This window comes from Marmota marmota, unplaced genomic scaffold, assembly GCF_001458135.2.
Source record: "Marmota marmota marmota unplaced genomic scaffold, marMar, whole genome shotgun sequence".
NCBI classification, from domain to species: domain Eukaryota; kingdom Metazoa; phylum Chordata; class Mammalia; order Rodentia; family Sciuridae; genus Marmota; species Marmota marmota.
In genome coordinates, this window is record NW_026000037.1 from 21309758 (window position 1) to 21381846 (window position 72089).

The 72089-nt window shown below is 42.0% G+C and overlaps 1 protein-coding gene across 1 annotated transcript; it reads left to right on the forward strand.

Moving 5' to 3' along the window:
* The first annotated feature begins 19865 nt into the window (after nucleotides 1–19865).
* Nucleotides 19866–53546, forward strand: Gypc (glycophorin C (Gerbich blood group)). Its single transcript, XM_015479066.2, has 3 exons — nucleotides 19866–20116; nucleotides 51158–51208; nucleotides 52839–53546. The coding sequence occupies exons 1-3, from the start codon at nucleotides 20077–20079 to the stop codon at nucleotides 53033–53035; spliced, it is 288 nt and encodes a 95-aa protein (XP_015334552.1). The 5' UTR covers nucleotides 19866–20076; the 3' UTR covers nucleotides 53036–53546.
* Nucleotides 53547–72089: the final 18543 nt, after the last annotated feature.

Here is a 72089-nt window from a genome sequence, read left to right on the forward strand (position 1 = left end):
ATTTTCTGTAAAATGATTCTCTCCACTGCCTAAAACCGCTCCTCTTGAAGGCAATTCTATATCTGATTCATTTCTGTGTCCTTCACACTTAGCAACTGAGGTAAGTGACTGGCTGTTAAATAAATGAATGGTTGGATCTGTAGATGGGCAGATGGATGAATAAGTGAGTGGGTGGTGAATCCGAAATGAAGAAATGCTTAATGTGATTAAGTAGTGACCTTTTCTTAGTATATGTACATGAGAGATTTGCACTAGATGGTGTTTAAAAGATTACTGTTCTGCAAATATTTCAATATTTAAGTCCAACTTATTTCGATCCTGTAAGGTTCCAGTTTTGTGGAGTTGTTTTTTTCTTTTTTTTTTTTCCCCTACCCTTTAAGCTGCACCAGTGCAGAGAAAACTAAGATTTTAAATGGCTCCATTTCCTTTAAGTGCATTTTTCCTTTTCAAAGCAGAAAGAAATTTTGTACTTATTGCTTCATGTTTCTGAGAAGACAAACACTAACAGCTTCAGGGATGAATATGAGAGTATCTGTCCATTGTCATATTTATTCTTATCTGAAAAGAAAATCTGTCTCATGTTTATTATTTTTTATTATTGCCATACACAATAAAATTCTGATATGTCTCAGATTGTCATCATTTCCAGCAATTTTAGACATAGCTGTAGAGAGCTGAGTACCTTCAAAGCACCAAGATAGCATAGTAAGAGCCATCCAAGTTTTCAGGGGTGGAGCTTAGGCTGCAGAAGCAGGGACTGTGTGGGTATGTTCTTCCCATGGTGGAAGACTGGAGGACAGGAGGCCAAGCCAGGCCATGCAAGGACATTCCCTGTCTCTGTTGGGAGGTAACTGAGGTCATGTATACCCACATTCCATGAACCCAAAAGAATCTCAAGGATTTAGGGAAGGCAGTATACTGAGCTCATGCTGGGGATAAGAAAGAGTAGAGAGTGTGGATAATAATACAAACTGCCACAGGGATTCACTCAGAGGTTAACCTCCACTGTTTCCTCCCAGTTCCCCAGGGCTCTGTCTACTGTCTCTACTTTGGTGATATCACCATCAATGAGTGAAAGATGCTACATAAAAAAAGTCACCATCTATTGAGAACTATTATATGTCTGCCACTTATATAAATTCTATATAGTTCCCATCACAAAGCTGTAAATAAGTGTTGTTATGCTCTTATTACATAAGAGAAGACTACATATCAAAAACAGAAAGTAATTGGTCCAATGTTCCTGAGTCCACACCCAAGACAGATGTCAAGCCCAGTTTTCCCAGCCCGTTGAATCACTCATGAGCTCATTCCAGTTTCTTTGTGTACCTCAGCCTCCTTGGCCATCTTAGATAAATTTATCTATCCACTTGTGCCAATTAAGAACACAGTGAAATACTCCCACACACCACACAGAATAAATTTCAAAGACTCAAAATAGCAAGTATTTGGAAGATGTAGACTATTGAGAACACCATATCTGCTGGTGACAATGAATTTTGGCACTTTGGAAAACATATTTTCTAATAAAGTCCTCAGTAATCCAACAAGTCCATTTCTTCCACGTATAGCATGATGTATGTGTGTTCTAAGAAATGTGTCCTTAGCTGATTTCATTGTGGCGACACCATTAGTGTCCCTACAGAAACCTAAAGGGTCTAATAGCCCATTGCTCTTAAAACATGGCAGATCAAACAACACAGGATCAAATCAAGCATAAGGGAAAGTGACACCATCAAGAGAGGTTATAAACATGAGACGTATGAGGTGACTGCTGGATCCACATGGTATAATATCTTGCAGTAAAAGGAGTACACTCTAAAGTATAATACAGCAAATACATGAACTGGCATCATAGTTGTTTACTAGTATCATCAAGTTTTATACACTGTATCTAATTGTATGTGCTTCACTTTTATACAACTGACAGCACAATAGGTTTGTTTACACAAGTATCATCACAAACATGTGAGTAATACATCATGCCACATTATTATGATAACTGTAACTTCATGAAGCAATGGAATTGTCCAGCTTTATTGTAATCTTATGGGACCACCTTTTTATAGGTGGTCTATCATTAGACAAAATGTCATTAGGTACATGACTGTACCTTTAACAGAAATGCACACCTCTGCACATGGGGTACATGTGCATGCACAAGATTTTTATATAGCCACATTACTTATAATTCCACAAACTGGAAAATAATCCAAATATCTGTTGGTGATAGAATGGATGAAATTAATTCAAATGTCTTCATATTCTGGGAACTATGCAAAAATGAATGAATTACAGCTATAGACAAGAAGAAGACAGATTAATCTCAGAGTCAAGTAAAAAATTCATGTTCCAGTAAGTATATACTATATTATTCCATTTATGTAGTGTCCAAAAAGAAAGCAAAACTATATTCTTGCTGAGGTGAAAAACTAAGAAAAAATGGGTACAAAGTTAGCCTGCCAGTCAACTGGGAAGGTAGAATTGGGAGGAACACAGGGAAGCTTCTGTTTTATGAGCTGGGACTTACACTGGTGTTCACACTGATAATTCGTTGAGCTGTACATTTTTATACTGTGCATGTTTTTTGTAAGCACGTGATACTTCTCATTTCAAAAATCAGTCAAAGATAAAGAATGGGAGGTAAAGAGATGGACACAGCAATTCTGAACAACTTTTTAAAAGAAGTTTCACTGTACCAGAGAACTAATGATGGGTGGCTAGAAAGGAATCTCTTAAGTGCAAGATAGTGAATATTTGTGTACTGATTCAGGTGATCCATTTGGATGAGGGTCAAAATCCTAAAAAAGTAAGATCAGATGATACCCAATGTACCTGTGAAAAGGTAGATGCTGGAATGTCCTTCCAGTTTGCAGAATCACAGTGTTGGTGGTGGGAAGAGGAAGTGAGTCTATTCTAGATGATTCTCTTTTTGAGCATAGTAAGATGTATTATCATCTGAAAATGAGAAAGAGGAAGGGCACGGGGGGTATAAAAACAAACAAAAAAAAGATATGAAATATTCTGAGACAGAAAAAAAGGAGGTATCAAACTGACTAGCAAATCAAGTAGAGCATCTGGAAGACCTGAGCTTTTGTGTAAGTTTCATTCTTATACATTTAATGTGAGATCAGTCATCTCTCATTGAGCTGCTAGAGTGAAAGCAGAGGGTAAGTGGTAAGTTGTGTTTCATTGGGGTTCCGCTTTATCAGTACCATGCATCACAAGGAGAGAAAAGCAAGTTGCTAAGAGAAGGAGGTAGGTACAACGACGGATCCAGAGTCTCATCTGGTAAGGAAAGAACTGTGCACCTGAGTGGTGGGATAGACCACCAAATAGTGGGAAGGTCAATGGTTGACGATTCCATCCAGCTTTATGATGACTAAAATTGGTTCAAGAGAGAGAGAAAAGGTAGGGATGTAGATGGTCAGAAATGGGATTCCTGTGGTACTGAGTATAGTAACATCTGTGGTATGACTACTGCAGTGGAGGCCTGAGGAGATGGAAGAAACAGGTGTTGGTAGTGAACAAGCCAAGAGATCAAAAATCAGACTATTGTTGATGTGACCATTGAAATCATCAAGGTTATTGCAAAAGTAGTGCTACAGAGAAAAACACTAAGCTATATACTACCTTCAGAACACAAAGAGGAATAACTTGAAGGGAGAGAACCAGGAATTGTAATCTACTGGAAAGAATTTCCAATATCTGGGGCTTTTATAAGAGGAGGGATGGGAAATGATCACAACAAAAGAAATAAGAAGAAAAGGACCTGCTCCTTTCTTGGTTCTAGTGGTACTTCAGGTAGAAAAAACAAACAAGGGCTAAATAAAGAAATAAACAAATAGTTCCTACTTGAGTGGACTAAAGAGGAAGAAATGTCTTTGGGGAAAGGAAAAGCCAGGTTCCTAAAGGAGCATGAGCATGAAAGTGACACTTAATAAAAAGTTACAGAATACAAGGAAATTTGCAGCAAAACAGTGCAAATCAGAACACCCAGCGGAAAGGCTTGAAGAGTCAGAGGCAATGGAGGATAGACTTCCATGAAGGGTCTCTTCCATTGGAAGGCTTGGAACAGTGGGTAGTAACTCAAGTCAACAGGGATACCCAATGTTGCCATGAAAGGAAATGAAGCAATTAATCCAAGACCTTCTAAAGTGGAGTCAGGAGATTGCAAATGGATCACACTCACACCTGCAAAGGTCAAGCCACAGAAGGAGCAACTGAAGTCTAGGTATACACCTGCCTTCAATATCTCCAAGCTGGAAATATCCTAATTAACTCATCAATCAGAACAGGTCCACAATTTAGGATTTCTTCCCAGCCAAAGTATTGTCTTTAAAAACAACAGCAGAAATCCCCTTAAAAAAAAAATCTCTCTAACATTTGTCTTATGCTCTCTTGATTGAATGTACCCAAATTGCAATTCTTTTTTTTCCCCAAATAAATGCTATTTCCTTTGTCCCCCGTGTCAATCTTTTTCTTCTAATTAAAGGTATTAATCTGGATGGCATATTGAGAGAAGATGGATTATCATTTCTACTTAAAGCCTCAGCTAGAATTGGTTGCAGAGTCAGAATCAGTCCTTCAAGAGATCACAAAGCTCAGGACACACACACCCTTTAATCCCACTGTGAGCAGACTTGAGACATGAGGATTGAGCTGAGTTTTGTCTCCTTGGTACTTTTTTAAACAAGGTCAGGGACTTAAATTAATTGCTGTTGAATTTAATCTTGCTAAATCAAACCCATTTTCTCAGCCAGATGAGATTTTTTGATATTGTATGCTTTCCCTGTAGTTTGTATGGGTTTTTTTTTTTTTCAAAACTTAAAAAAAAATAGTACAGAGGGCTTTTGTTTCAAAAAGCAACCCTCTCCCACCACATCCACCCACAACCTGCTCTACAAAGCCTCTTCCACCACCACTCATTGTAGGTCTGTCTCCACTTGGCTACTACATTTTTCTAGATAAAATCCTCATTATCCTAGTTTTTGACTCACCAACTTCAGACAATGTCTGTTGATTCTTCTGGCTGGTTGTGTTCCATGTATCCCCTCCCCAGATCCATTATCCACATACTCTGTGCCAAAGAAGGGGAGACTGATTGTCAGGGCTTTATCAGCTGAGCATCCAGGTAGGAGAGGCCAAAGATGACCCCAGCACCCGCCAGGAGGAGGGACACCCACCCTGCTCCCACCTGCCCTTTGTGGGGTGCAACACTGTGTTCCTGTGCAGCAAGAACTTAGAAAGGTCCCTCAGCCAGGTGCCCCCAAGCCAGATCCAAAAACATGGGTCCTCCCCTGCCCCCAGAGATGACCCCAATCCCCAGCAGGTGTTGTTCATTATGGAATTTGCGATCCTTAACTTCATGTCTTTTTTTTTAAAAGAGAGAGAATTTTTTGATATTTATTTTTTAGTTTTCCGTGGACACAACATCTTTATTTTATTTTTATGTGGTGCTGAGGATCAAACCCAGCACCCCACGCATGCCAGCACTACCGCTTGAGCCACATCCCCAGCCCAACTTCACGTCTTTTATGTGAACCCCCCACCTGGCCCCACAAACGCTCTGCACTCATCCTTTAGAATGATCACCATTCTCACGTCTGGGTCCCTGGGATTCATTTTCATGTGAAGAATGTTGGCAATTTATACACCACCCCCTCATTTCCTGTCCCACTCTTTCTCCCCTCTATTTGACACATGTCTTGGTTGACTGTCTTCTGTCTCTGTGTCACCCACCATCAGTGTTTCAGTCCCCACTGTGGAAAATGAGACTATCATCATCCTCACCTCTCCCTTTTCATTCTGCCTCCATCTCGTTCCACCTCTGTCACTTGGGCTTTTATGTCACTGTTGCCAAAAATCACTTTCTATTTAAAAGACCCCAATTGAATTTCTGTGTATGTGTTTTATTTTGTTTGTTTGTTTGGGCTTTTTTTTTTTTCTTACTCTTTGTTTCTCCATGTCTCATTCAAAACCTGAGTACCAATCAACAGTGGCTCCTTGTAAGCTGTGGAACTCCCTCCACTACAGACCCAAGTGCCATGAGAGCTTCCATCTCCTATGCTTGGGATCTGACTTCTTGGCCACTGAGTTTCACAACAGAAAATGCTCCCAGCCTTTGGGTTCAATGGATGATTCTCCATGCTCACAGTGGTCCCAAATTATGGAATTCTAAGTTAGCTTCAGACTTGGGCTTGACTTATTCATACATCTTTCTGTTGGCTGATTGTTGGGGTTTTAGCTATGTAATTTCTCCTTCGGGAAAAGAAGTGAATATGTTCTGACCACATTTTCAGGTGTGTCCAGTTTCTCCATCATCCTGCTCATCTGAATAATTCCCTCCTTACTTTTATCTACAACTTTACCTGTCCTCGAATCCCTCGGAGACTTGAAAGAAAACTGGAACCTCCTGACCTTGACCTCTGGGCAGGGCCACTGTGCCTGCATCCTGGGACTTTTCTCCGTTGACATTCTTTCTTGCTTTGATGGATTTGATTCCCCACACGTTCTCTCTTGTGTGAGAAGTAAACTTTTTCAGTCTTTACTTCTCCAAAGATGTCTTTATTCTTTCTCATAGGCAATTGATCTCTCAGCTGGATTTAAGATGGAAGGTTTAAAACCATCTCCAACCCCTTGCAAACAGTGGAAGCACTGTTCTTTGTGTTCCAGCATCCCATTTATTGATGAATTCTAATGCCCGGTTGATTTTATTCTTCTGTGAAAGGACCGCCTCCCAACCTGTTTGTTTTTGAAAGCTTTTTAAAAATCTTCTCATATCATTGTTGTTCTGGAATTACATAATATATAGAGAGATATATGTATTTTTAAAATTCAGCCATTTAAGTCTGAAGACCCCTGCCCTTTATTAGCTCTGTTTCCTTTCTTCTCTCTTCTTTGTCTTCTTCTTCAACCCTCTCTATCTGTGGGTTCTACATCATGGATTCAACCAACCTCAGATTAAAAATAATGGAAAATACTACACCTCAACTGAACATGTACAGACCTTTTGTTGTTGTTGTTGTTGTTACTATCCACTAAACAATACAGTGTAACATCTATTTACACAACATTCACACTGCAATAAATATCATAATTAAACTAGAGACCATTTAGAGCATACAAGACACTGTGCCTAGATTCTATGCAAATACTATGCCATTTTATATAAGTGACTTGAGCATTATAGATTTGATATCCACAGAGAGTTTTAGGGGAGTCCTGAAATCCACAGTCCACAGACATCAAGGGATGACTTTGTTTATATGTAGTCTTCTCCTTTTCATCTCTCTTGTTTTCTTTTTGAGAAATTCCTATTAGGGGATTTCCTATATTATCTCTCATCGTTTTGCTCTTATTTTCTCATTCTTGCACACAGTCTGGAAATTTTTCTGCAGCTTTTTCAACTCTTTTCACTTCAATTGTTACATTATTAACGTCCAAACATCCTTTTCTTATCACTTGCTTTGTCTTTTTAAAAATCCACTACTCTTATTTTATGGTTTTACCATTTTCTCACATCCCTGAGTTTATTGTGGTTTTACTTTGTTTTCTTAACATTCTCTTCTTGTCTCTGTTTCTCTTAGTTTTTCTTTTTGGTCAACCTGGCTTTTTTTCTTCCATCTATTTGACTCAGTTCTCATGTATAGTTGTCCATCAAACTTTAAACTGAAAGCCCAGAGTGATTATTGTGAAGGGGGTTTAATCACTGTCTCTGGTGAGTAAAACCTCTGCCTGAGGTTTCTGTTTCTGGACTACATGGTCTCTGCTTTAGGGAAAGATAGGGTATCTGCCTGACAGGTTAGGGGTCCCTGACATCCCAAGAAGAGGATGCTTTCCTATCCACACTAGGAACCTTGGCTCTCCTACATGGTTTCTTGAATTTTTTGGAGACATCCATATTTTTTTTTGTCCTTGGAGGAATTTTCTGTAAAATGCCTGGCATGTTGTACACAAAAGTGGGGGAGTAGGGAGAATCTGCCCCACCCCAAACAAACCTTCCACCAATCTCCTTGTCTTCTTACCCACTTTCAACTCCCCCCTCCCATCCCATGAGCTCTAAGCCCAGACCCCAGTGTCTCCAGAAGCATAGTCCCCTACCACACATACACACCCTCTTCCAGGGTGTCCCCTGGCTGCAGTCTCCAGCTCTCCAGTGCTTCTCCAGCATGCATCCAGGTCCCATCCACCATCCAGGAATTCTTGGAATCTCTCAAGTGGTTGAAAGAACCCCTTACATGATGATATATCCCTTTGTAGGATTATTTTCTTTTTTCATCCCTTCATGTAATTGTAATGGCTTCTCAATTGTCTTGAGCCAGACACTTGAATGAAAGTATAAATGAGATAAATAGGTAGGGAAGTAAAGTCACTCAGGTCCCTGTGGCCCTGGCATGACCACACCTATATCTAAGTGGACTTCCTTGTAACTGGTTGTGATCACAACACATCAATGCCCAAGCATACATCTTCATTTCATATGGTAGCTTTTAGTCTTTTCTGCAATGCCATGAAGGCTTTGTCTTACCATTATCAGTGAATGTGCAAAGATCCCAGAGATCCCAAATTGACTCTTAAGGCCACATCAGATTTAGGGGACTTAGGGGACCTACTTGTAGACAAACTTTTTCAGCCTAGTGGCAAGTGGTGAACCAGGAATGAGAGGCCACAAGGGCCACATCTCAAATCCTGCACCATCCTTGCTTGCAAGATCTTTCTGGGAATTAAATGAGATAAAACACATAAAGCTTTTATAAACTTTTGGCAAATATAGTTACCATTCCTGTTCCTTCTTCATCATGGCCACATGCCCCAAATACCTCTTCCTCTTTGCCAAAGAATAATAACTACAACAAAAGTTCCAAAAGTTCCCTCAGCAGGCTCAAGAGCTCAGTGGGGAGCACATGGAGATAAAGCTTTCTAGCTCAGTTTCACAACAACCTAGACCCAAATGCAAAGGGTGATTTTTTTTTGTTTTAGTCGGGATTTTTGTTGCAATGGCCAAAAGACCTGACAAGAACAACATAGAGGAAGAAAAGTTTATTTGGGGCTCACAGTTTCAGAGATCTCAGTCCATGGATGGCCAACTGTATTGCTTTGGGTCCGCAATAAGGCAGGAAATCTTGGCTGAAGGGTTCAGAGGAGGAAAACAGCTCAGTACATGCAACCAGGAGAAAGAGGGAAGAGAGAGAGAGAGAGAGAGAGAGAGAGAAGCAGAGAGATACAGAGAAGCAGAGAGAGAGACTTCTCCCCTCACCAAGGACAAAATATATACCCCAAAGAGATGCCCCAATGACTCACCTCCTCCAGCCACACCCCACCTGCCTATGGTTACCACACAGTTAATTCTTATTAATGGATTAAGAAACTGATTAGGCTAAGGCTCTCAGAACCCAATCATTTCACCTCCTTGTATTGTCCCACACATGAGCTTTGGGGGGACACCTCATATCCAAACCGCAACAGTGATGATCCACACAAGGTTCCTGCAAATCAGTAATTTACTTCCTGACCACTGGAAGATTTTTATTTGAGTGTTCTGATGGGAACCACATAAAGCTAGTTCATCAGCTCCCTGTCCAGTCTGTGTGCCTCAGGGCAATCATCCAGGGTGAATGGCCTCACCAAGCCAGTCTCTGGCATGCAAAGGCCCCTGGGGACTCTTAGGTATGCAGAATGGATGGGATGCCAGAGAGAGTGAGCTGAGGGCCCTCCCCATGGAGAGCTTTAGAAATGGCACACCTGGTGTGAGACTCCAGCTCAGTTTGGAGTAACCTTGTGAGCATGAGAAGTTATTTTACCTTCTGGTCCTCAGTTTCCTTTTGTATAAATTGTGAAAGAGGAAAAAGGATAAAGAAACCCAAACAAAACTACTACTTACTTGGTATCAATCAACAATGTGACAACTGACAATGGCCATTTGTAGGAAAGTCTAGCACAGCACATTCTAGAAGCTCAGGAAATTCTTCCTATTTGTATGACACTCTGCCTGCTAGAAACATTCTTTATGGATAATTTAGCCCTTTCTGGACTGTGTGAACCTTTAGGCTGACCTAGACACTTTCTTCTCTTTTACATTTACCTTCTGCTAGAGACTCAGAGAAGCAGAGAGAGAGAGACTCCTTTTAACTGATTTATTTGGTCTCTATGTGCACAAAAGACAACATCCGTCTTCATGTGTGTTGCAGTGTTTTCTCTTTTGGTCATTAGCACAGAAGCATTGTTTGACTTTTCTATTGGCAAGCTGGTGGCTTTTAAGAAATCCAAGTGTGGCTATGCATATTTTAAGAAAGGTGGAGAGAGAAGAAACAGGAGTCCAAGTTTGTTCATGTTGCAAGCTCCTTGCAATGAAGAACTCAAAGAAGGGAGTGGGGAAGGTTGTACCTAAGAGGGACTTTTTTCTGGACTTTTCTTTCTCTAGAGTGAAGCTTACCTGATTTTCTCAGCACTGACCCACACAGGTTAGACACACAAATGAATTCTGCCTGTGTGCCTTTTCTGCCCAGCTTAGCTCACCTGGTGCTCCCACTGGGTGTCTGTGATGTTCCATATCTCTTAATGATGCTGTGTGGAAGCTTCCAGAAGTGGGCCATTCTGGGTACCTAAAGACGCACCTTGGATGGGGTGCAGCTGTAGGTAGGATCATAGACTGTAGCTACTCCAAAAAATTACCTGATGCTTCTGTGCCCTCTTCTTTGCCTTCCATGGTGAGAACTAGACTTGGGCAATATTTGAAATAAAGAGGACTAACAGTTCAGTCCCAGCAGACAAACTAAGGGCTCCCCCTTGCCTCAAGTATTGGGTTGAGCCTTCAAATCTCCCCAAGCAAGGGATTCCAAGAGTGAATGTTCTGTTGGGAAAGCAGAGAGTTTAAGGTGCTCTGACCAGGTAAAGGCTCCCTCTTAGGTACAACCTTCCCCAGTCCCTTCTTTGAGTTCTTCATTGCAAGGAGCTTGCAACATGAACAAACTTGGACTCCTGTTTCTTCTCTCTCCACCTTTCTTAAAATATGCATAGCCACACTTGGATTTCTTAAAAGCCACCAGCTTGCCAATCAGAAAAGTCAAACAATGCTTCTGTGCTAATGACCAAAAGAGAAAACATTGCAACACACATGAAGACGGATGTTGTCTTTTGTGCACATAGAGACCAAATAAATCAGTTAAAAAAAAAAAAAAACATTAACCATTCCTCCTAAAGAAAAAGAATCACAAACAAAACATTCACCAAAAAAAGCATAGGATTTGTAAAGAAGATTTCATGCTTTGAAGTAACCCTTGGTTAAGTTATTGAGGTAAGGGAAGGTTTATGTAAAATTTCAGATTGAGTTAGAGTTATGTTTAAAGCTTTTAAAATGTATATGGGTAAACATGAATCTTCATAAGAATGCTTGAGTAAAAATTTGTATACACATACATGTTCTTAAAAAGGGAACAGGGAAGTTTGAGTCATGGGATTACATATTTTGTAAATATGGGGATGCAAGGACATATCCTATAAATGAAATATTGTAATGTATATGCAAATTTAACATAGATAATTGAAAATAGAAACTAAAATAAACTTTAAAATTTATATTGTTGTACATGGATTTAAGAGAAATTTGGTTTAGATATAAAGGTAAGCTAAGGATTAATATTATATTTTACTTAGGGGTCCAGTATGGGTTAAAGAATGAATATGTACATTGGGAAATATAAATATTCAAAAGAATGTATGTGTGAAAATATATACAAACACAAATATAAATATATGTGCTCTGACACGATGAAGAACAAATTGAGTCATGTGATTATATATTTTGTATATATGAGGTTTTGTGGATATACACTATAAATGATATATAAATATATATGCAATTTTATATTAATAATTGAAATAAAATTCAAAAAAAGAGAAGCTGTTACGGTTTGGATGTGAGTTGTCCCTGGAAAGCTCACATGTGAGACAATGCAAAAAAGTTTGGAGGATAAATGATTGGATTATAACCTTAGCCTAATCAGTGAGTTAATCCCTAATGGAGTTAACTGGAGTGGTAAGGTGTAGCTGGAGAGGGTGGGAATTGGGGTGTGACTTGAGTGGAGTTTCTCACTCTGCTTTCTGATGTGAGCTGCTTCCTTCTGCCACACACTCCTGCCATGGTGTTCAGCCTCACCTGGAGCCCCAAGGAATGGAGCCAGCCTCCTATGGACTAAGACCTCTGAAATCATGAGCCCTCAAATAAACTTTTCCTTCTTGCAATAATTCTGGTCAGATCCTTTAGTCACAGCAGTGGGAAAACAAAAAAACTGACTAAAACAGAAGCATGTGACAGTATATCCAACTTCACCAGTAATCAAGAAAATGCCAACTCAAATAACCACGTTTCTCTTCTACCAAATTGACATTGATTTAAAATGTAATGTTTAATTCTGGCAAGAGGCTCTGAAGTGAGCAGTGGTCATCTTGACTCAGAAACTTCAATTTCTACAGTTACAATTTATGAAATATCCAAAAGCTTTCAACCCACTTTAACCCTCCATCCAGCAATTCCAATTGTGGGAACGCAAACTAAGGAAAAAGTATGAGATGCTGATATTCATGTTCACACGGTTTATCACAGCACGATTTAGAAAATCAAACAACCTTGTAATTAAAATGAATTAAAGAGCTCTTCTACTGTTAGACGGGAAAACGGCTGTGACATAATGTTAGGTCGTGAAAGCATGGCGCTTGAAATCACATATTCAGAAAAACCTCAGTGACATCAAGGCAATATCCTTAGCAGCATAAATAAGACTAAGAGTAAATAACATGAATGTATTAGAGATTACGAGCAATTGTTAAAATTTGGGGCTTTTTTATTCCAGTGAAATATGGTTTTTACAAAGAAAACTATCTGTTACTTTGATGAAGAGCAAATCTTCTCATTAAAAATTTTAAAGGGTCCCAGTAAACACCTACCCACCCCTGGGTTAACTCACACCCGGGAGACAGCAATTGCAACAAGCAGACCTCCAAGCCTCCTCCTAAGACCAGCACTGGGTAAATGGTAGTTTGGGATGGGGATATGACAGGCAGATTACCCTTCTCATGGGCAGCTCCTGCCCATGTCCTGCTGGGAAGGAAGGGAAAATGTTCCTCCAGCACTCACTTATACCCTCTCAGCCTTTGAAGGGCTCGGTAGCTATTACCAGCCATTTACTCTGTTCATTGGAGACATCTCACCTGTGCTGAGACTCATCCTGGCTGCACTACTTTGGACAAGTTCTTGTCACTATTCTGAATCTCTATATTCTTACCTTTAAAATGGTCCCTTGATTATGCCCAGACATTAATGATACATTTTTGGGACTTAATGTCATATTCTTACTATATCATCTTATTATTCAATATAAATATGTTACCTTCTTAAAATAACACTCATTTCTTTAAAATTAGACACTTCCCTAATTAGATTTTCTAAACGTCATCTCATGTTTCCCTGCTAGCTAAACTGTACTCACTATTAAACACCATTTACCTACTTTTCTGAATGGTCTGGGGCCATTCTATTCTATACCTTGCTATAAACAATGTGGTCTGGAAGGAAAGGAGACCAATATCTTTAAGAAACTCCTACATGTTATTATGGTTTAGATATGAGGCATCCCCTCAAAACTCATGTGTAGGACAATGCAAGAAAGTTCAGAGGTGACATGATTGGGTTATGAGAGCTGTAACTTAATCAGTAAATTAATCCACTAATCTGGATTAACTGGGAGATAACTGCAGGCAGGTAGGGTGTGGCTGGAAGAAGTAAGTCAGTGGGGGGGGTTACATGGCTTTGGGGTTTATATTTTGTCCCTGGTGACGAACCTCTCTCTCTCTCTTACTTCCTGGTTGCTATGTCCTGAGTTGCTTTCCTCCACTGCACCCTTTTACCATGATGTTCTCCCTCACCCAGGGCCTAGAGCAATGCAGTCAACCATCTGTGTACTGAGACCTCTGAAACTATGAGCCAAAATAAACTTTTCCTCCTTTGTGTTGTTCTTGTCAGATCTTCTTGTTACAGGATAGAAAATATGACTTGACAAATGTAATTCTGCAACCTGTACATTCAGAAAAATGAGAAATTATATCCCATCTGATTCAAATGTATGATATGTCAAGATCATTGTACTGTCATGTGTAACTAATTAAAACAATAAATAAATAAATAAATAAAAGTATTGTGTCCATCTAAAACTAAAATAAATAAATAAATATTAAACAAACAAAAAAATGACTAAAACATGTTAAGACATGATTCTATTAGCTGATTAATTATTAACTATTTAGTATGTGTTCCAACAACCTAACTTTGCAAATTGCTTCAATTTCATGAGTGAGGATTGAGGCTCAGAGAAATGGAGTAAAATGTTGAAGGCCACCATGCTAGTAAAGAGTAACCCAGTCCCAATGCATGGGTTCCTTGACAGCATGCAGGACAGTCACAGCCTCTGGTTGTATAGCTGGAACTGAGATGCTCTATGAAGCATAGTAGTTATTACCTTTATAGTTTATGGTGCACTTTACCTGTATTGTTTAGTTCGTTCATTTTCTGGCTACCTTTCTTTAAGAAACTCTTTTTACTTTTTGGTGCTTTTTAACCCTATCCTACCCAGAAAAGATAAGCAAACGTTATGTCTAAAGTCATTAACTGTAGGCAAGTAGAGTATGGCTGGAAGTCTCTAAGACATCATCCTGTAAGTTGGTGCAATCACCTGTTACCTGTTCTTTGGTTACTAGGTATAAATTTCCTCTCCCTTCCAGCTCACCAAATACGTTTTAGGTAATTGAAGTCATTTTATTTATGAACTCTGTACACAAAGGGAAATATTGTCCAATATGGCCATGGAAGCATTACAAAGCAAAATGTTAAATTCTTACAGTACACATTGCTAATTTCTGTTAAACACCTTTCTTGCTCCCACTTCTTTTATTTGATAAACATTTTTTTCTATACAATTCTGGAACACAGATGTTCTTGTCTTCATTTTGTAGATGAGGAAACCAAGACTCGGATTCAAAAGTTTACACATCTGGTCAAAGGTATTCAGTGAAAACTTCACTTCAAGACAACATGTATGTATAGAATATGGCCAGCTTGACCAAAGACTGATAAGCAGTACAGATTTCCATTAACCAAGTCAAGTGCGTTGTGAACGCTTTCCCACTGCATAAAAAGATGATCCAAATAACAATGCCTAGAGTACTCACAGCACGGAGAGAGGTAGGCAAAACTGTATTACAATTACTGGTCTGAGTATGTTGAACCTTCCTTGCATTCCTGGGATAAATCCCAATTAATCATTGTTTATGATCTTTTTGATGTGCTTTAACATTAGAATTGGAAGTGTTTTATTGGTAATTTTCACAGCTATGCCCATCAGGGATATTGGTCTATACTTTTCTATTTTTATCATACCTATGTCATGTTTGGGTATCAGGGTAATGCTGACCTTGTAAAATGAGTTTTGAAGAGTTTCCTCTATTTCAATTTTGGTAGAACAATTTAAGAAGAATTTATTTTAGTTCTTCTTTAAAACTTTTAGTTCTTCTTTAAAACTACCTCAGTGATACCATGAACAAAGCCCTGGGTTCCATCCTTAGCACAAAAAAAATAAACATTATTGAACTGGTACAGCAAAGTAATTTGCTCTTGTGTTTTTCTTTGCTGGAGACTTTATTGTGGATTGAATTGTGTTACTTTCATTCAATTCAGGTTTCCTATATTTTCTCAGTTCAGTTTGGGTTGGCTATAGGTGTTCAAAAATTTATCTGCGTCTTCTAGTTTTCCCAATTTGTTGGTGTACGGTTGTTCAAAATAGTCCCTAATAATCCTTTGTATTTCTGTGGTATAAGTTGTAGTCTCCTTTTTCATCTTTAATTTTGTTTAGTTAGGTATTGTCTCCTTTTTAATTGGTAAGTCTAGGTAAAGGTTTATCAATTTTATCTTTTCAAACAAAATCTCTGTTTAGTTTCTCTTTTGTATTTTTAATTCTTCAAGTCATTTATTACTGTTCTAACATGTGCTATTTTTTTCCTTCCACCATTTTAAAAAATTGTATTGTTCTTGCTTTTCTAGTTCCGTGAGATGCACCAGTAGGTTGTTTATTTGAAATATTTGTATTTCCTTGATGTAGATATTTATTGCTATAAACATCCCTCTCAGTATTGCTTTTGCTATTTTCCATAAATTTTGGTATGTGGGTTTCCTGTTTTCACTTGTTTCAAGAAATTTTTAATTTCTATTTTGATTTATTTGATGACCTATTGTTCATTCAATAGCACATTATCTAATTTCAATGAATTTGTACAGTTTCTAAAGTTCCTCATGTTGTTGTTTTCTAGTTTTATCTCATCGTGATCAGAAATGACATGTAATATGGTTTTGTATTCTATTTGTTGAGATATATGTTGTGGGCTAATATATGGCCTATCCTGAGGAATGTTCCACATGCTGATGACAAGAAAGTAATTTATGCAGCTGTTAAATAATATGTTCTACAAATGTAAAGTCCATTTGATATATGCTATGATTTAATTCCAGTATTTCTTTGTTGATTTTTTTTTCTGGTTGGTATTTCCAATAGGAAAGTGAGGTGTTGAAAAACAACTGTTATTGCATTGGGGCCTATCTCTCCCTTTATATCTAATAATGTGTGCTTTATAAAACTTTGTGCTCCAGCATTAGATCCATATATATTTACAAGTGTTATATCTTCTTGTTGAATTGATCCCTTGATCATTACAGAGTCACCTTTTTTTTCTCTCTTCATAACTTTTGACTTAAAGTCTACTTTATCTTATATAAGTATAGCTATTCCTGATCATTTTTGGTTTCCATTTGTGTAGAATATATTTTTCCATCCCTTTATTTTCACATGTGTGTGTCTTCACAGTGAAGTTTGTTCCTCATATGCAGCTTATTGTTGGGTCTTGCTTTTTAGTGATTCAGCCAGTCTGTATCATTTAATTGAGGAATTTAATGCTTTTATGTGCAAGTTATTATTGATATGTAAAAATTTATTCCTGATATTTTGTTAATTTTCTTCTGGAATTTGAACATTCTTTGTTCTATTCTTCTGTTACTATTTATCTTCATGGTTTTCTTTTTTTATTATTTTGAGTATATGCTATTCTGGTGGGTTTTATATTTTTATATGTTTTCATAGTGGTAGTTATTTTTCTTTTGCTTCTAGGTATAGACTCCTTTAAACCTTATTGTAAGGCTGATCTGGTGGTGATAAAGTCCCACAGGTTTTGCTTATCTCAGAAATCCTTTATTTCTTCTTTGTTTCTGAAGGATAGCTTTGCAGGGTATTGTATTCTTGGTTGGCAGTTATTTTCCTTCAGAACTCATTCCCTTCTGCTCTGTAAGAAAGGTATTTACTCTAAGATCTAGACAAAGACAAGGCTATCCACTTTCACCACTCTTATTCAACATAGTTCTGGAAGTGCTAGCCAGAGTAAGAGGCAAGAAAAAAAATATTAAAGGTTGGGCTGGGGATGTGGCTCAAGTGGTAGCGCGCTCGCCTGGCATGCGTGCAGCCCGGGTTCAATCCTCAGCACCACATACAAACAAAGATGTTGTGTCCGCCGAGAACTAAAAAAAAAAATAAAATAAATAAATATTTAAAAAAAAATATTAAAGGCATACAAATAAAAAGAAAAGAAGTCAAATTGTCTTTGTCCACAAGGAAAAAAAAATGAAAGACTGTACCAAAAAACATTTAGAACTATTAGTAGAGTTGCAGGATACAAAATCAACATACAAAAATCAGTAGCATTTAATACAACAATGGACTTTCTGAGAAAGAAATCAAGAAAATATTCCCATTTATTCAAAACATAAAAACCAAAAATATTTAGTGATAACTTTGGCTAAGGAAGAGAATAACCTCTATAATGGAAATGATAAACACTGATAAAAGAAATTGAAGAAGACACACACACAAAAAGATTGGAAAGACCTCTCATGTTCATGGATAGAAAGAATTAATATTGTTAAAATAACTATATTACCAAAAGCAATTTACACATTCAATGCAATCCCCATCAAAATACCAAAGGCATTCTTCACAGAAATGGGGAAAGGAGGAATCCTAAAGTTCATATGAAAGCACAAAAGACCCTGAATACCCAAAGCAATCTTGAACAAAAGGAAGAAGTCTGAACACATAACAATATTCATCTCAAGACATAATATGGGGCTGGGGAAACCAATTCTGGGTGATATCAACATAAAAATTTACAAATGGACCACTGAAGCAGAATGGAGATCTCAGAAATAAATCCACACATTTAAAATCAACTGATTCTCAACAAAGGCACCAATAATGCCCATTGGAAAAAGTACACCCTCTTCAATAAATGTATTGGATATCCAATGCAGAAGGACGAAATTTGACCCTTCTCTCTCACAATCAACAAAAATCAATTTAGATCAAAGACCTAAATCTAAGACCTGAAACTACAAATCTACTAGAAGAAAATGCAGACATTGGTATAGACAATGATTTTTTTATATGACCCCAAAATCGTAGACAAGAAAAGAAAAAAAAATAGACAAATGGGATTACCAAACCAAGAAGCTTCTGCACAGCAAAGGAAATAATGGAGTGGAGAGATGCCATATCATCTCAGTCTGAATGATTATAATCAAAAGTGAAAGAAAGAAAGAAAGAAAGAAAGAAAGAAAGAAAGAAAGAAAGAAAGAAAGAAAGAAAGAAAAAGAGAGAGAGAGAGATCGAATGAACGGCCAAATGCAGGCAAGGATGCAGAGAAAAGGGAACTCTTATACATCCTTTGGGGGACATGTAAATGGAGACACTATAGAGGCTCCTTAAAACCTAGAAATACAATGACAGTACGATCTAGCTGTCCCACTTCTGGATATGTAGCCAAAGAGAATGAAATCAAATCAGCATATGAGAGAGATCCCCTGGCCCCAATTTTCATTGTAACAAAAAAAGTGTACATCAATGGATGAGTGGATAAGAAAAATGTGGTATATGTTCATCGTGGAATATGATTTGGCCATAAAATGAATGAAATCTTGTCATTTGCAGCAAAATGGCTAGAAGTGAACATTTTGTTAGGTGAACTGAGCCAGCCATGGAAAGCTAATACTGTATGTTCCCTCTCAAACCTCAACACTAAGAAAAAAAAAAAAAAAGTCTATCTCAAAGTAGGAAATAGTAGAAGAGTAATTAAGAAGGGGAGGGGAAAGACGACAGAGGGAGGTTGGACATGGGGGGGGGGGGGGTACCAAATACAGGACAATATGATTTCTAGAGTTCTACAGCCCAGTAGGGTGACTATAGTTGACAAAAAGCTTTTATACATTTTATGAAAAACTAGAAGAGAGGAGTTTGAAGCCATTGAACATAAAGAAATGATGAGGAGATGCAAATGTGAATTGCCCTGGTTTGATCAATACATATTGTATTCATGTTTCAAAATATGAGACAGTACTCCAGAAATATTATAAATATGTACAATTATTACGTGTTAATTAAACGGAAAACAAAACAAAACAAAACTGAAAACACCCTGAGCTGACTCAGGCTACACAACCGTTAAGAGGCAAAGTAGCCAGCTAAGTTTCAAAGTGGGTCTGCCCTATTTGGTCGCCATCCCAGATAGTGCCCAACCAGACCACCCCAGCTTCACCCCTGGGAAGTTTTCCGTGCACCCAGGGGACATTCTCAACCACAACCTCTGTATCTGGCAGATGCAGATGGAAACAGAATAACAGAAAAATGTGAGACTTGCGCTGGACAGCTGGAGCGCAGAAGAGTTCTGAAGTGGGCGGGTGTTGTGGTTTAAAAAAAAATAAAGGGTGGAAACCCCACCAGCCAAGTTGAAAAAAATAACTGAAGTGTGCATATCTCCTCCGGGCCGGAGCCCCTCCCCTCGGCTGGGCTGCGCGGGAGGAGGGTGACCCAGGTGCCGCTTCCTCCCTCCGATCAGGGTCAGGAGCCCGAGAGCGCGACCCTCACCGCTGCCGCATTTTGTTCCCTAGGCCTCTGGGCTTCAGCCGGGGCCACCGCCCAGGACCCATCGGAGATGAGCAACCTCAATGGCACGTCGCTGCCCCCTTACCACCGTGAGTACCCGCCCGGGGAAGGGCTCCTTGGCCCTCCGCACGCCGCGGCCGGACTGGAGCGCNTTTTTTTTTTTTTTTTTTTTTAATGTTTATCCTTTTATCTCCATCCTGGCCAAATATTAAGAGTTTGTCAGAGGAGATAGTTTGAATCTATAATGTGATCAAGTTAGATTTTTAATATGATAATGATGTGAGTATTGGAGACAAGCACTCTAGTTAAAGTCTTTGAAATGCAGTTGTTAGTGAGACCTTGCCCAGACCAAGCCAGGGCATGGATGAGAAAGCTTAGATCTGCAGGTATGTGTTTCCATGCCTGTAAGTGCCCAGGATCGTGCTTGTTATGCCCTGTAGCATGCTTCGGTCAGTTCACGTAGCAGACACTATTCCTACAAGGAAACCTGGGCTTCTGGGCTTTGCTGTCAGTATCAGAATAAGCTATGCCACTTATTAAAAAGTAAACCTCTCTTGGCTCCAGTTTTATCTTCTGTAAAATAGGAAATAATAATAGGATATTCTTAGTTGGGTTTTTAAGAATTAAGTGCATATAAACGGCACAGACCAACACATACCAAGTGTTCGATGAATGTCTTTATATTAACTTTACATAAAACTACAGTCCATGAATTCGTGTATAATAGTGTGTTTACATACGTACATGCTCCAGGGCCTAGATTAAGGGAAAAGAAGACAGAAACCACAGTAATGTTTCGGTTCAGGCACTGCCAAAGTTCAGGCTGCAGCCATTCCCACCCCTAAAGAGGATGGCCCACCCCTGCCCCGCCCTCCAGTTAGTTCTCCAGGATTCCAGTTTCAGATCTTGACCAATGACTGCAAACACCTCCCTTCTGGGATTGATAGAGATGCAGCCCTTACTTGCATACCATTCCAGATTTCCCTCTGAAGTTGATTTATGGCAGGATCCCTGCTGTGGGAGAACCCTGGGGCCCTATTTCTTGCTGCTAACTCAGACAGGATGTGTCTATATCCTGTGTCAGTTTACATAGCTGTAACTGCTCCTCAGAACCAGAGGTTAGAATGGAGAGGACCCACTTCTGTCAGCCGGGCTTGCCTTGCCCAGCTGGGCTTAGCCTGCTTTCCTAGGCCTGAATGTCACTGCGAGTGAGTCATGCACAGCAGTCCTTTTGCCTTGCCCTTGGCTGGAAGGGGTCAGCGCTCAGTGAGGAGACAGCCAGGTTTGGCAGCTTTATATAGAATCCGCTGCCTCTGGCAGAAGCGGTGAGGACTGTATTAAGTGCCAAATGAAATTCCATCACAGTCATTGCTCAATCCCTCCAGATATTGGTGGTGCTGGGAGTCACATGGGGCTGGCACCATCAGCCACTGGATCTTTCCCAGGGTGCCTTTGGCTAAGCAAGTATTTCTGGGGACTTGCAAAGCACTCTGGGAAGCAGAAGGATGTGGGGTAAAAGGCATTCTGTTATTTGTTGTGGAAGCGGATTAGTGAGAGGTTGGACAAGCCAAGTTGGTTTGACTCTTTGAATGATATATCTATATCTATCTATCTATGTAAGTGTGGGAATGGCACATATATATACATATATATACATATGTAATGTGTATATTATACATATATGTATACACATATATATCAGAAAAAAGTATATATATATATATATATATATATATATATATATATATATACTTTTTTTTCTGAAACCTTAACCCTAACACCTTCCAGTGACTGAGCCAACACAATGTCCCCACAAGCACAAGTTAAAATCCAAACCAAACAAATTGGAATGAGATCAATAAAGAGTTAATAACAGGGAAGACAAAAACAATTTCTTCCTACCCCAAGGGCAATGACTTCATTGATTGTTGAGAATTCTTCTGGAAGCATTATATGCTTGTGCAATTTCTTCTTATTTTACACAATGGAACCCATTTTATATATTCTACTTCATCTTGCATTTTTCTGTAAGAACATCTTAAAGATTGTACCTTACCACCATGTATAGACTAATTTGTGGGGGTGGGACTGCAGAGTTATGAATCTATGAAAAATTTGTTTTTACTTATTTATTTTACCAATTTGTCTGCTAATTGGCATTTAGGGTATGTACAGACTTTATTTAATTTTTGTTCAACCAGATGCAGTGCTGCCATGGCAACCCTCTTAAGTTGAGCTTTGTTTGCATGTGATTGTGGACTTTTAGGAAAAGTCCTCCCATCCCAAAATTTAATTTATAGAACAAAAAAAAAAAAAACTGTGTGTTTAAAATGTTAGTAGATACTCAGAAACCCCTCCTAAAGGTCATACCATTTTCTAATGTACACGGGTAACTTATGAGTAAAGCTTCTTCCCCACATCCTTATTTACACGTGCAGCTTTCATCTTCACTAGGTTGATGGGTAGAAAATGTTGTCATTTGGAGTGTGCCTCTTTAATTATAAGTGAGGACAAGAGTGTTTTCTTGCCTCCGTAAGACCTTGTTTCACTTTGGGGGAAGTACCTAGCAGAGCCCCACCTGCTTGTGTAGTCAGGCCTGGGCGTTTACTGACTGTAGGTGAAATACAAAATATCAGAGCCTCAGTTTTCTCATCTATTGGTGGAAATAATAGGAGCAACTTCACAGGACTCATGTGATAGACAAGAGTATAAATGCCTGGCATTGTTCCCAGCAATAGTATAGAGGTGGTAGTTGCTAACAAAATTTATCAAAGTAAACCTGGCCTGTGGATGCCGGTAATTTCAGGATTCTCCTTTGCAGGTGGCTGGCTGTTGCTCTTACTTTTGATAAGATAGCAACATTAATGCTTCTAGGCCGGGTCCTGCTAAGGTAATTGCCTGGGTTACCTTTCCATGCCTGGAGTGATGAATATTTTCTTACCGGTTTGACAAGGGGAACACTTGAGGCTCAGGGGACATTGACTGCCATGAGGCTCTCAGGTACTAGGAAGCTGCAGACAAAGGCTGCCAGATCCCACAACCAGCTAAGGCCCACCCCAGGGAAGGGGATTAGGGCATATGGAGGTCTGTAGCTGGCATGCATACTGCCCACTATGGAGGCTCTGGAAGATCACCTCTGAGCAGGTCACACACAGAGACTGCATGTGGCATTGGCACTGGGAACCTGCCAGCCACTCCCCGTTCCCAACCCCGCTCCCCACCCCTCAGCCAGGCCCATAGTCCAACTCCAACCCATAACTGCCCATTATCACTCCCTTTCCTGTGGTCAGGCCCGCCCTGCCTTGGGCGTTCCCTGATGGCTGGCCCCTGATGCACCCACCCCATGCCTGTCTGCCTCTCCTGCTTCACCTTTCACAAATGCCTGCATCGGGCCCTCAGGTTTTCTGGATAAATGCCCTCCACCCCACTTCACACATACTCATTTGTCTATCAAGGCCCATATTATGTATTCCCATCTCATAGAAATTTTTTCCCAACCCAAAAACCAACTACTACAGGCCTGGAGACATTTTGCAGCCCTGACAGTTTCCTGTGCATGTCCCTTTCCCAGAATTCTGACCTCTTAAAGGACTCCATAATCCTGCACCCACCCCCCCAGCCACACACACACACATACACTAGGGACCTGACACACAGAGGTATTGGACAAGCCACTTGGGTACAAACAAATGATTGCACAGATGACCCTAAGGCCAACACTCTCAGGGCCAGTGCCATTCCAAAGCCAAAAGCCCATTCCAAAGGCTAGAAGTACCTTTTAAAAATCATACATTCAGTTACTCCTAGGTCAGAACTTGGCATGTACCAGGAGGCCAGTAAATAGTCAATTGAAGCAGAAATTCAAACCTAAACACATCCTAAGACCACAGCAAGGCGGACCCAGAAATCCCCTTCCACTGAGTCATGTTTCTTGTCCAATCCCCTTCTCTTCACCCACCCTTAATCTCCCCTACCTCCCACTCATTCTGGCCCAGAAGTTTCTTTAGATCATTATACAATCTAACCTTTTGAGGAAATGCTGGCCTCTACTCTTAGTTATTATAAATTTTAATTTTTGTACATTCTTCCCAAACAATGTTGCTGTACAGAGTCTTAGCCCATGGCAAAAACTGACAAGGTCCCCTGTCTCTGGTGCTTTGCAGAGCCCAGCCCACTGGCTCTGGATTCCATCTTGGGCAAGGCGAGGGTTGGACAGGGCTCTTGGAGGACTCCTCTGCACACTCTCCGGGCTTCTGGCAAGCCTGTGCACACTGGAATTTCACAGGGAAACTCCTGTCTGTGCTCAGAGAAGGCTGTCTGCTGCCGAGCGAGCCCCAGGCTCTGAGAACCCTGTTCTTTTTCCTGCCCTATCATCTCCACACCCTCCTCTTCATCATCTCCCATTCATGACCCTTTGTTATAGTTCTCGTTTCTGCTTAGCTGGCAAACTCCTTCCTTCCATGTTAAATCCACACATCCCATCTCTTATAATGCCAAAGAGTTACACACAATTTGGGGTTCAACAGACACCTCACCCACCTATTTCCAAGGGCTGGGGTAAAAGCAAGCTCCCGTTTGGGGTCATTTGTGTGTGTTGAACCCTAGGCAAGGTGGCCTCAGTTATCTCATGGCACCAATACACCCTGGCACAGCTCTCTAACTCTGCTTTGCACGGGACGGTACTAACTGAGGCATGTCACAGAGAGCTACCACTAGGACCCCTTGCACTCCCTTCTCCTGCGTGCATTTTGCATTTTGCACGCTAAAAGGGGGCCAGGTAGAGGGCTTCCAGCTGACTGCAAACCCAAATGCTGCCATTTTTTCCCCATGAACTCTGTAATGGAAAATCTTCATATTTTATCAGCCGCTGATGAATACCCATACTCCCAGCAGAATCTAATAGGAAGGAAATGTGGTTTTGCCAGATCAAAACCTATAGAACAATCGTACCTGCCTGCCTTTTGTGTGGGCCCCAGTTGCTGGCTTCTCTGTTCACCAAGCAGCAGAGTCTACTGGCTTTACTATCCTTTCTCACCTGAGAGGCTTGCAAAAACCTACACGCATACCTTAGCAATACTAGAGGCATCAAGTTCAGGTTCCCCTTCACTACTTTTTAAAAACCATTTAGCCCGAACACATTGTCAATGTGCTTGTGTCAAAAGTGAGTAATACCAACTAGTGAATGGTATTTGGACTCCAAGGATTTAATTTGGAATCTAGACTACCATGAGCTATGTATGACCTTGGACCAGTTGCTGGGCTCCTTTATGTCTTTATTTATTTACCTTTATCTTTCAACAGTGTGCTCACATTTTCATCTTGCACTGGGCCCCCATATTCTACAAGTCTTGATCCCATAATAGTTCTACCATATGAGTTTGCTTTGTAGATTAAATGTCTGCTCATAGATAAAATTCCTAGTATGGTGCCTGGTCTATATTCATGGTCATGCTCAAGGACTACTGCTCATTGTGTGTTGAGTGTGTTCTGCTCCCTCCCTACTCCCCAGCCTTGCCTCTGTTTGACCATTTGCCATTGCAAATTATACCCCCAAACAAGGACAGGCTTCCTCTGTCCCAGAGAGCCCAGGGCAAGGCCCTATACTCAGCAGGGCCATCTCCTCCTTCTGAGCCTTGAGAGCTGCCTCCTCACACTGCTTCTTTAAGGGTTTTTCTTTTAATGGTTTTTATTGATGCATTATAATTATACATAATAGTGGGATTCATTGTGATGCATTTGTTCAAACATGCACATAACATAATTTGATCAATCTCACTGCCCAGTGTCTCTTCTTCCTCTCTTATTTTCTCTCCCTGTAATCCCCTTCCTCCACTTTACTGGTTTTCCTACTATTTTTTTTTAATTAGTACACTAAAATTTTGCAGGGGCCTTCATTGTGATCTATTCATACATGGACATGGAATAATTTGGTCAGTTTCATTCCCTGGTAGCTCCCTCCCTCCCTCACGATTCCCTTTCCTAGATCCTACTGGTCTCCCTCCTATTTAGTCAAAACAGTCAAGAGAGAAAAAAGAGTGAAATTTGCCAAAGGGCAATATAGGTGTTCCTAACCTGGGAAACACTGCAACCCAGCTGTGGACCTCACACACTAGCTGTGCCATTGGGGCAAACCTCTTAGCTTCTGCAGATTCATTTCCACACATGGTACTGGGCATGGGTGTTATCTCTGCCCCCTGCCTCACTGGGCAGCAGGAGTCTCAGCTGTGTTCTCCATAGCGAAGAATGGGCTCTTTAAAAGTACCCTGTGGGATGGATGGATGGATGTCCCTATGTGAAGGTCCAGCAAGCGTGCTCTAAAGCATGCCATCACTCCAATATTACTGAATCTCCTCCCAACCTGTGTAAGGCCCCTGACCTTGGTGGCCCAAAATGGACTCTGAGTTCCTCTTGGCTCTGCCCTCCCCCTCCTTTCAGTGTTGCCCAGGCACCCTAGCCTGTGTGCAGTGAAGGCCCCTCCCACTTCCTGGCCTGATGTGGTCCCTTTCAGTGTTTTGCTGTGTCAGTCATTTCTCTGATCCTTTATGCTCTCCTTTGAATGGGTTCACAACTGGGATTCTCTGGAGTATTCTTGAAAACCGTGGCTCCCCTCTCTCAGAAAGGGCCTGTTCTAGCCCACCCCAGGCTCCTGTGAGGCCCTGGTGAGGGGAACCAGTCCCTGCTTCCTTGGATCATGCCTGAGACTGATGTGTCATTTGAATCCTTCTTCCCTCAACTTCTGCAAAACTGCTTACTGGAGTGAAATTAGTCTTAGTTATGACTAATAATCATAATTTTTTTAAATTTCATAATCTCCTTTCCTTTTTCACCAACTCTATAAACTCTCTTGACCTCTCCTCTGCTTACAGTGACTGTATCCCAGACCCAAAGCTGAGACAGGCGGCACTTGACATAAGTTATCTCATTTCACCCTTGAGCGGCCCCAGGGGAGGTATTTTTATCTCCCTTTTGCATATGATGATACTGAAACCAAGAGTAGATGAGACAGGACTTTACAGAGAGCCCCTGCCAGACCCTCATGGTCCCCTTCTCTTTACTTATGGTCCCAGGGGGTACATAGAAGCAGCTCAGCCAGGCACACTCACCCTCAGACACAATACTTAGGGTCCACAGTGCTTTTAAAATCCCACAAACATATGTTTGTTTCTTTTAAATTAAAAGGAAAAAAAAAAACATCCTTTAAGGTCAAAGAGTACATCTGTCTTTATATCCATGGAACCATAAACTATGATTTCCCATATTGGCTCATGGAAATCACACAGTGGCCCTGGTAGAAGCCACCTGATGCCAAAGGACTAGGGGCTGCTGTCCCCACACACCTCTGTCCCTTTCTCTCATTTTCTATTCCTTTCTCTTACTCTTTTGGCCTTTTTAAGTTACCAAAATTAGATTTCAAAGGTTTAAAAATAAGCTTTCATTGCCTGTTTCATTATTTCAAAAGCAATCCTTGTTCATTGTAGAATCGTAGGTACCCGACCAGGAGCCAGGAGGTAAGGAAGGTTCTTTGAGAAGAAGATGACTTGGACTTACTTACAGGATGGACATGTAACAAGTGGAGAGCCATTCAGGGGAGATTTGAACAGAATGGGCCCAGTGGGGAGCTGTGGAGAGCCTGCAGGGCTGGCACTGATCCCTGAAACTAGGGCAGAGGCGAATGTGGAGCAAAGCCTAAAACCAGGGCCTCCACGCAGGCTCACGCAGACCTGCAGTTAACAGCCCACACTTGGCAAGGGCCCACTCTTTTCCTCTCAGCGAGGCTATGTATCCGTGGTTCTTCATTGAACCCTGAAGATGTTACCCATGTGGATATTGTTAATTCCAAGTGAGCAGTGTGGCAGCTGAGGTTCAAAGAGGTCACCTCCTTGGGGCTTCACTGAACACCACCAATACTATACAGCCTTGAAGCCCGTCGTGTCTCCTCCACCTCTGGGACTCTGTTGCCTGACATGCTTGGTCAAGACTGCCCTGACCCCTGGCCCTTTTGTTTGGCTCCACAGAGCCCTGAGGTCACTGTCCCAGCCTCTGGAGGAAAGACCTTTCTTTGTCTACCCTATTCAGGGCCATATGTGCTCTTCCACCCTTCTTGGCTGTCACCCATCTGGTAGGCCAGCAGCTGCTAATACAGCCTTCCAAAGGCTGACTGGTGACTGTGTGTGAGTCCTGCCAGCCCAGGCCAACCCACTGTCCCCAGAGATGCAGTAGGCAGCTACCTCTCAGGGTGACTGCAAGGGCACCAGAGGAAATAATGCCCTGCCCCCAACAATTCCTGGAATGCCTCCACCCCAGAACCACCCCTCTGAGCTGGCAGCTCTATCTTGTGTTAAAATGCAACAAGCCCTAGGACCCTCGCCGCCACATGACTGCATTTTGTGTTACAACTTGCCAGGTACTTCCAAATACATCACCTCTCTTCAATTCAAGAGGCACTGCTCTCTGCCCTCCCAGATGAACAGAGCAAAGCTCAGGGAAGTTAAGTGGCTTGGCAGAATTCACAAAACCAGTTTGTCATAGATGGACAGGGATAAGAATATGGGTCTCCGCCTCCTCTGTGAGTGACCTCTTTGTGCTCCAGAAATTCTTTCAAAGGATTTCTAAGTGGGAGGAGCTGAGGATAGATGGGTCACAAAAAGGAAGAAATTGTGATGCTGGCCTCACATTTTCCCATTTCTTCTTTCTCCCACTCTGACATGTATGCGAATGCACACACATGCACAGTTGTTTCTTCCCACGCACCAGCTCCATGCATTCCTCTGCAACAGACAGGTGTCAGCCTGAAGATTGAGAGGAGACGAGTTTATCTTGAGCATCTGGTTCATCCTGGGACAGGGCAAATAAGCATTTGGTTCATGGATCCTATTGACCTCCCAGAAATAACTGGAAAAATAAATTCTGACCAGAACATCTTTAGTCTTGAGCAGCAGGTACCCAATGCTTTTGAAACTTTTCTACTCCAGTGTTTTTTGGGGTGTTGTGCCCATTTCTTTACCTGCATGTGGAATATGTGCAGTATACCTGGCTACTTGCAAGGTGCTCCACCCCTCAGAGCTTCTTCTGTCTTATCTCACCCAAGTTCATTGTGGTGATGAGGCCCTGTTATACAGATAGGGTCATACAAATTTGGAGAACTTAGCAAGGTTGTTTTGGTTATTTGGGGTTTGGTTCAACCTGGTCTTTCCTATGCCATTCCCCATTGAACTCACCCCAAGTTAATCAATAAAGACAAGAGAGGCAGCCTTCCCTTTAGAAGGCTGTCACCCCCTGAAACCATTCCCCAGTAGTTAAATTCTTGGATCAGTTTCCAATGACTTCTGTGTACATGTTTCTTTATTCTAGGTCTCTGACATAATCTGGAGGTATTTTGTAAGTCTTGGGTAGCAGGTAACAATGAGCCATGACCCTTTTTGGCTTTCTACCCACCTATTGTGAATTCAGGCCATAGCACAGCAGTGGATCCCATACACACGGACTTTAACCCAGTAGGTCCCTTCTGTGTGCAAAGTCCTGCAGAGAAGACAGAGGGGACACAGATGTTGTCAAAAGGCCTTATTTTATTTAGGGAACAAGACCCAAGAATATCAGAACATGAAACAAGTTTAATGTCATTCAGAAGCAGTCTGACCCATAGGACACTCATCACATCTGGTTCAGGCATGTGTGACAGAGCTGGTCTCCTCTGGAATGAAAACCACACATCCCTGAAACTTCAAAAGGTGTAGCTTCCCACCTAAGGACTGACCCACCCCAAAAGGTACACACATAACAATGATGTCACAACTGCGAGTCATCATTGCTATTATTTTTTATCTTTTATGATTTTTTAGTAGTGGTGATAATATTAAAAATTAGTTCTTAGTTGAAGTCCAGAAATACAAGAAACAAAAGCCAATGTCATCCAGTTGAGTAGGGAATGAGACGTCTGGTGACCTTATTCCAAGGGCCCTTGTGATAGCTCTATCCTGAGACAAGTATGTAAACTCCTGCTGGGTGCCTCCCAGAGCAAGAAGAGTTAATTAATACACAGTTCCTAATTCATGTCAGGAATAATGCTTTGGGCTTGGGTCTTAAAATATCCTTCCAGATTAGCCATTTCTATCAAAGTTGCAGAATGCTTTCATTGTGGTTAAATGTTTGCCTATAGCCAGACAATAACACCTACACAGCCATTTATCATTTGTCTAATTCATTCTATGAGACAAGTTATCAGACTTCAGAAGCCCTATGCTCAGACTCCATTTTCTCCAGAAAAATCTTGAGAGTTAGAAAAGAAACTGGATGTAAAATTCTCTTATGAAAGCAATTCATTCATAAATGTCTACTAACTACTGTATACCTAGTTTCATCCCTGGGAACATTTTATATTATAGTGGGTCCATCCTGCCATGGTCCTTGGAATTGAGAGGAGATGAAGATAGTGCAAGATACCACCCTTGCCCTCAAAGCATTGCTGGGCTTCTTGGGATCCTGAGGTACACACCATGAGAGAAATAAAAAGAATCCACTTCTCGTGGTGAGAAATATCTTATCACATGAATTCAGCTTTCAGACTGAATTGTCTCTGACTTAGCTAAATAGACAGCTAGATTTTTTTATAAGATTTTGACCTTAAATTTTTTTTAATATTTTTTTTAGTTGTAGGTGAACACAGTACCTTTTCTTTGCATTACAATTCTTATTACATGTATACAGCCCAATTTTTCATATCTCTGGTTGTATATAAAGTATGTTGACATCAATTTGTAGACATCTAGATATTTAAAGAATAACTTCAAGCCATATAATTCCCCTCATATAGACATATATAGACAGTGAATTTCTACTTGGTAGTTTTAGCTTGTTTAATTAAAATCTTGTGCTTGCAGAAACAAGTCATTAGTGATCAATGTTGATTTTTGAGAATACTCCATATCTGGAGAATGACTTAAATGAAGACAAGTTGCAAGGATGTAAAATAGAAAAATTAGTGCCAATGTACAGAGCCCTCCCTGTGCACGAGTGGCCTGGCCTTTTTAAGTGGGAGATAAATGTTGTCTAGTCGCACCCATTGTTGGCCATCATGCTGTGCTGTGAGCTGAGTGCTGTAAGGGGTACTCCCATCCTCAGGGGGCTGGACACCACTGTGAGTGGCAGGGCTCTGATTTGAACCCAGAGGGTCCAACTCCTGGGCCATCTCTGAGTCCCCCTTCCAAAACACTGGCTCTCCTATGTGCAGGAAATGAGGAATTTCAAAGGAGAACAAAGTTTTCATTCACAGGGGAGTGAAAGAAAGTGTGTTCAAATAGGCTAAGTACATTTATTTATATCCGACTTTGGTAATTACCCCTGGGTCATTTCCTATTTCAGAATCCTGGAATCTCTGAAACCCCCTTTTGGAACGTGCTATTTTTAAAAGTTCCTTTGAGTGAAACCATGTTTGTCATTCGCTCAGAAAACAAACAATGTTGGAGGAAGTCAAACTTCATCTCTGAGGACATGGTAGTCAAAGGCGGATGAAATGCCTTGTGTTCCTTCAAGAGGAGATGCCCTGAGAAGACAGTGCTTCCCACTCATGAGCTCTTCTGAGCATTCTTATTATTTCCCTGAAGGCTTTTGGGCTCTGTTTTGTTTCCAGGGTGGTGGTTTTGATAAAAGCCATCTCTGAGGTTGTACTATATTGGAGGCATAATTATCTAAGTTCCCGGCCACATGTCATGCTCCTTGTCCCCAGAACTGTGGAAACAGTGGAGTAACTTTCTGGGGGACATGAAAGGCTGGCCTTCTATTCCCCTGCCTCCTGCCCCACAAGGCCCTGATGATGGTTCTCCTTTGAACTCCCCACTTTTAAAGCCCTCCCCAAGGACAAATAAGTTCACTGCCCCAGTTCCTGTGTCTTCTAAGGCAGCAACTTCCACCTGGAACCTTGTGCTGCAGCCTTTCTAGACCAAACCCGAAGTTTAGCCAGGCTATGGCTATTTGAATAGACTCTTTTGGGGAGTCTATTCAAATAACACCCCAGGGCTCAGGATTCCCTGCAGTGTCCGTCTGTGACAGGGCCTAGCCAACCAGTGCACTGTGCCTGTCAGAGCCACCTGCATGAGTCCCAGCAGCTGTGGATTCAGCCCCACCACTGAGTGAGCATGGCCTTCGGGGTGCTGTTCCTCCTCCTTTTGGCCTCTGCTTCCCAGCTGATGCCTGCATTCATACAATCTCACAGGTTCTCAAGGATGACATGAGGCCTGGTAGGGCCGAGTCAGTGGGACATGTGCCTGTGTTCTGGTAAGGCCACAGGCTTTGCTGAGACAGACGTGGGTTAAAGTTACAGCTCAGCCACTCGGTCTCTACGGGCACCTTCAATGAGAAGTCATAGGTGAAGGCCCAGCCCTAGCAGCAGACATACACAAAGTGCATGTTAACCTGACAGGCAAGAGACTCAGAGACTCAGACAAGCCAGAGGTCTGCAAACAAAGGCCCGTGGGCCAAATCCAGCAAGCATCTGCTTTTACAAATACAGTTTTAAAGCAGCTACGCCACTTCTCTTACAGAGTGTCTGTGGTTGCTTTCATGCCATGATGGCAGAGTTGAGCATTTGCCATAGGCCCACAAAGCCTGAACCACTGTCAGGCCCTTTGTGGAGAAACTTTGCCCACTCATGATTTCAGTTGGAGAATCTTTAATGGTGCAGTTTCTAGGCCAAGACCCAACCTGGTTCCATTGCTCCCCTCTAGATCCATGAAAAGCCATGGAAGGAAGACGCGTAGGTGGGGACAGGGAGCAGGCAGCAGGCAGACAGAGGCTTGCTCAGGCCAGGTCCAGTTGACCTGTGGACACAAGAAGCACTTTGTTTCCCTTACCTGACCTGATCTGCCACTGCCCAGTGCCTCTTGTAGTCTTCCCTTCCTCCTGCACCCCCGAAAATCCTCACATCATCCAGGAAGGTACAGGAAGAAAAGCCAGAGCAGGTGCACAGCATGCAGCTGGGGTCAGTCATCTCAGTCCTGTGTTCAGAAAATGGCGCTTCTCACCATCTCTGGGCAAGAGGGAGCAACCTTTCCATGTGGCAGGGTCAGGCCAGGTGCCTTGCATATGTTCTTATTGAAACCATGCTCGTCCTAAGAGACTGTTACCAGGGTTGGAGATGGAGACTCAGGGAAGATGTCCACATCTTCCCTGTTATAAAATGTTGATTACCATGTTATAAAATGTTGATTACCATGCTCAACCATGGCCTTACACCCATGCTTCTATTACTGATGCAAACGCCCTGGAGTACGAGCAAGCCTGGCCTGGTCAAGGAACATCCAGGGAACTAGTGTAGCTGAGGGAGGAGGTGGGAATAGGTAATTAGAGAGAAAGACAGGCAAGTGAGATGGCAGAGGGCCAATGAATGGGACCATCTCCCCACATCTGTTGTGTTTCCAACACTACTATCCCCGAGTCTGGGAGCCTTCAAGCCCTAGCTAAAAGTCTCATCAATCTGAGAGGGGCCTTCAGTGTCAAAGTTAATGGTCCAGCAAGAAGCTGAGATTAAGAACTTGGGCATCAAAGGTCTGGCATGTGATGGGAGTTGGGAAGGAAGAAGAGAATCCTAGAGTCTCTCTGGAGTCCTGAACTGAAGGAGAGCCAGGAGGGACTTCTCCAAGTGCCCATTTTGCACTTGTGTACGTTTGTGCACACACACATACACACACACACAGAGACCAGCTTTCAGAGCCTGCTTGAAATTGCTGCTTGGGTCTTCTGGGTAAAGCTTTTCTGCAGCTCAGGTGGTTATGTAGCTCTAGTATCTCAGGGAGCAGCCAGGTACATGACTGAGAGTTGGAATCAAGCCCTATGCAGGATGGGTGGATATGCACAGGCCTCTCCCCTGAAGATTCAGGTTTGATGTGAACCCTAGGGGCATGAGCCAAGCAGAGAGCATGGATCAGCGACCGTTTCCTCTCGGGGTGGAGGGTCTGGACCTGCAGTGGACAGAGAAGAAAACTGTGAAAGAGTATGGACAGGAGTGGTCTCTGCCCAATGCTTCTGGGTCCAAGCTGACACATTCCTGGAGAAAAAAGGCCTACACCACTCTCCCCTGACATGTTGAAAGCCTAGCTCAGAAACACAGCCTCCTTCTCCTCCCCAAAATCAAAGAGGTGAAGAGAGCAGCTCAAGTTCACACAATTCAGCTTCCAACGCAGGATCTCACCTTCTCAGGACTTTCACCAGCCATGTCAGAGGTACAAATTCATGTAGTCATCCAGGAAACGAGTCCCATTAGCGGTCAGGATCCTAAGACCAGAATGGGTGTTGGGAGATAATATTCATCCACCAGGGCCATCTTGCTTACTCTGATGATGGGAAGATAATGAGCAAAACCCCTTAAATGCAAACCCATGGGCTTATCCTACGTGCCTCCCTCTTCCAATTATGTGAACCCAGGATAAATAGACAGTTGATATTAAAATTACAGGCTTCTGACTCATGAGCTTCTCTTCTGCCTGATGGCCTTGGCAGTCTGGCCACTTAAGCATATGTCTCTCGTGGGTACCAAAGTGCACTCATATTTCTTATCTCCTCTACAGCCTGGGATAATGGAGGGCAGAGGTGATGGAAAAGTGACCTTGCTCCATGCAGTGGTGGCCTGTCCATATGCTGGGGAGGAGGGGAGTGATATTATATACTTTTTAGTATATGATTCTCAAATCCTGCTATAATTTGGATCTTGTGTGACCCCCCGCAAAGGCCCGTATGATCATGGACCAAAACCTCCCAAACTGCAGGCAAAAATAAATCTTTGCTCTTTATAAGCTTGATTATTTTTATATATTGGGTGTTTATATATTTATATATTGTACTGATAGAAAGCTAACACAGGTCCTGATACAACTTGGTCTCCTGGCTGTCCCTGAATACAGGGGGCTTGGCCAGGTGTAAAGTAACTGTCTAAAGGCCACAGCAGTAGCAGATGGCAGAGCCAGGAAGGGAAATTCAAGTGTTTTCTACAGCGTCTGTACCGCACAGGCACACTGGCAAGCACACAGTGTCACCCTTCTCTTTGTGATCACACTTTTGCTTTAGGCACCATGGTTTTAAGGGGACAGATGACTTTGCAGTAAGCACTTCCTGTCCCTCCCTACTGCACACACACTCCTGCTTGCATGCACGTGCACACACATACACAGTGTGGATATCTAAATGGTACCACCTGCAGTTTAAATCCAAGAGGTCTCTACAGTGCTTCAGACCCCATGCTGTGTGGACATGTGATGCCTTGTCCTAAACAGGGTCTTAGGGACCCTGTCTTTGAGTGGGAGTCAAGACACTGCCTCCCAGCTGCACCAACAGGACACAGAGCTTGACCTCACGGCAACTTCCTTGATATGTGTGAGTGTGTATGGACTTCATAATTCCTCCGAGAGCCTTTTGCCTTTCTCCCTCTTATTTGAGCTGATGGGAATGGCTTCCCCACCACCTCCAACCCAGGCCCGCCTCTGATAAGGTTCCCATGTAGCTGAGCTTCTTATCAGGCAGCTGCAAGGGGACCTAGGGCCCCTGCACTGGACAGCTGGAGCTGATAAAGTAAACCTGAACCAGCCGCTCACCAGCTGCTTTCTGGAACCCATCCCCAGGGCCCTACAACTTGGAAATAAGAGCAGTGAGACCCAGGAAACTTCTTTGCTTTATTATACACCAAAGCAGATCTGTGGTCTGAGCACCGCAGACCAAAGGGTCTGATTGGGAACACATGAGAATACAGGTGTGGCCATGAGGGCTGGTGAAGAATGGCATCAGAGGGTCCCTGGGGCCCCAACATTGAACCCAGAGTCAGTACTTCCCATAGGATCAGGGGATCATGTATGCAGTTTGAGCCTACTAAAAATAGGTACACCTGTTCCCATTTTACAGCTAAGACCTGAGACCCAGGTGTGGAATTCTTACCCAATTTGGTGTGTTCCTCTTGGAAGTCAGATTTTCTGATGCCAAAAGCTTTCTATTCATTCTGGAAGCACTGCCTGGAGGTTCTTCACTCCTACCACCAAATACATACCCTGTTTGACAGCTGCACCTTCAGAAGTTCAGTTTAGCTTCTAAGCATCTATGATCGTGAAACTCTGAGCATATCTGGTGATTTAAAAGGACTGGACTATCTGTGGAGCTGGCATGAAGTATTTGAGGTGTAATTATCCTAAACCATTTTTTATTATTTATCTGAACTGGTGTCCTACAGTTATTCAGCAACCCTAGTAGAATGACCTATATATGGGTGTTTTTTTTCTTTTAGTTTTGGTGGTGCTGGGGATAGAACCCAGGCTTTGCACATGCTAAGCATGTGCTTTAACATGGAGCTACATCCTCAGCCCAAAGAGGGTGTTTTTGAAAGGACTCTAGGGGATTCCATGTGTAGCCATAGTTGAGAATCAGGAACAAGAGACTCCTCCTGTGAGGGAGCCCACCCAATAGCAACCCCAGGCCAAGTTCCCAACTGCAAAGCTTTACAGGTGGAGGAAGCATTCCAAGTTTTTAAAACACATTTTTTGAGCAGCTTTTCAGATTCCCTTCTCACACATCCTTTCCATCAGTCTTGTCAATGCCACTCCTAATGGTTAGAAACCTAATTTTTTTTTTTTCCTGGAATGGAACCCAGGGCCTCACACAAGTTAGGCAGGAACTCCACCCCTGAGCTATACTCCCAACTCTAGAAACCTATTTTTAAGTAAATTTAAAACTCTGAGGTACATCTTTATTTTTAATATTTGAAATGATATGGTTGCAAAATGATTCATTCAGTAGCTGGATATGATTTATAACCTTACTGCCTTATTGACTTCTAATCCCAGTCCTGCCCAAACCTCAAATTCTCAGATCCCCGGCCTCTTGTCAGATTTACCTTCCTGCAGTCCCAACCTCAAACCCTAACCCATAACTGTCTTCTCCTCTCATCCCTCTTGGCCCTTCATGGTGTCATCCTGAACTCTCCTCAGTAACTTTCAAGTGCTCTTCTAAACTAAGGCCATTCCTTTTCCTCATCCTTCTCCTACTTTAACATTTCTGGAGAATCTCTTCTTCTATAATCTAACACCTGCAGTTTCTGTTCACCCACTATTCAAGAAGACCCAGCTTCCTGAATGTGGTCATCAAGACCCTTCATTGCCCATTACTCACCCCACTCAGCTAAACAATAAAATTCATTAATAATATCTAGCACGGTAGTGATAGTGGAAGAAGTAATAAGACAAGGAAAAGAAAGGAAGTGAAATAAGCTCATCATATGTGTTGGGTTTAGCCATTCATATTCTTTCCTTTTTCTTCTGCTTTTTTATTTCCAAAAAAATTTCAAAAGTTGTTATTTGAAATAAAAATTTCATTTATTTTAGTATGAAATCATGAATACTTAGAAAGGATACAAGCATTTGAAATCTGTACTGTTTTAGACCATCTGGCCTATCAGGGAGCCCCTAATCCTGATTGTTCAAATAGATCTAATCCTATGGCTGCCTGAGGGCTTTTTGGGTAACTGTTTTCATTCTGTTATTTGGCTTGCCTTTATTAAATAAATCAGCACACCTTAGTGACAGAAGAGTAGATCCTGCTATGATTATCCTTCTTCCCAAAAGATTAGATGATAAGTTTCAAGCCTTGCTTTTAAAATGCTAAGACCCCTGGTGAGAAGTGATGAAGAAAGCATCCTGCTGCACTGGCAATGTTGAAACAAGAGGACTGTGCAATTGTCCAATTTCTACTGGTCCTGAGACATTAACTGGTTGTTGGACTTCAGTCACGCCACCTACAAATTCCCAAAGTGAAACAAGGTCTAAGTTTGTTGGCTTTTCTTTGATGAGTCTCTAGGGCATTTATCACTCTCTATGAAAGAAACATTTAATTTAGATGGCAGTTGATTTGTGTCATGGAATTTCAGCTGACAAGAGGCAGAATTATGTATATGTTTATGGCTTCTTTGCTTTTAAAATATTAATGTTGGGCAAATATAAATTACAAGGCATGGACGGGGGGGGGGGTGCTGATAAGATGGAGCAGGAGCTTGCCAGGGTGATGGATTGAAATATATAATGAAGTAGCTAGAAAAACAGTGGGAGAATGGGGGAAAGGGGTGATACGGCAGGAATAGTAGAAAGAAATAGCTTTTCCTTCCCAGGCACAGAAAAAAGACAGCACAGGCTCTCCAAGTGGGGGCAGGCAACTTCCTGGCTCTGTCACAGATGCAAAATGGGGAAATGAATTAGTGACTTCCTGAAGTCCCCTCCCTGCCCTGATACCCAGAAGACAGGGTTTCGAGGACAAAGGAGGGCTAACAACACAGTGGAAGGACTCAGGAAATCCAAGTGTTGAAGAAGATAAAAAAGCATGTTCTGTCATCCCCACTTACAGAGACTGGCCCCCTGAGTCTCCTGCCACCCCCCACCCTCACATAGCCCAAGTCTTGGCTTCTGTGAGTGTGCACGTGATTGCATGTCCACATGATTACGTGTGCATATGAAGCAACCATTTTAAATATAAGAGAATAATAATAAGAGCTTTCATACATTGGGCACCGTCCCCCTGGGAGTCATTCAGATGCTTTGTGTATGTTGCTACCAAAGTACTCTCTACAGAGGAGAGAGCTGAGAGTCAAAGAGGGGTGTGCGCAGATGGGACAAGGAGGGAGCCAGGACTCCTGCTAAATCTATCTGTCACTAAAACCCACACTCCCATCAGGATAGTCCTGAGAAACACTTCTAAGCTTTTTGGAAGGAGCATCTTTTGATGTGTGTCTGTCCTTGTCTTCACCATTACCCTTGGGAGTATCCTCCTAATATTTAGACCCAAATGCATCCTGCCTTCCCAGCACCCTTTTCAAACACCAGTTCAGCATAAACGGCAAATCTCAATGATATTGTTATTAATCGGGGGCTTACAGCCTGACGTGAGACAATACTGTGGCACCAGGTTTTTGCAAAAAGAATACACTTTTTTTGCCCTACAGTAGCAGAAGGTCAGTAGCTAAATCCTCCCCAAGCAGTTAGTAAGGAGGGCATTTTTAAGAAGGGAGAAGGGAGAAGAAGCTCTCATTGATTGGATGGTGAGAAAGGGTGAGGAACACAGTTCTTTGTGCATGTGTAGGTGGCAAGTTTCTTTTCAAGGGAGTTACTATGTTCTGCAGGGTTGACCTTTTAGCATCTGACGGTCATTGACTGGATTATTTCTTCAGAGTATGTCTGTCCTTGAAGAGCTGGATCCAAACCATCCTTGAGTGGATTCGGAGGCTTTTCCTGAATGCAGCTTAAGCACTTTGTTATTTAAGGATTTTATGTCAGAGTTGTGTCCAGGCCTTAACCAATTTCAGTGACATGAATGATAATAGCTGACACATCCTGTGTGTACATTCCCAGATGGCTTTCATCAGCATCATCTCATGTGAGCCTGACCACCAGCCTCAGCCTTAGGTTTTTATCCCCACATAAACAGTGGCCTTTCCTGTAGCTCTGAGAAATTCTGTGGAGCAGGAGAAAAAGATGCATTTTAGGGAAGGAGCACAAACGACTTCCTGATTCTTGTTCCCAGCCTTCCTTTTATCCCAGGATTCTTCACATTGCATGTACACCCTTCTGATCCATACATGGTGGATTTGCTGTCTCTGGTATACTTTGGCATCCCCTTTCTAAGCATTCCTTCTAGTAAAGCCCCACTGCCCTTGGAATATAATATGGACACCAAACCTCTCATCCTAGAGGTGAGATTGTAGACAGCAGAAGTCCCTTCCACTCCCCGCCACCCCCACTCCGGACATGGGCTCTGCTACTCCTGCCTGTCAAACTCTGTGAAGGAAGGAGAAAATCACTTTTCTAGTCCTATGTGCAGACTGATGAGCTTCCTTGGAAACCCAGTAACAAAGCGTGGCTAACTAAATCATCATTATTTACACATGCAGCCTGATCAAGGATATTTAGTCATGTAATTAGGTACCTAATTATGCTGAAAATGCAATTATATGATTTTTTTTTAAGTGAATTAAGCCCTCCAGAGAAGTGGCAAAGATTAGTGTGCATGATCCAGCTGGAGAGAAGGGACCTCAGAGGGCAGGTCAGTGTGACTCTGGCTGGCACAGGGGCCTGGTGATCTGAACTTGAACCACATGTCTGAGCTCACACAGGCTCATGTGCACATGTGCAGAGGATTCCAGTCTCACCTCTGGTTCCCTAGGAATCTACAAAGGCCTGCTGCACACAAGGAACTTAATAGATAAATGACAGCCATTAATGTCACTGGAAGCTTAACTTACATCTGTGGAGTGACTGTTTAGTGACTTAGAGAATCTTAGGTTATTTATTCAGCATGTGAGAAGCAAGTATATAGGAATAAAATAATGATAGCAAAATCAGTTGGGACATGTCAGAGGATATTTTATACAACATCACTTATTCATTCCACCTGGCATATGTCAGATGTGAAGGCATGAAATCCAGTTCTTTTTCTCTGTAGCTCAGAGACCGACAACTGCAAAGCATTTTAATGGTGATATGAACAAGTCAGTTGGCAAACTTCAGCCTGTAGGCCTAACACAACCTGAGATCTGTTTTTGTACAGTCAACTACCTAACAATGTTTTTTACATATTTAAAGATTTCCAAACAAACAGGCCAAGAAGAATAGACAGCAGAGATTTTGTGGCCTGCAAAGGCCAAAATATTTACGACAAGGTCCTTTCCAATAAAGCTTGCTGCTGCACCATGTGGCAGTACTGGAAAGAGCACACAGTCCTGGTGCAGAAATCAGGGAAGACTTCTCAGAGGAAGTGACCTTGATCTGAATTCAGAGGATAAGCATGAATTTGCAGAAACTCAAAAGTCTCTGTGGCAGGAGTCAGAGCCTCTGCCTCTCAAGGGGTTTCCTTCCACCCAACAGTCCACACACATGAGAAACAAAGACAAAAGGCAAATTTTGAGAATTATACCTGAAATAAGGACTGGGAGAACCCAGAGATTTTGAAAGGTCCGGCAGTGGAACTTGAACTTGGCCTCAGCAGCATGTAGCCATCCAGCTGGGCATGGTTGATCCCCCAACAAGAAGGTGGAGGGACACGGATGGAAAACAGCTTCTCAGGCTACCTCTGCCCTCCCTTGATCCAGTGACTTTACCCCTTGAGCAACCAGAGGGCCCAGCCCAGGGCTGTGTGATGATGTGGAGGAAGAAGAGCTGAAGGGAACAGAGCAGAGCAGGAGGACCCCAGCCTTCACAAAACCAGCTGTGATTCCTGGACACACATGCCCCACTGGCCATTCCTAGTTACCACTCAGCTCTGCCCTTGTCTCACTGAGCGGTGGCTCACCTCTCCTGATCTCACAGACTTTACAGCACACTTTCCCCTCCTCCTGGCTGTGAGCACCTGGCTGCCCATGAGGATGCTATTGCCCACTCAAGATAACTGCTTCTCTTTCCTGGCAGAGAAGGCATCGTCCTTCCTCTCTCAATGCCTTCCTTCTAAACAGCACACACACCCTCTCCTTCTCCTTGACCCAGTCACTGCTCTCAGATATGACCTCCTTGTGCCATCAGGACACACATCCATGACGTATTCCCCATTTGAAACCAGCCACATTTTCCTGCCACCATACATGGGGTTGGCATTACCAGTGATGATATGAAGGGTTGAAGTGGGGGCATGGAGTGTGTCAGGCAGGACCAGCAGGGGAAAGTTACTTTCACAGACCTAGTCTGAGATCTGCAAGATTCTGTAAGACAATAGCAAGTTCAGAAGATCCATTCCCACTTCTTGACTATAAAAGTAGCACATGGTGTCATCGATGGCTTAGAAAGTGCCGCAGCCCGGCTGGCTGGGCAAAATAACCGGGGGTGACGAATAACTTGTGTACTTGATACAGCAGGAGTGGAAGCCGTTTATTGCAGGATAGGAGCAGTATTTATACATTCCACACAGCTTATCTAATTAGCATAAACTAGATACATCAGTCAACCAATAAGGAATCTCTACACTTAATGGCTCTCTTTTGTTACTTCTCAAACCACTCCCTCTGGCATTTTGCCAGGCACCATCCAGACTTGTTTATGAACTCTAACATTCCCCTGGCAAAATGCCAGGTGTTATTTTGACTTGTTTACAGACTCTAACATTTCCCCCTTTTGTTTAATTTAAATAACGAGCATAGTGGTTTTTACAAAAACACCATAAATAATCTGCTACAAGCAGAAAGGGAGAATACAAAATGCCACAATACCAAGCCAATTGATGGCTCCATGCAAGAAGCCCTTGGAAAAATTAGACCAGCAATGACACCGTTAGCAAAGATATAGATTACAGTTTGTTGTCTCAGTCCAGGTAAAGCAGTGTCTCAATAGATTAACTCACAGTCCAGGTAAATCACAGTCCAGGTAAGTTCTGCAGGCAGCTAGCTTAAATCACAGTCCAGGTAAGTTCTGCAGGCAGCTAGCCTAAGCTGTAGCAGCAGAAACAGCAACAGCTCCGAAGTCTCGTCCGTTTCTCAGCCGAAGTTTTGTCCGGTTCTCAGCAACACTGGAAATTCTTCCACCCTCGTTTTCACTGGCACTGGAACGAAGGCAGGAACTCCAGCAATGATGTTAAAGAAAATCCTGTAGCATTCCACTAAGAAAACAACCTTCTGAACAATTTAGTACATTATCTCAAGGTTTTTTTGCATTTGAAATAAGCATTAATAGTGCTCATTACTCATCAGCTTCCAGGTGTGGGAGAACCATTGTAGCTTAGTTATTGGCATTGAAAATGACCAAACATCAGGGACACCAGTAGCGTCTTCTGCTGGCTGTAGTGCCTGGGCAGCCCCAGATGGCCCTGGGGAGTGTCCCGGACTCAAACTGCTACTGGGCACAGGGAGCAAGAGCCTGCGAGACTGTGCCTCCAGGTCAGGTCTAGATTTGGGCTCGCGGCAGTGGAAGAGCCAGCTCCCCGGCCAGGAGGCGGGGAAGGGCCAGTCGCCGCCGCCTCTTGGAAAATCCTTGCTGCGCTGTGACCGGCTTGCACACTCGGCAGCCGCCTCTCCGCTTCACGCACCCTCCGGTAACGAAAAGTATTTAGTAATAGCCTTTTGCTGCAACTTTTTTCCTGATAATCCTTCCTCCTCTGATAATCTTTCTTCTTCTGAACTTTCTTTTTCTTTCTGACTAGAGTTCCTGGGCTCTTATCAACACATGCCCTGACTATTCTTGGTTCCATTGGGGTGCCTCTTTCCCTTAGTAATTTACTTCTTTCCCCTTCCATATTTTCATCATAAAGACAATACAACATTTCAAGACAAAACAAGACACAAACATACTGTATCAATCTTCTCCATTTTCTCGAAATGGCCATTTTTCCTCTTGCCCTATCTGTCTAGGGACGAGCAGATTTGCTCCCGTCCTATCTATGGACGGGCAGCTTTTTTTCGTCACTTACCCCCGAGTGTCCCGGGGCTCCCCGTAACGGGCCACCATCTGCCGCAGCCCGGCTGGCTGGGCAAAATAAGCGGAGGGTGACGAATAACTTGTGTACTTGATACAGCAGGAGTGGAAGCCGTTTATTGCAGGATAGGAGCAGTATTTATACATTCCACACAGCTTATCTAATTAGCATAAACTAGATACATCAGTCAACCAATAAGGAATCTCTACACTTAATGGCTCTCTTTTGTTACTTCTCAAACCACTCCCTCTGGCATTTTGCCAGGCACCATCCAGACTTGTTTATGAACTCTAACATTCCCCTGGCAAAATGCCAGGTGTTATTTTGACTTGTTTACAGACTCTAACAAGAAAGTACAGAAAATTACATGTCAGAAGAAAACAAAACTGCTCATGACCCCTGTCCACCAACCAAAAGCCACCACCTAACATTTTAAGTGTGTTTCCTTTTATTCCTTTGTCTGAGATTTTGGGGGGAATATTTAGCATCATTGTTGCTCACAGGGCCCGATTCCTTTCACTTAACATATCATATCACAAGTTTTTCTTCCTGTCATTAAGAATTCACATTTCATTTAAGTGACTGCATCATCATATTCTAACGGGGAAGTGTATCATATTTTACATAACCAATTCCCGAATGTAGGACATTTAGATTGTTCTGTTTCCCATTTTAAGCCACATTGCAAAACACTTTTCTGAGCGTGGGTTTTTGTTTCTGTTCCAGATTACTTCTCTAAGATTACTAGAAGTGGATATTTTGATTCTCAGGATGATACATTTGCCACACAGGGTACCAGAACATTGAAAATGCCCAATTTTGAGAACCTCCCTTTAACCAAGGTCATACCAACCTAATTGGCAGTGATAATAACAAATATCCAAATAGCCAAACCTATGTCAGGCCCCATACTAGGTACTTACCACATACCAACTCAACACACCTACACCACAGTGCCACCATATTTCATGGGTGAAGTGACAGATACTAGAAAGGCCCAAATCACTTTCCAAGATGGTCCAGGTGCCAGGTACAAGCTGAGCCACCATTTGCTGCTTGTCTGCTCTGTGCCTGGCAATTGTGCTAACCTCCCAAGTGTACAGGCTAGGCCACCAGCTCCTGCGTGACAGGTGGAGGCTGTGGGAGGAACCTGTGCCTTTCTGTATATCTTCCTTCTCCTCAAGAAGGTTTCTGAATGCAAACAGTATTCCCAGGGCTCCCTTCACTCCAGCCACCTGTGCTTCCGTGAAACATTTCCCCACTGTGTCATCAGAGCCCATCTATCCTTAAATTAATCAGCAGTAGTAATTTTTACTTCCATTGGTCTCAAGAATCTGCTTCATTGCCAAAGAACAAGCCTGTTCTTCAACTTCGGTCTCATGAGCCATTGTTTAGAAAACTGTGTGCATCTACCAGAGCCTGAGACAAGAGTCCCATCTCCCCACGTCCATCACCCATCCTGGCTGCAGGTAGGGAAACAGGCAGAGGTGACCGATTCTCAGAGTATTTACTTCTCAGGTTTCCAGCTATATTAGCTGGTCCTGGGAAAAAAGGGAGAAACTAGCTCAGTGCTGTGGCTGAGGTGGCTGTGACTGTGACTCTTTGTTTGCATGGGTAAGAAGGTATCAGCCCCCCAGTTGTGTTTCCTGAAGGCAGATATCACCATCTCACAAAGGGGTGGAATGTAATAAACTGTGCCTTTGAACTGTGTCAGGGGGTCAGTGTATTTTCATAGATATGAGCTCAGTAGCTCTCAACGTAAGGCATTCAGACAAGCAATATCCACAGCACTGGGGAATATGTTAGAAATGCAGGTTCTCAGGCCTACCCCAGACCTACAGATTACTCAGAATCTTGGTGGGGCGAGGGGCAGCCATCTGGAACCTAATAAGTCCTCCAGATGATTCTAATGTGCTCAAATTTGAGGCCCAGTGCCTTAGCTCCTCAGCCCCCACAATAACCTTTTTAGGCCAGGGTTTTGCTAACTGTTTCATGGATGAGAAGAGGGGACTCCAGAAAGTGAGATAACCTACCCGAGATGTTACTGACCCCATAGGCAAAAAATCCTACTTCTTGATGAGAGAAGTAGGATAAGGTGCCATTCAAGGAGACTGACTCATAAGAGCATTTTATTCCTTCTCAGGGCCTTTGCACCAATTTTCACTGAGTGCTACCATTTGCTCAATCTCCTGTTGATCTTTGCAAGAGAAATGTGGTGTGTTTTCTCTCCCTTGAGGACTCACATGTATTGAACATGAGATCTGTGCAAGGCATGACATGCATGTCTACCCAGAGGGTTGGGCATTTCTTTATCCTGAAGATCGGAGGTCAGACCTAGTCCACAGTTCTCCAGATGAGAGTCCATGTCCTGGAGGGGTGGATGACTCCCATCACCTCCATCTATGACCGTGAGGGGATCCAGGACATCTCTACAGAGGAAGAGGACACCTCTGCTCAGACCTTCCAGGCTCTTGACATGTTGCAGAGAAGAATTTAATGAGGTGTCAGGTTTTAGCAAAGAGGAAGAGCTTTATTAGAAAGTCAAAGTTGAAGATACCTAATATAGTTAGCCTATATTGCAGGTTTCTTAAAATACATCTCCCTTTGTTTCATCTTACATGAAATTGCATTGTGTAGGATAACAGTGCACTTAAGCTTTAATCAAAGTAAGGCCATTTTTATAGAGGAGTGAATTTTCACTAATTCTAAGATCTGCAGATTTCTCAGAAATTTGAGGATGTCAGACCTGGAGGATAAAAGAGGAGATCATGAGGGTTTTACATTTACAACTATAGTCTCTTTTTTCTTCCTTTCCTTTTGTTCCCTTTCTACCTATCTTTATTTCTTCTATCCTACTTCACATGCATGGAGACAAAAAGACACAAACCAGTAACAAAACAGCTCGTGTTAAGGTTCTGTCCTCTTGGAGAGGTGCTGAAGCAAGTTCAAGGAGAACGTAGAGGGAAGAGGAGTGAGTGTTTGAAGACATAAATCAACTGTCAACCATTTTAAGGGTAGACTTTTCTCTTCCTTCAAAGAGAAGAATCTGAGCTCCTTCAGTTGCAGGTTGATATCTACCACCCCATCCCCCATCCCAAGCAGCAGGATGTTGACTAAGCCCCAGGCAGCTTCCCATTCACTGGGGATCCTCCCCTGGAGGAAGCCTGGCTGGAATCTCCTCCCTCTCTTCCTGTTTTAAATTTGATTTTCCTAGAAATCCAAGTCAGGGTGTGTTTGTCACAGATGGGGTGGACAATGTTTCCCCTTTCCTTCACTCTTCTGCCAAAAGAGAGGATATTTACTACCTCCTTAATAAATCACAAAATCCACCCAATCCAAAGTTGACAGGTTACCCCCCTCCCTAGAGGAGGACCCCCATGTGAAGAGTGCTGACTTAATTTTGCTCAGTTAGCACTTTTATAAGGTTTCTTGCTGATTTCCCTTGGTATCACCATCCTGGACTAAGGAAAGGGTGATTCCATTTTTATTTTCTGGCCAAAGCATTCTTCCTTCTACTTATATCCTGTAACTCAACTAAGATAGATTGGGCATGGTGTTTAAAATAAGGCTGCTTGGAGCCCAGCCTCTGACATGGTGACCAGTCATCACAGTAGTTGGATCCTTATTGAAGAAGACCATCCTCCTCCACCCAGAAGCCCCACCTGTTTGGAAAAGGTATAATGGCAGCTACACCCCCCAAAAAAACCCAACATGGCACCTAAGGAGCTTCTCTTCCTGCCTCTCCCTTTCCTGCTGGCACCAAAAACCCCCACCGGTGCCAATTTCAAATCTCGCTGGCAGGAAACCTTAGCCCCAATAAGAACTAATTTTGTGGGCTCCGGAACTGACATCTGGAGGAGCTTACCAATAAACGAGTGACCCGTCATTTACCTAAGCCCTGCCATCTCTCCTTAGATCTATATATGCCCACAGCCTTTTGTAATAAAGTGGAACTCTCCCCGGCGAAGTGTCTTGCGTGGAGGAATTCTTCCACCACCCATCACTCCACCACCCATAGCCCTTCCATCCGGGTCCCTCTCTCACCACCGTACCTCTTCCCTCTGGTGGTAATATAGAAACAACCCTTTGCAAGAAGAGTTGTTTCCTAGACGCCATATTTAAATGTTTGTTCCCCAAATTCCATGTGTTGGAAAGTTAATCCCCAGAGCCAACAGGGTCAGACCAGTTAATGGTATTTGGAGGTGGAACATTTGGAAGGCGAATAGGTCATAAAGGCCTGTCCTCATTAGTAAAGTGATCCATTCATTGATTAACTGATTGGTGGATCACTGAGGGACTGGAATTGTTATAAAACTGAGCCTTCTCTAGAACCCTTGCTCTGTCTCACCCTGTGGTGTCCTCTGCCATGTTATGATCAGCAAGAAGGCCTTCACCATGTGCCAGCACCATGCTGTTGGACTTTCCAGCCTCTAGAACCCTGAGCTAAATAAGTCTCTTATTTTTCATAAATTACACAAACTATCATATTCAGTTATAGGCATGAAAACAGACTCAAACACCAATGTTGCATCATCTGAAAGCAGAAGAGAAGGGAGGTTCATGGTAGCATCAGATGAGCATGACTTTCCTTCCCAGGGCCAGTGTCAGACCCCACTCTCCATCAACATCTGAGAAACACCCCTGGCCCCCGTGGATCCAGCTGCGACTGAGTCCTGTACCTCGATAGCTGCCAACTAAAGCAGAGAGCACCTCCTGCATTGCATGTGTGTGCCCTGCTGCCTCCCAGGAAGGGTACCTTTAACCAGACCAGGTGCAGGTAACCCTGTTGAGGATGTGTGGCGTCAGCAGGGGTTTGGCTGCAGCCAATGGCAGATTCCATGGGGGAGAAAAATGACCATCCTCAGCTTCACAAAGATGTGGAGAGTAAAGGGTGCAGTTTAGTTGATTCTGGTTCCTTGGAAGGAATTCAGCTTTGTTTCTTAATTGGTACATTGTAGTTATACACATAAATGTGGTTCACAGTGACATAGTTGTACATGCATAGAACATAATTTGGTAGACTTCATTCCCCAGTACCAGCTTTCCCTCCCCCCACCTTCTTCTGATCCACTTCCTCTACTCTGCTGAGCCATTTCCTCTCCTCTTCATTTTCATGAGATCCCCTTTTTATTCATTTTTTTTTCTCTAGTTTCCACATATGAAAGAAAACATGCAACCCTTAACTTTCTGAGTCTGGCTTATTTCACGTAGCTTGATATTCTCCAGTTCCATCCATTTAGCAGCAAAGGACATAATTTCATTCTTAATTATGGCTGAGTAATTCCCATTGTGTGTGTGTGTGTGTGTGTGTGTATATTTCTTTATCCATTCATCTATTAAGGGCACCTAGGCTGGTGTGCTGCTGTAACTAGGGGTATGCACATATCACTATAGTATGCTGATTTTAATTATTTTGCATTAATAATGAGGAATGGTATATCCAGATCATATAGTATTTCCATTCCTACTCTTTTAAGGAATTACCATATTGATTTCCATAGCAGTTGTACTAATTTGCAGTTCCACCAACAATGTGTAAAGTGAGGAATCACACTTTCAAATATTTACCAATTGTCATTCAGTGCCAAGCACCCAGCCTGATGTTGGACATAGAACTCTGGGCAGGACAAATACGGTGTCTGGACTTGTGGAGCTTACTGTCTGGTAGAAATGTTGCAATCTTAAGGAGAGCCATGGATGAAAAATGCAGAACGTTTTGGGTCTTTACAAAAAAAAAAAAAAAAATTGGCCCTCTCACAACTGAGAATCATGGGATAGGAGTGCTGAAAGTGCACTGGTATCTAAACAGATAAATTTGGGTACAGGTCTTAAACACAAGCCACAAAATGAACCCCACTTGAATTAGGTCAAATGCCTCCTCTGGAAACCAGCTTGCCAAGGCTCTGCCCTGGGCAGTGCCCTGCAGGGATACACCCTGACTTCACACTGCCTGGGCACGGACTGACTGCCTCCTGATTCTCATGGTAATGACAAATGATCCAGAGAAAACATAACCCCTTTCTGGGACTCAGTTTCCTAATCCGTAAAATGGGAATGATAATAACTCCTACCAAATGGGACTGTTGTGGGACGGAGTTAAAATGTGTTAAATGCCGGCACATGGTAAGCAGTTGCTAATTTCTCTTTAAAAAGAATAAAAAGTCCCTTCTAACCCTGGCAGCGTTATACTGAGTGAAATAAGAAGGCTGGTCTTCACCTGGAAAATTCCTCAGGACGATTCTGGGTATTTGAGCTTCCATAAACATTCATACGGATGATCTATGCATGTACCATAAGCAAGGTGCTGTTCTTTCTTACTGCCAGTGAGGTGCTGGGTGATTAATAAAGGTCTAGGATGCCAGCCTCTGCACCCCCATTCACTCATGTGGACATCCCTTTATTTATACCCTCAGTGAATATTTATTGAGTACCTACTATGAGCTAGGTACTGAATCTCAGGCTTTACTTGTCCCAGTTGGATCCCAGAATCTAGCATCACGGTGAACTTGCTACTTCTTAAGTCTTGAAAACTGAGCTATCCTCCCTGCCTGGTCTAGTCTGCCCAGCCTCCAGTGGGTGTCCACTGTGTCTCTTTATCACCTTGATACATGGTTTTATTGTCCTCCCCACTTCTGAGCTCTGTGCTGGCACCAGACCCCTTAGCCTGGCTCTCCTTCCTCTTGCTCTGGGCCTTCAGCTAAGGAAACAGTTTCTTCCTCACTCACTGTCCCCCCTGACACCACCAGTCAGTTTCTTATCAGAAAGAAGCATCTGGCACTTGCCCTGGGGAGAATGACCTCATAGCTCTATAATTGAAGTGATTATCTGAGTGGAAATGGCTATTAGAAAGCATCCTTCCCTGTTTTAATATGCATAGCTGTTGTAATGGGAACATGGGATTTCCGTGTTAACACTGGTATTTCTGTGGTCTAATAAATCCTTCTTCTCACTCATCTCCCAGAGGAGAGGAAGCATTCTATGCAGTATCTTGAGGTACTGCGAAGTTCCCTCTCTCCCTGGGATCCTCACCCTCTGACTAGATCAGTGAACTACAGAAAAACAGTCAGTAACTTAGTGCCACAGGGCAGCCCTTCCCCCAGGAGAGTTGATGCAGAAACCTAGGGAGAGGTCTCAGTGAGAGGCTTGTTAAAGAAAGAAAGAGAAAGTAGACCTCAAAGACAAGAGGAACAGTGAACTCAGGGACAGTCACTGGGTGATCTGCATGACCACAGGCTCATCACATCTCTGAGCCTCAGTGTTCTACATGTAAAGTGTGCTGATTAACACCACGGAGTTAACAGGATTGCGTGAAGAACACAGGAGAGAGTAGATGATGGCAGCTAAGCCAACACCTGGTCTGTATGGACACACCACCAATGGCCAGTGTTCAACACAGTCTTGCACACCATATACACACCACGGATGGCAACTGAGCTTCTACCAGGTACAGGTGCTCGCCTTGGTGCTGAGATACAGCAGGGGGCTTGGACCATCCTTGTGTGACCTGATGATTTGCAAGTGTTTTCCAGCCTGATCAATGAACAAGCCGAGCCTGGGTCTAGGTCTCTACACCCTGGACAGAGGTCTGTGCACCCAGCATGCCATTCCAGGTCCATTCACAGAGCTGCTCACAGCGGTGCAGAGGGTACAGCCTGGGGCTGAGGTGCTGCTGTGTACAAAGAGCCTTCTTCCTCTCTCACCTCAGTTCTTATCTTTGTCCACAGAGCTTGATCCAGGGACGGCCTATGCCACAATGGACATTGCCATCATTGCAGGTTAGTAACTTGCCAGGGACCCTTTTGGAAACCAGGAAAGATCCAGGGGAGAACTGGACTGAGGATTTGAGAAGTGGGAGGGATGGTCAGTGCTTTTCCTCCTTCAGTGTGTATAAGAAATGCCTAGCATGGGGCCTGGTGCACTAGGCAAGGTGGGGGGGGTGGTGGCGTGCTGGGCACACATGTCAAGATGAACCTCCTGTCCAGGCTATTGACCCAGAGAGACTTGGGCTAAAGAGGAAGCAGCTTGGGCAGAACAGGGTTGGGGCTTGTGGACTGATAGGGGCTGACTCTACCTCACCCCATCTCCCTGATTCTGGGTCTGACCCTTACCTCACCTCGGGTTGAACCCTGGGCAGCTGGCTCCTCGCTGGTCACACCTGTCACCCCAAACTGCATTTCAGGAACAACCAGATTTGGAAGGTGACACGTGTTCTGTTCTCTTCCTTAAGACCCACGCTGCTCACACTTATTAATAGCTCAGGAAACCTCTACGATTAAAAGAAAAAGAAGCAGGAGGAAGCCATCAAAGACACCTGTTCAATTTTACTTAACATACAATTCTCCCATTTATTGTGCCCTGAGCCCTTCTTTTTCCTAGACAACATTATTAAGAATAGACACAAGTGTCCCCCTGAAGACAGTAGGAAGTTTTGGAAATTCTTCCATAAAGATGGGACTTGGGAAGTTTTAGCTGCCTCATAGCCCGCAACAGCCCTTCCCCCAAGACCTTCCAGATAAACCTGCATTCTAAGATAAAGGCTTTTCTGTAGCTTCCAATCAAATGCCCAATTTGAAATACCCTCCACGAGAGTGCTGCCATTCAGCCGTTTCTTAGATTCACCTCTTAACCCCTCACCCCATCACTCCCCAGGCCCAGAGTGATTTGACCCCTCTTGACCTACTTCATGCCTTATTTCCCTGCATCCCCAAGTCCCACGAATCCTAGGCATTGACTATGGCATGGCATCATCTACATGGCCAAATCCAGTTCCTCTTGCCAGATTCAGCATGTCCTTACTCCCAAGAGTTAATGGCATGGGCTGGGGTGAGAGGCAGCTTTCTAAAGCACACCTCCCACCACCTCTTTATCCCTAGGCACAGTTAATAGCCCTTGTATTGTTTTTCTCCCTGTCAAGTGTGCAGAGAGCAGCCAACTCTTTCCAGATTTCCAGGATTTTCCTGACTGTACCACAGAAAGTCCCATTCTCCAGGAAACACCTCAGTTGGGATTGTCTAAAGAGATAAAAATTCTGCATCACACGAACCCCTCTACTTAAGCGAACCCACATACTTGCACTATGCAAATGGCTTGTTTTGTAATAATTCTCTTATAGACCTGTCTCCTCAGTAGACAATGAGCATGTCCCAGCGGGAATCAATTCTGGGATACTTCTGTAGCTAAGGAACACAGTAAAGGGGACCCCAAGGGTGGGGAGAAGGGAGAGGGGATTCTGAAAGACTTATTCCAGGCAGGAAGAAGCACAGGATGGAAGTCACCAGCCCGGGGTTGTGGCTAGTTAAGCAACATATTTGTCCTGCTGGCACAACCCCTGTGGGTCCTAACCTTCTGTTCCAGGTCCTAGAGCACCTGCTCCACATTGACCCCTGCATTTCCTCCCTCCTGCAGCTGTGATCACTGCTGTGGCCTTAGTCCTGGTCTGCCTCCTCCTCGTCATGCTTCGCTACCTGTACCGGCACAAGGGCACATACCACACCAATGAGGCCAAGGGCACAGAGTTTGCTGAGAGCGCAGATGCAGCCCTGCAGAGCGACCCCGCCCTCCAAGATGCCAATGACAACAGCAGGAAAGAGTACTTTATCTGAAGGACATCAGACCTCATCTCCCTGAATGTCTCCTCCAACTTCAGGAGAACAAATGCATCTACCACTTACCACCATCACTGTTCCACAGGTCACCTGGCTCTTCCCAGGATTCATACCTACGAACATGTGGTGGCTCCCCAGGGAGGAAAGGGGGAGGACGCAGGCTGAGAGAGACCTCTCCCAGGGATGCAGGGACATAGCAGCCACCCTAGTAGGCCAGCTTTTGCTGTGGCAGGAAGAGAGCAAATCTGGACACACAGGTCTCCCTGGGAAATTCAGGATGTCATCTTATCAATGTGAAAGTCCTTCAGGGTGTGAGTGTGGTAGATGGGCCTGGGAGCTGGGGACCCAAGGAAGTGAGACATCAATACACTGACTGGAGATAATGGCATCAAATGTCAGTCCTTGACATTTGGGTTGGGGGGAACAGCAGGTGCCAGAGCTAAAAGGCACCTTTGTCTCCCATTGATCCAGCTCAAAACAATTGGAAATAAATTTGAAATGTAATCAAGCATTCAGAGTCAAACAGCACTACTGAAATTGTCTGGGGAATGACAAACACCCAGTGCTTGCTTTTTCCTGATGTGATTTTGTGTTCTCTGACAGAGACAGTGTGCATGGGGCTGGGACTATCCAGCCTGGCAAGAGAGGTGGGAGGAAGAGTGATCTGCATCTTTCTCCCACACCAGCACCAACTGCATGAAACAAACGTAAGGGCTAAATATCCCTCTGGAGATAGATTGTTACAAGTGGTCAGGGCACTGGCTGAAGTATAGATATTCTGATGCACAGTATGGAGGCAATATAGACCTGTTCCAACAGTTGTGAGTGAAGCCCATCCTCCCATAATCACACTGAAGATGGCACTCAGTGGTTGGAATATAGACTGCAGAGGTCCACTCCCTGAGTTGAAGTCCCAGCTCCCCTTTACTGCTTTTGAGACCTTGGTCCACTTCAAGTGGAAATATTGTTAATAATGCACCTCTGTGACCCGATTCACGGCATTGAGGGCAGCAACAGATGTGTCAAGTACTCGACATTCACTGTGTTCCATTATCACTATTATAGTGGATAGTGTGCATATGTTTATTAATGAAAATTCCTTATTGCATCACTTCTAAACTCCTCCTGAGGAGGAAATATTGTTTAAAAAGAGTAACTGAGAAAATGAACTCATTAATCATCCCTTTTGTAAGATTCCCAACAACTCAAATCACTAAGACAACAGCAGCTCCAAGATTAAAGACTGCACCCTGGGGTGCCAGGGTCTGCCAGGAGTCCCTTCCGTTTATTGAGGCTACATCATCTCCACCTGAGTCAGCAGAACAGTTCTCCTCATCTCCCTAGAAGGATGATGGGGATCCAAGCTCAGCTGGGAATGGCCATCAGCCATTCCCAGAGCTGGTAGCCCTGGCAATGACATAGGAGAGAGAAGCACAGAGAAACTGTTGGTGGCAGGAGCCTGGTCAGATGCAAAACCTTTCCCTGGGCGTCCCCAGTTCCCTGGCCCTCTGCTTTCTCAGGTAGTAGGTTTGACTCCCGTAGCCACCCTTTGTTTGAGAAGGATATGTTCCAAAATTCCGAGTGGGTGCCTGAAACCAAAAATAGTCCTGAACCCTGTATATACTCTTTTTTTCCCTTATATATACACATGCCTATAATAGCTTGATTTATAGACACAGTAAAAAATTAACAAGGATAATTAATAGTGAAATAACACAACTATATAATAAAATTACAGAAAATTATGAACTGTTTACTTCTGGAATCTTCCATTTGATATTCCCAGACCCCAGTTGACCAGGGGTAACTGAAACTGCAGAAAGTGAAACCAACTGCAGGATTATTGTGTATTCCTACTTCCCAGAGTGATCTACAGAATACCAGCCTGGCAAAATAATTATAGAATAGTGGAGACAAATAGGGGTGTCAGTCCATGTGCAAGTCAGTTTAGAAAATGACATGATTAAATGAAATTAAACCAGCCCAAGCCTCAGCATCTTTCCTGGTCTAGCATCGACTGTGGCTCTTGGGGGAGAGGAACAGAGCAGTCAGTGCAGCATGTCCCAGATGTCCTTGGCCAGAGATTCCCATTTCCTCACAGAAGACCTAGGACAAACATCAAGTGCCAGGACCCAGTGTTCCTTGGAACATGTTTAGGAAACACTAAACTAAATGACTTCTAACATCCCTTTCTGCTGTGACATCACTTCCAGTGTTTGAGAGTACATGGACATAGGACCAGCGGATACAGAGGCACACACAGAACACTTCAATAAGTGGTGGGTCAGCAAGAACCCTTCAGGGAACACAGCAGCAGCTCCAGGAACTGGGGATGCTGGAAGACTCACCGATGCTGGGGTCAGATTGGCCAGGCCAGGTCTATGCTATCTGATGGCCCTGGCCCATGATAGCCTGTTCTCCTGTGCCTCTCTGTTCCTGTTCCTGCTGAGAGCTGGCCTGGGATGCAAGATCACTGTGTGGCGAGAGGAGACCACAAGGATAGTAGGCCTTTCTGGCCTTGGCAGGGTGGTTAAGAGGACAAGTGTGCCAGGTTGGTCACTCTTTGTCCACCCCTGAAGTCCTCAGGTAGCTAGCTGAGGACTTTTAACAAGGGACTCTTGTCAAAAGGAAAATGATCCACTAAAAGACATCATGACAAAGCATCTGTACCAACTCTTCCTGGATGCTTCATGCCTCTAGAAAGTACTCATCCCCAAAGTAAGAATAAAGATGCTCCTTAAGATGAAAATGTGTCCCAATGAATCCACCATAAATTGAAATATCACTAAGTCAAAGTGCATTCAGTACACCTAACTTACCAGCATTGCTTAGTCTATCCTATCTTAAATGTTCTCAGAACTCTTAACATTTCACCCATTACTGTTGGGCAGAATCATCTGACATAAAGCTTATTTTATAATAAAATGTTGAATAAATCGCATAGTTTATTGAATATTATAGTGAAAGCAAAAACAGAGAATATTTGTATGGGTATGCTTTCACACTAGAGTAATGGCAAAAACTCCTGAGTCAAATTATGGAAATCAGAGACCATATTCAATGATGAAATTTCAGACCTGGAGTCAGATCAATAATGTGAGTGTGTGTGTGTGTGTGTGTGAGAGAGAGAGAGAGAGAGAGTATGAGAGAGAGAAAGGGGGGTGGTGGAGGAAGAATGAAGCTGCAACCACAAACATTTATTAGCAAGTGGATTACATAACTGAAGATAATAGTTTCTGCCTTAAGGCCTCTGAGACTCAATAGAGAAGATAAACAAGCAGATGTGCACAATCCTGAAGTGTTATAGATTCTGAAAATGAATTGGTGCAGATAAATTTGAAAATGAAAGAGGAAGGGATCAGTATTACCTGGGGAATGGGATAGACCCAGGAGGAGCTTTGGATCAGGTGAGCAGTGCGTAAGGACTGAGCCATGGAGGGTCTTGGGTGCCAAATGAAGAAATGTGGCCTTTGTACTGTGGGCAATAAGGAACCCTGGAAGGAAGAGGTCAGTTTCTATCATAAGGATAAAGCAATGATCAAATTAAACAGCACAAATGAAAAGGCACTGTAGAAATTTACAAGGGAACTTCTCATGGCTGATGCAGCCTTGGACCCTGCTCCGGGAACAGGAGACCTCCCCACCCAGAAGTTCACCCACCTCTCCTGCTTCCCATTGTTTGGTCTGGATTTCACATGACTCAACTCATCCTGCCTGGTGAGAAACGGGTCTCATCTGTTAGCCAGAAGAAAGGGCAGTAGGTCAGGGCTCTGAGCCAAGTACTATGTAAATATTAGAGAAGAATTTTTCTTCTTCTTCTTCTTCTTTTTTTTTTTTTTTAGTGGAAAGAACTCCTGGTGATTTTGTCTTGTTTTTACTGCTCCATTGCTTTCCATTCCTTGTCTGAGTACTTTCATCCTCATGGCAACAGGGATGATGAGTGAGCGTCAACAGGATTTTAACTGGCCCAGTGCCAGGAATAGAACGATACACAGATTTTAATGTTTGCAATTTGACACATCAACATGATGTGACTGAAAGAGAGTAGTAGCTCTAGGAGCAGTCAAAACTGCACAAGAATTTCAACCCAGCACTTATTAGCCTTGTGACATTGGAAGAATTACTGCACTTCTCCAACATCTCAGTCTTCCCATCAATATGAAGGTCAAATGTTGGAATTTTAAGGTATATTTGTTTAAATAAGGATATATTATTTGTTTAAATAAGGGATTTTAAACATTTTTAAATATTTGTCTGAATATTTGTTTAAGTAAGGATAAAAGCTTGCCAAGAATTGTAAAGGGTCTGAATTTGACCCTACTTTCAGGTAAGTTACATTAGTAGTCCACATAGTTTTGTGGCTACTGACAGAACACAGAAGACTCCTTGGTCAGAGACAAAAATCTTTATGACTAACAACCCAGAAAACAGCATGAACTTTGGCATACTCTCATCATCAGATCTCCTAAGTCCCACATGTGTGATGTGGATGGTCCCAGAGAATGCTTGCCCACACAGTAAGGTGTTGAGTTCCCAAAGAGAAACCATGAACTAAGAAAACTAGATTCTGTTATAATGCACAAAAAACATTACCTGCCCTTTGCTCTGGAAGAAGGCACTATCTCTGTCTTCCAAGACTGTTTTATACTCAAATATGAAAATGTTTGATATGAAAGCTCAGAACAAAGGGCAGATCCTGCCTCACTCATTATTATGTGAAATATGAAACCCATGAAGAATCATCTACCAACAAAGTAGTCACTGCCTAACATAGCACCCAATAGCCCGTGCATGCTCAGGAAATGCTGGTTGAACAAATGAGCATACACATTAAGCCAAGCAATCCACTAAATAACTGGGTTTATGGCCTTTCAAAGTATCCCAGACTTCTCACTAAAAAATAAAAAACAATTGCTTTTTAAACCTCATTGGGGAGTTTAAAGAACAAGGTTTTTCTCCATAATTTTGCTAGTATTTGGGAGACATAGCTGCAAGTTTGGTTGTGTTTATCAGCTTGCTATCTTGGGAACACACAGAGGCATACAGCTGTGGGAATGTCCAGTTCCTGGGTGGATTCATAAATCCAGAGCCTAGCAGTGAAGTTGGGTAGAATCTGCCCACCACTACTGCTAGGATTATCTTGTGATCAAGAGATCTCTCTTGCCAATATTATAGAACTCAAAGGAAGGTAGATAATTAACATATCCAGAACTCCCAGTCTTTGAACCCAATACATTGGCTGACTTTTATTTTTCAAATAGCTGAAATTCTTTTTCTCTCCAAGTCAAAAAGAGGTCTATATGTAGCCTTCTCAAGATCAGGCACCCTCTGAGCCTGCTGAGATGCCCAAGGTCAGGCATCTACTCTGGAAGAACCCTCTAGCTCCCAGCTATCGCGTATCAGGCACTGTCTCCTTCAGTTCACAGTTGCAATGTTAAGATCAAAGGATGGTGAGCACCAGACCTCAGCACAGGCAGTGAAAACACCTTCGTTCATTCCTTCATGCATTCCACAAATGTTCTCTGACTGTAACCATGCACCAGGTACAATTCCAGAGACGTAAGACTGAGCAGAGCCTTGTCCCCATTCTGGAGAACACTTGCAAGAGGAAATATGTAACCATGGCTCTAGTTGCCAGGGGCTTGTTGAAAAGGACATAACAGACTAAGAAGAAGGTCAAAGTAGTATTCTTGGAGGAACCAGATTCTGAAGGAGTCATCCAGGTGAGGGAAGGTCAAATGCAAAAAAAAAAAATAGAAATTGGGAGCTGCAAATGCAATGTTGTTCCTGGAGCATGAGTCATGATTGAAGTGACCAAGAAGGAGGCTGGACCTAGAGATTGCAAAGAACCAGGTTATGATTCTAAATACACCTGACCCCGTAATGGACTTGGGGAACATGTCCATGGACTTGGTTGGACTTGTAGATGAAGGCTGCTTATTGGACTTTGTAACCAAAATCTTCATGGAATGAACCCAGTTCTTTAGTATCACTTAGATACATCTGTAGCATCTCGGGGTTGATTCTTGGCTGGAATCCCAGACCGAAAATAAAAACAAAGGATTCAGAGGGTCCCCCTCATCAAGCCTGCTCTATGTGATACCTGAGATGTCAAGGGAAAGCTATTGTACCCAATGGTAAACCTCACCTAAGCCAGAAATACTAGAATTATTATAGAACTCAAAGGAAGGTAGATAATAAGTATTGCAAAGCTCTCCACTATACACATTCTTCCAAGGCAAAGGAGAAGCCAGGGCTAGTAAAAGTCATACCTCCTTTCTCTATCCAGAGAAATTTTTGGTACAAGACCTTGGAGCTGGGAGTACAGAGGGAGTCACTGAGGCACATTTGAGTGGTGCAGAGAGGGTAACACAGAAGGGCAAAGAACATAGATGGTTCTAAACTTACTGCTTTGCAAAGCTCAACTGATGTTTTCTCATGTCAGAATCACAGCCTGGCCCGTGTGTAACAGGACACACAAGAAGGCTGTGCTGAAATCAGGCAAAATACCCAAGACTCTTTTAGACAAGGTCACACAGACCAAATTATGGGATTCATGCATAACCTAATTTTCTTGCAAGAGAAAGAAATGGGAACCTGGAGACCTCAGAGTGAGCAGGCCCCTGTGTGATACCAGCATCTCTGCTATGCTGGCATCTGGGCACTAGCTATGGAGCAGACTTTGATATGACCTTTTGAGGTCTTACAGTTGGTCGTCACTAGTTGAAGGCAATCTGGTTCCTGAAAGATGACGTGGAGAACAGTCAAGTGCCTCTTTTACAGATTAGAATCCTTCATTAGTAGAAAGGGAACAATAAATCCTGCTCCTCCCTTCTTTAGAAAACTATTGGGATAAGCCACTACTGTGAGATACGAAGATGCTTAAAAGTGATGAAATCTCTACCGTGAGTATTTTTCCATTCCTTTCAATACCCTGTTGAAATGTGTCATCAGAAAGATATTTTGGACTGTTTATATGCAGGTTTTTCCTCCTCCCAGAGGCACTTGCTTTAGAAAAAAATTTAAAAGGCTGGAGATTTGAAACAGCCAAGCTGATTTTGAATTCTTGACAACTAACTGCAGCTACCCCTTAGGGAGGGAGAAGGAAGTTCTCGAACTTGTTTATTTCAACTGCTATTAATCACTTGCCATTGAAAAAGTGTTCTAACAAGAAAATATGTGCAGCTGCACAACTAATCAAAGAAATACAAATATATGTGTTTGTATGTATAAATACACGTATACACATATTGACATGGGTGTATGTATGCATTGTGTATCACATTTTAATATTAATGAAAGCAGATCTTATTTAAAAGATGCTTACCCAAAGCCACCAAGGGTCCAATGGACTTACCCTGGCTCATGAAGAGAGACTTGGAAAGAACTTCTCTGGCAATGTATTTGACTGTGAGCCGAGAATCTTGTAAGTGTTCACATTTCTTGATGCATAAATTCTACTTCTAAAAGTCTATCCTGAGAAAATATTCTGAAATACAGGCCAAGATTTCAGCTTCAGAAGGAGTGTCACAGCTCTGTTTACAGTGGGAAGAATAGAGAACTGTTCTAGTGTTCATCATTTAGGGGGAGTTAAAAGAAGTATGATGAAGACTCACAATCAAATATCCTGCAGCAAGAAAACAAGGCGTAAAGAATTCTTAATAAGTTTGGGGAAATGTTTGTAATGTGATTTTTAACATGAAAATATATTAAAAGATACAATGGATTCAGTATAAACTCAAGTATCTGAAAGGAACAGAAATTGGGAAAGTCCACCTATATATTAAAAGTAACTACTCAGGGTGCTAAGACTGTTAGGAGATGTTTCCATGGGAATCGAAGAAGCTTTTCTGAGATTCTATCTTCTTTGTTTGCTGAGGCTGGAGCCTCAGTATTACCTCTTCTCTTTGCTCTCAAATATTAGACTCCTTAATGAGTTCCCTCACCCTGCTATCTACCTTCTGTCACAGGGGTCCCATAGCATTATGTAACCCACAGTCTCTTGAGATTCTGCAAACCAGACCATCTTTGATCCATTTATTCTGCAGAGAGCCTTAGTTCCTGAAGCAGAGGTTCTTTAGCACAGAGTAACTTGCTATAAGTCACTGTTGCCTGATATTTCCCTCCTCACATTTTTTCCAAAATCTTCTTTTGAAAATATATAATCAGAAAAAAAATCAGATGACCTCACCAAGAATTGGCAGTTAGAAAATGCAATGTGTTTTCCAGCCCACCCTCAAGGGAATAGTCTTTAGAGCCAAGGAAAGAAAGAAAGGATTATCATGATTACCAAAAACTGTAATCAAGGATATTCAAAGAGTGACTTCTGATCTCTTCCCTGCCACAGTGCTTGATTAAAAAAAATCCATCATGTTTAGAATATAAACAAAGTGGTTGGTCAGATAAGTGGGACCAGATAAGTGAGATAAGTGAGACCCCAGGTACTGGAAACACAGATATTATATAGCCCAGCTTTCTCCCTGAGCAGGTAAAGAGATTGGAAAGGATGGGTCAAGTCTTGTCTGAGTCTATACGGTGCCTTAGAAGTGAACTATGAAGAGCTTTCTAAGTGGACTGAGCACTTACTTTGCACCAGGTATGACCTACTCATTAACTTAATACTTATAGCAGTGTTCTGAAGTAGGTGCTTAGTTATTAACTTCACCAGATTAAAAGATGCCTAAAGAATTGGTAGAACATACTTCTGGAGATATAGGAGGAGGTGTTTCCAGAGAAGATTGGCATGTAGGCCATCCAATTGAGTGGGAAATTCTGCTCTCAATTTGGGAAACACTATCCAATGGTTGGGGGCCTGGATTGAACAGGCAAGTAGAAGACAATGAATCCTTCCCCCCGCCCATTCTTCCTAGAGCGGGCACATTTCCTGCTGCTGCTACCCTTGCATATCAGACTCCAGGTTCTCCAGGAGTAAGCTCTGGGACTACTTTCATTTCATCTTACTTTCATTCCAAGTCATCAAGTTTTCAGGGGGTACTTCTTATGGTATTGGCCCTGTCTCTGCACTGTGTCTACAGAGAGGAAGGTCTCCCCTCAAGGAGGTCACAGAGACAGCAGCAGTACCGGTCACCAGCAACCTTCTGAAGATTCACAGGTCTTCAGCCTCATTCTGGCAGCTGCATCATCGACCTCCTTGGTTTCCAGGTTTTTTGACTTCTTGGACTGAGCCATGCTATCAATTTGTGATGATCATGGTGGAACTTTTCAGACCCTGCAATCATGAGGGCCAATCTAATAAACCCATATTCTATTGGTTCTGTTTGCTTGGAGAACTTGGAGTAACACAATTTTATTATTTTTACCCTATTTTACAGATGAGAAAGCTGAGAAAAAGAGACCTTAGGAAGTTAATCCAGATTGCAGAGCCCAGTGTGGCAAGGCCAGGATCTGAACCCAACCTCCAGCTAGTATACTTAACCACTTCATAATTTTTTTAGAAACTTCTGGTTCTGAAATAAGAGCTATACTGAGTTTCTGGGAGCTTTGGATCTGTTCAACTTAAAGGACTGCAGGAGAATTACCTCAAGAGGGCCCAGACACATACCTGCAGGATGTAAGGTGAATGAATTCATCCACAGTCCTGAACATACCCAGCCAGTTTCCCTGTGTACAGAGCTGATCTTACTTCCAGCTAATGAAAATGCTTTCCACAAACCCCCAGAAGTCAGGGCAAAGAAAACCTCAGAGATTTCCAACAAGGTATTTGTTTTTCAGGATTTCCCCCACCTCACCAGGGATGTAGCCTAAGATGGGTAACACAAAGGTACATCCTTCCAGAAATGTTCTACCTGGATGTAGACACAATCCCTCGAGTAGCGATGGGAAAGCCTGAGGGATGAATTTGAGCTAGGAAACTGTGTACATTGTTGAAGACAGAGAAGAATTCGTAGAATCCTGAGTGCATAGAACACAGAATACCACAGTGCACCAAGGTAGGAGTTTTATTCCAAGTCATCAAGTTTGCACAGAATACTTCTTATGGTACTGTCTCTACACTGTGTCTACAGAGAGAAATGTCTCCCCTCAAGGAGGTCACAGAGACAGCAGCAGTAATAGTCACCCAAAAATGTCAATATGGTTTTCTAAGAGCAGAAATAGAAAGAACCACAAGGTGCTTCCATATACAACCCAGAAGATGCTGGGGTGGGGGGAGAAGAGAAGTTGGCCAAGCAAACCTTCCTAAGGAAGAACTCTGTGGATCTGAATAGCTAAGTAGGAATTGATGATCTGAATCATCAATTATTGAGTTAATGAATGGGAGATTGGGGGAAGTGGAGGCTTACCAGGCAGAAATGGCTGTGGAATGTCCAAAGTTCTGAGTATTTGATGGATGTATGAGGAACAGGGAAGGTGACAGGGGCTAGCCTAGAGAAGCAGAGAAAGATGCCCACTGGTAGCCTTGAGGTTCCAGCTATAAGGTTTCTATAGTTATGTGCCACATAATGACATTTTGGTCAGCAGCAGATCACGGGTTAGACAGTGGTGCCACAAGATCATAATGGAGCTGAAAAGCTCCCATTGCCTAGTGAAGCCCAGGTATCATACCAAAACACAATGCATTCCTCTGGTGTGTGCAGTGATACCCGTGTAAACAAACCTGAACTGTCAGCCACATAAAAGTTTAGCACATGCAATTACGTACATACAGTACCCACGACTTGGTAATGAATGACTGTGACTGGTTTATGTGTTGACTATACTTTTATTGCTATTTTAGAGTGTACTCTTTCAACTTATAAGAAAAAAAAACTTAATGTAAAACAGCCTGCTGAGTGATGCAGGCAGCAGGCTCATACATCTTGTTTACTGCATTGTCTTCTTGACTTTATCAAGAAGCCACTTCGAGCGACAAACCTGTACCATCTAGGATCATGTGAGAGCCGCACTTTAGAATGTCTGCACAATAGCAAAATCCTCTAACAGGGCTTTCTCAGAATGCATCTGTGACTCTTTGGCTTTGTCATCCATGGAATCCCCTGGAGGATTCTAAGCAGAGAGTGGCATGATTTAGAAATATCACTTTAGTGTCATGAGACATGGGTTAGATGGTATCTTCACCCACTGCAGTCCAAAGGGATAAAAACTCTCACTATTTTTTTAAAATCCTTAGTCTAGAGGAATATATTCTCTTTGGAACAGAAGTGAGCAGAATGCAAATATCTTCCCTGGGCATCTCCTCTTGTGTCTCTGGGTAATTTCTCAAAACTCACCTTAATACATTAGCATTCACCAACACCTAAACACCTACAGCATGGGAGGAGTTTCTTAGATTTGGTGGCAAAGCAAAAGTAGGTGCCCCAAAACATGTTGCATAGGAAAGGTCATTTGATTTATTTTTCTATCATTTTTTATTCTGTTAGAAGTAATGGCTCCAGTCAAGACAGCACGAGTAAATTCCCTCTTTAGAAGCATCTGTTCTAAGTATATGGTTATACGAGATAAAGCACAGGAAAAGAGATTATCTCAAAAACAAAGAGAACATTTCTGTGGAATCAGAAAATGAACAAAGATGCAAAGAGCACCAACTTGCTGAAGTAGAAACAGATCTGGTTGGATCGTAGGTAGTAAAAATGTTCACCTGGAAAGGAAGACATGGCTCAGGAAGCCAGACTCACAGAAAATGGAGAATGATGACTAAAACTAAGCTGACACCTCGACACATCCCAGTGAAGCCACAGAAGAGAGGGGAAAAGAGAGATTGCACCCCAAGGAATGGCATTTGGGCTGATGGGTAATGTCTTTACAGCAAAAACCACGTCAACAGATTATCTACAAAATGCTGAGCAAAAATTAACTATAAAGTACCAAATAGGAACAAAAAAGATGGTGGGCAAAGTCATGAGATAAAAGACATGTGAAGGATTGAGTAAAGAGATCTATAAATATAATCAGAATTTTAGATGGGGAAGAGAGAAATGGAGAGCAGCCACAGGTAGCTGGGAACTTTCCAGAATTAATTAAAGACACAAGTCTTCAGAATATAAAAATCCTAAGATTTCCCAAGCCAGATAAACACAAAGAACCTACACCTGGGCATATCATACTGAAACTGATAGACGGCAATGAGAATGAGACTATAATAGAAGTAACTAGAAAGAAAATACAGGCTAAATTTTAAAGTATCAACAATTATTTCAATAAAAAACTTCTCAGCAGCAACAAAGGAAATCATAAAGACTGAAAAAATATTTTCAAGGAGAAAGGAGAAAAACTGTCAAACAAGAATTGTATACTTATCAAAACAAACTTTTAGAAACATGACAAAACAGGACATTTTCAGCAAAACAAGAAATTCTTATTAAAGGAAATTTCTAAAACAATTTAAGCAGATGAAAGTAAGACCAGATAGAAAGTTTAAGATGCAAGATGAATGATAAGTAAAAATCATGAGCAAATTTAAACAAATACCATTTAATAAAAGAATAATAATAATTATCATTCCTTGTGAGATTAGAAATTTTATGGACAAGCTAAAATGTTGGGTATCAATACCAATAATTAGAAAGAAGAGTTAAAATTAGACAGGTTTGAGTTCTGTGTTGTTTGGGAAAATGACAATTATAAATGACAATTAAATTTTGACTTTGAAAAGTTAAACATACTTGTTAAGTAAAGTAACAGGGTAAAATCTATAAATGAGAAAAATATTTAATTCCAAAGAAGGTAAAAAAAATAGACATATAAAATTTTGGATTAAAAGCACAACATGTGTCATTGGAAACCAATCCAATTATATCAGAAATAAAATAAATAAAAATTTACTAGATAAATCATTAAAAGATAAGATTGTCATAATAGAAAAGCAAACATTTGAGATCTAAAACATCATCACAGAAAGAAGAAAGTAAAACAATAAAAGAAAAATATATGATGTGAAATCTTCTCCCAAAGCTAATATATCAGTTATAAACTTGTGTGGATCTAAAAATATGGTCTTAAAATATATAAAGCAAAAACTGATGGAATCAGCAGGAGAAATAGGCCGACTCACCATTATTTTAGGAGATACTGACCCAGCTGTCTTATGAATAGACTAAACAAGCTAAAGAAGAAAGGGAGAGAGAAAAAGAAGAAACAGACATAAACAATTTGAAAATCACACCAATCAATATGATGGAGATCAGGAAGATAGAGACAGACAGCTAGACAATGATAATAGATGGATAATTTTTACAGTTTGGATTTGAGGTGTCACTCAAAAGCTCCCATATTTATGTAGGAATATTCAAGATGAAATGATTGAAATATGAGAGCTGTAACCTAATCAGGCCATGCTAGTTTAAATGGACTAACTAGGTGATAACTGTTGGCAGGTAGGGTGTGGACGGTGGATGTATGCCCTAAAAGGGTGCATCTTCCTGTGCTCTCCTCCCACTTCCATCCCTTTGCTTCCTGACTGCCAAGAATGGAGTAGGTCTCCTCTACCACACCCTCTGCCATGATGCTCCTCCACCTTACCTTGGGCTCAAAGCAAGATTCAGCTGACCTTGAACTGAAACTCTGAAATTGTGAGCTCAACATCAATGTTTCCTCCTTTCAGCTATTCATGTCTGATACTTTGATCACAATGACAAAAAGTTAACTAACACATTGATTTTCAGTGTCCAACAGCAAAAGAGCACACATTGTCTTCAAATATAAGTGGAATATTTACAAACATTGCTCATCAAATAAAACCAAAAGGAAAAAGAAAAAAAAGTTTCAACTACTTTCATTGGATTGGGATCTTGGTATCTTACAGACTCTATTCTTTGACCCCATTATAATTAAATTATGAATAAATAACATAAAGATAATTTAATTATTATTGTAATGCATTCCACTATTGTCATGTATGTAAGAATTTTTTTAAAAAAGTTAAAAAAGATAATTGATGCACATACATAAATTCAACAAAATACTTTCGAATAATGTGTCAAAGAAGACATCATTATAGAAATTAGAAAAATATTTAAAATTGAAAGATAATAAAAGACTGCATATCAAAATTAGATGGAATGATAATTTGATACATAGATGGAATTTATAGCCTTAAATGTTAATATAAGGAACAAGAAAGGCTACAATTTAATGAGATAAGCACCTGAGTTAAGAAGAATAATAAATACACCTAGTGAAAATGGAAAGAAGACATTAAAAACCAAAGCAAAAGTTAATTTAAAAAAAAACAAGAATACTCGATAAAGAGAAAATAAATATCAAAGATTGCTTCTTTGAAAAAAATGGCCAATTTTAAAACTTCAGAAAGAAGTAATCAAGAAAAACATGAAAGAGGCATGAATAAAAAAATTTAGGAATAAAACAGAAAACATAACTTTAAATGCTACAGATATTAAAAAGCAATACAAGGACATTATGAACCACACTATACCAATAAACTTGAAAACTTAGATGAAATGTGTAAATTCATTAAAAAATATAACTTACCAATGCTTAAGAAAAATAAAAACTAGAAATTTGGAATTGTCCTATAACCATTAAGAAAACCTAGAGCAGTAGTTTGAGAGAAACCATCAGGACCATGAAATTCCATAGAGAGCTATATCAAATATCCAAGAGATACACAATTCTAATTTTACTTAGACTCCTCCAAAAATCAGGAAATGAGCTCATTTTATGAGGCTGGCTTAACCTGGATACCAAATCTCACCACAACAGAATAAGAAAATAAAAGAACAGGCAATCTGTCTAGCATGAATCTAGTCCATAAAATGTACGGTAAATTGAATCCACCAATTTTTTAAGAAAGCTTATGTATTGTGACCATGTAGCCTTCCTAGGAATGTAAGATTGATTTCTCATTTACTAAAAATCAATAAATGAAATTCACACATTCACAGATGGAGGGAAAAATCATGCAGAAAAAGCATGCGATAATAATACAAACATCACATATAATGGTAACAAATTGAGAGCATTCCTTTAAAAATACATAAAAACAACAAACAAACAGAAACCTGCCCCAGGTGACAACTGTGTTTTCTGCAATGAGTTCATGTTCAAGGTAATGATAGAACTGGTTTTGCTAACAAGTCTCGTTTGCTTGTGGCAGTGTGTTCAGTGTATGCGTCAGCTCTACCTGCTATAACAAATACTACATACGGGGTGTCTTCAACAACACACCTTTATTTCTCATAGCTCTGGGGGCTAGAAATCCAAGACCTTAGCCTCTGGTGAAGGCCCTCTTCCTGGCCTGCAGATAGCTGCTATCTTGCTGTGTCCTCACATGTGAAGGAAGAAGAAGAGAAAAAGAGAGAAGGAAAGAGAGAGAACACTCTGGTGTCACTTTTTATAAGGATAAGAATTCTATTGTGAGGGTTCCACCCTCATGACCTCATGGTCTCGTTTATGCCTAATCCACCTACCAAGGACCCCATCTCCTAATACCTTCACATTGAAGGTTAGGACTTGACCTACAAATCTGAGGTAGGGAAACAAAAACATTCAGTCTGCAACAAAAGGAGTCCTCTATTTCTAACTGTCCATATTACAAAGGATATCTCCAGCCTTGCCTGCCTAGCGACCTTCCCTTCTTCAAGGGCATGCCATCTCCCACACCTCCTCTGCAGTTTTCACAGGACCCTCCATGCTCACAGAAATTCACCCTATGCACATAGTTGGTCCAGGGGGAAGCACCTGACTGCAGGAAGACCATGCATTTTCAGTAGTTTGGGAGAAGGGCCAGGTGCTCCTGTAATCCCAGCAGCTCAGGAAGATCATGAGTTCAAAGCCAGCCTCTGCAACTTAGCAAGCCCCTAAGTAACTCAGTGAGACCCTTTCTCAAATTAAAATATAAAAAAGGGTTGGAGATGTGACTCAGTGGTTAAGCACCCTTGAGTTTAATCCTCAGTACCAAAAAAAGAAAGAAAGAAAAAAGAAAAAGGAAAGAAGAAGAAGTTTGGGATAAAGTGTGCTGTGGTAGAAAGGAATGATTCTGCATGATTCACAAGTAAGTAAAATCTAAAAAAAAAAGCTGAGGTTGTATTAAGGAACAAATGATTCTCAGCTCTTAATACCCTGCCTCATTCACTCAATGTGGTACTGGGTTGGCCCTTTTGGGTGTTGATTGTGAAAAATTCATATAGAATATTGGTCACTCTGAGTAGTATTCAAGGTCAAAAATTGGTACCCAAAGAGCAGGATTCTATGCTATTTATAGAAGGCACACTCTGGGATCTATATTCTACTTAGTTCATTTCTGCTGCTATAACACAATCCCTGAGATATGGCAATTAGGAACAGCAATTCATTTACCACAGTTGTGGAGGCTAGAGACTCCCAGATCAAGGCATTGCCAGGTTTGGCTCTGCAGAGGACCTGGTCCCTGCTTCTCAGGTGGCACCTTAACTCTGTCCTCAGGAAGAAACAAACACCATGTCCTCACATGGCAGAAAAGATAAAAGGGCAAAAGGAGGTGCATCTAGTTCCCTCTACCTCATTTTAAGTGACTGTTCCCATTCATAAGGGTTTTACCTTTTTAAAATCCCATCTTATGATACCATTGCATTGGGGATGAAGTTTCAACATGAATTTTTGGGGAGTCACCAGCATGCAAACCATAGTCACAACAATTGGAGAATTCAAACATGAGGCTTTGTTATAAAAAGCAAAGATTCTGCTTTGTGTCCTTTGAATGTTTGTGGCCAGGAATGTCTTATTCCCACTTCTTAGGATAAGAAAATTTTTTAAACCTTAAAAAAAAAAAAACAGAGCCATAATCTTTCAGGAAAGGAGTTAGTGAATGCCCCCAAAGTACATTTTCATTAGTAGGATCTGGTAGTACATGAATAAAAGCTCATATTTATCTAGCAGTATTACTCTGCCTGCATCAACATGACTTCTCACAATTTCTAATAAGAAATGGAATTTAGTAACTCAATTTTCAATTGCCATCCTGTGCTTTTCCATTCCAAGTCAACCACTTCATAAAAGCATTACATATTTCCCATCTCATCCAGCCTAACACATTCCATTAGCTGCCAGGAGTAGGTGAAGGGGGCAGAGAAAGGAAGGCTTCCAAAAGTCAGCAAAGTGCAATAAAAAAATCTTTCATTTAGTGTTTAGTGTGTGCAAAATATGTGTTACATATACTGGCATGGGCTAAAAATGCACATTATCTAATCTAATTCTAATGATAACAGTGGCAGCTATGTATTGTTTTACCCTTTAGTAAATGAGAAGACACTGGATCATGGAGACCAAGGGGCTCCAGCACATTAATTCTTTTCTTTCTTTTTTTTTTTTTTGGCCTTTGCATTATTTCATTTTTTTTCTTCCTTTTAATTTATTTCTTACATACATGAAAATAGTGGAGTGCATTACATTCATAATTATCCATTCACAGCACAATTTTTCATAACTCTGTATATAAAGTATGTTCACGTCAAATTATTCCATTATACATGAGCTCTCTTATTACACATGCAACTGTGCCTGATCAAATCTCCATGTTGATTGCACCTGGAACTTAATGGGCCTTAATCCAAATTCCTCATTTCCATGCTCAAGCTTGTACCTCCTCTAGTCTCATTTCAGTGACTGGCAATTGCCAAAGGGTCAATCTTTTCTTGGGGAGTGAGAATCAAAGATGGTACCCATTTCATGGAAACAGCCCAGGGGCTGCTGTGTGGGGCAAGCAAGAAATACCCGCTGTAGGTGCTGTCAGCGGTAGATTATTTGCCATATGGTTGCCATTCTTCACTTGAATAAGACTATTGAGTAGTCCCTTACTACACTGCCTCCAAGCTGGCCATGTGACTTACTTTCACTAAGCATATGGAAGAAGTGAAGGTATGTCACTTCTGAGCCTGGGTCTCAAGAGGTTTTATAGCTTCTGCTCTGATTCTTTTGAAATTCTTCTCTGGGACTACCATGTGAAAAATGTGGTCTAGTTTCTTAGAGAATGAGACACCACATGGAACAGAGGTGACCCTTAATCAGCCAATCATAATCATAGCCAACTGACAGGCAAGTGCTTGAAGGCACCCTTGACCATCTGTCCCTAAATGAATCACCTGGTAACTTCTGCCATATATATGACTGAGACAAGACCAGCAGAAGACCTCCCACTTGAACCCAGATGGATGACCCATAGAATTCTGCACAAAAGAAGTAGTTTTATTATTCAGCCACTAAATTTTGGTATGATTTGTTATGCAGCAAAAGATAACTTCATTGTGAGAAACTGATGCAAAATTTGGAATGAACATATTTGAATACATCATTTGGTTCATGGATTTACATATTTCTGTTGAGAAAATATTGTGGAATGAATTGAGTATATTAAGCTTCAGTAGACACTGCCAAACAGTCTTCCAAAACAAATTTCATTTATTTACCTGTTTACTTTTGCAGTGAAACAAGCCAATTTCTCTGAATGAACTATGCTTTAACTAGAATTGTGGCAAAGCACTGAATCCTCCAGTGGTCTCTGGGGAGATTTTGCCAGCTTCAAGATCATCCTGGCATGTACAGGCTGCATGAAGGATTGGAAATAACATCAGAGGGCTTTGGAGCTAGAAGGGTCTGCAACTAAATCCTGCCTCTGTCATGACTGGGACCTGAGCATGTTCTCCTTGAATTGATCTGCCTCTGGCCACGGGACTTAACTTGTTTGAGTGTGTTATGCAGGATTCTCCAAAAAAATAGAACCAACAGGGTGGGTTTAGATAGTTGTCCCTTCTTATCCATAGGGGATTGGTTGCAGGATCCTAGAAGATACCAAAATCCGTGGATGCTCAAGTCCCTTATATAAAATGACATAGTATTCACCTGGAGCTTACGTGCATCCTCCTGTGTACTTTATCTCCAGATGACTTTTAATACCCAATGCAATGTAAATGCTATGTGAATACTTGTCATACTGTGTTGTTTAGGGAATAATGACAAGAAATATTTAGGGAGTTATGACAAGAAAAAAGTCTGTACAGATTCATTGTAGACACAAAATTTTTTTAAAGTATTTTCAGTTCATAGTTGGTTGAATCTGTGGATGCAGAACTCACAGATACAGAGGACTAACTGAATAAATACA

What these genes read in the sequence shown, in the direction of transcription:
- Gypc (XM_015479066.2), top strand. Translation starts at nt 20,077, where the DNA reads ATGAGCAACCTCAATGGCACGTCGCTGCCCCCTTACCACC. An exon ending in GTCGCTGCCCCCTTACCACC is followed by an intron (nt 20,117 to 51,157) that starts GTGAGTACCCGC and finishes CTTTGTCCACAG; the next exon opens with AGCTTGATCCAGGGACGGCC. An exon ending in GGACATTGCCATCATTGCAG is followed by an intron (nt 51,209 to 52,838) that starts GTTAGTAACTTG and finishes TCCCTCCTGCAG; the next exon opens with CTGTGATCACTGCTGTGGCC.